This window comes from Oryx dammah, unplaced genomic scaffold (assembly GCF_014754425.2).
Source record: "Oryx dammah isolate SB20612 unplaced genomic scaffold, SCBI_Odam_1.1 HiC_scaffold_10, whole genome shotgun sequence".
Taxonomy (NCBI): Eukaryota; Metazoa; Chordata; class Mammalia; order Artiodactyla; family Bovidae; genus Oryx; species Oryx dammah.
The window spans coordinates 79466867-79532254 of record NW_024070194.1 but is presented as its reverse complement, the minus strand read 5'-3'; the positions used below and the strand labels follow the sequence as shown (position 1 = coordinate 79532254).

At 40.2% G+C, this 65388-nt stretch overlaps 1 protein-coding gene across 2 annotated transcripts; it reads left to right on the top strand.

Moving 5' to 3' along the window:
* Window positions 1–4807: 4807 nt before the first annotated feature.
* Window positions 4808–32396, top strand: ANKEF1 (ankyrin repeat and EF-hand domain containing 1). 2 transcript variants are annotated; one of them, XM_040248308.1, is made up of 9 exons: window positions 4808–4899; window positions 13807–14006; window positions 14755–14904; window positions 16455–16578; window positions 22081–22903; window positions 25985–26211; window positions 27383–27546; window positions 28662–28799; window positions 29832–32396. In XM_040248308.1, the coding sequence occupies exons 3-9, from the start codon at window positions 14776–14778 to the stop codon at window positions 29988–29990; spliced, it is 1764 nt and encodes a 587-aa protein (XP_040104242.1). In that variant the 5' UTR covers window positions 4808–4899; window positions 13807–14006; window positions 14755–14775; the 3' UTR covers window positions 29991–32396. The 2 variants fall into 2 exon arrangements, with proteins under 2 accessions (XP_040104242.1, XP_040104241.1); XM_040248307.1 differs by lacking the exon at window positions 4808–4899 and adding an exon at window positions 9438–9824.
* Window positions 32397–65388: the final 32992 nt, after the last annotated feature.

Here is a 65388-nt window from a genome sequence, read left to right as displayed (position 1 = left end):
GAAAGCCTGGGACTATGTAAGAAGTACTAAATTACATAGTTGTAATTTAATGATTAAGTTTTATTTAATATCAGATAAAGAGTGAAGCACAAGTTAGATTATGGAGAGAGAATTTAGCCCATACACCCATCTGTCTCCCAGTTTGGGTTGGGAATGGAGGTGTGTTACCAAACCAGATCTGTGTGCTCGATTCTCAGCAAGCCAAAGGCTGAGACACAGAGGTTTGTAACTGAGCTTATTCACGAGGCAGCCACGTGAAGAGAGAGGAGAACTAGTCTCAGATCCATCTCCTTGAAGGCAAGGAGTTGGGGATATTTATGGAGGAAGTAGGGCACAGGGTATGATTTTTGGAAGAAGGGGGAAAGATGAGGTAATTGATGTTCTGAGCCTGTGCATTTGGGCTACATGTTTCTGTGTATTTAAAATGTAGCCACTCGGCATGTGAGAGTGATTTCCCGTCGTCTGAGGTCAATGAGCCACCATCAGACACCTGCCCAAGAACTGTTTTAGGGTTGATGACCCCAACTAGCTGCCTAGCACTGGGCCAGATCCAAGTTTCTATAAGCAAGTGGGCTTGTGTGAAGCTGGAAAGGAATGGGATCAAAGAGAAAAAAAGAAGGAAAAGAACTAAAGCGAGCTTAATTAATGAAGGCAGTTTACAAGCAAAGGGGTTTTAACAAGCTGTTCCTTAGATTATCTCTTGTTCTGTAAGACAAGCTCAAGAATTTCTGTTAGTTTATCACCTTCTGTTAACTCTATGAGGCATGGCTTCAGGCATAGGGTAGCAAAATTTGCCACCCTAAGTATCTTTCTGTCAGGTAGATTGTTTTGAGATAAAAGCAAGGCCTCAAGAGTCAGGGCAACTTTCTTTTGACCTCCCCATTCTGGGCTCAGACGCTAAAGAATGTGCCTGCGATGCAGAAGACCCACGTTGGGAAGATTCCCTAGAGAAGGAAATGGCAACCCACTCCAGTATTCTTGCCTGGAGAATCCCATGGACAGAGGAGCCTGGCGGGCTACAGTCCATGGGGTGACAAGGAGTCAGACAGGACTGAACAACTAATACTCTCACTCTTTTCACAGATGATGACGGGCCTGTTCTTTATCTTGTTTCTTCCAACGAACATTTTGTTTACCAAATATTTGCTCTTTCATCTCCACTTGAATTCTCTCCCCTTTGAAGCCCCAAACCCCTATTCCCAACAACCTCTTTTGTCTTTGGCTAAAGACGGCACTTAAGGTGAGGGCTCCTGCCAAGCTGGCAAGTTAGCGCGGTTTTCGTGGGTCTCTCTCCTGTATACATGTTACTAAACTTTTGTTTGATTTTCTCCTGTTAATCTGTCTCATGTCAATTTAATCCTCAGACCACTCAGAAGGACCTAGAAGAGTAGCTGCTGCTGCTGCTGCTGCTAAGTCGCTTCAGTCGTGTCCGACTCTGTGCAACCCCATAGACGGCAGCCCACCAGGCTCCCCCGTCCCTGGGATTCTCCAGGCAAGAACACTAGGGTGCATTGCCATTTCCTTCTCCAATGCATGAAAGTGAAAAGTGAAAGTGAAGTCGCTCAGTCGTGTCCGACTCTTAGCGACCCCATGGACTGCAGCCACCAGGCTCCTGTGTCCATGAGATTTTTCAGGCAAGAGTACTGGAGTGGGGTGCCATTGCCTTCATAGAAGCGTAGAGGAAAGGCTTTTCCTACCCAACGGTAAGAACGCCATAAACTATTTTCATTAGTTTATATTCTATTAATGCCCTTTCCTCTCAGTTTTTCCTTTGTGTTGCCCAAGTTCTGACAACTCTGCTGCCAAATGGCTAAGCAGAAAAAAATAAAGTTCAAGTTAAGAACTTTTCTGTGTTTTTAAGATCTCTGGTGAAAGAAGGGGAAAGGTTGTCTATTTGCTAACATGTGGGATTTCTAAAATTTTACCCTTGTATGCCTGCTGCCTCATTAGAGGAAGCTCGTATTTATCAATATACTGCTCAGCCAAACTAATCTCCCTAGGCTACAAAAAGGTTACAATCAAACATGATTATCCATTGCCAAGCTACTTTTCAGCTACCTGCTCATAAAATCAAAGAGAATTTTTATTGAACCCAGAGATTACCCTTTCAGGGGAAAATGTTCCCTGAAACCATCTTATAAGAGTGAGTCAGACTGCTTTGTTTATCTCCAAAGTCTCAATCAACTAACAAACATTTGCCCAACTTCTACTCAGAATATTTACACCAAGAGTTCTGATAAATCCAAGCATAGTTTACACATGACTAGTCTGTTCCCTTGGACTTCTAGGTGTCTCTTCCCAAACCTACCAAATCCTCAAATAACTTTAGGAAACTTCTCCAGAGCTGAACATCAACATCAACTTTGTCTCCAGAATGAGGAATACTACTGTGGTAAAAATCCATTGATGACTTGTAATAGAGTTTGAGTTGTTCATCTACTGAAGTATTCCCCAAGAATCAGTCACATTTGTCCACCAGAGCCAAGATGAGCTCATTCATTGTTTTTTGTTTTGTTTGTTTGCTTTTTATATTTGGCCATCTTGTGGCTTGTGCCCTGCCAGGATCAAACTTTCACCCTTGGCAATGAAAACACGAGTCCTAACCACTGGACTGCCAGGGAATTCCTGAGATCATTCATGTTAAGCCTACTTCCTTCATGGCTTGTAAGGGTAGTTCATAATATTCTGGTTTTACAAACTGAGACCCAAGTGAGTGACTTCCTCTTCACTGCCAAACCCCACTAGATCAACAAGTCAAACCCAAATGTGAAGCTTTTCCCTACACTGAGAAACAGTAATAAAAGAAATGGTGTCCTGATTCTATTAAAATAATCTGAGTTGTGTGGTGCTTGCTTGAGGGTGAATAGGGTAGCTTTCCAATAAACAGATACACACAATCAAGCTTTTAGACTAACAATTAGTAATCAGAGCATACAAAATAAAATCATGAAATAGACTGGTAAAAAGTTAAAAGTGTAACAAAAGCAAATTTTGGCTAAGAGACATACTTGTAACTGGAGTCTAAATTTTTACACACACCTGGAAAACAAGTTGACATTATCTTGACATTATAAATGACCTATGACCCAGAAATTTCACTCTTAGGTATATACCTTAAAGACACTCTTGAACTTGAGAATCTAAAGATATGTACAAACATGATTATAACATCATTGTTTTTAATAATAAATACTGGAGACAGCCTAAATACGCAACAGTAGTAGAAAAGATTTAGAAGGGGAATGGAATGGTGATACAGTGAAAAGTTTAGAGCTGTTAAGATAAAGGAGCTACAATTAAACCTATCAAAAAATATATATTTCAAATATAAGATGTTGAAAAAATCATCAAAACAATAATACACTATTCTGTACCATTTTTATACATTTTGAAAACATGCAATATTGAATACATATTATTTAGGGAAGTTTTCATATAAAGCAACACATTTTAAAAAAGCCAGGGGATGATCAGTACAAAATTCACAATAGCGGTTACCTCTGAGGTCAGAAAAGGGCAGATGCAGTATAGCAGAAAAAAACCCAGGCTATTGAGGCCGACTGCTTCCTCTTTAGCCATGGTATGGTTTATTTCTTCATACTTTTCATGTGTTATATATTAATTGCTTGCTCTCTTGGGTTCATGGAATAGTCCTCAATCATATTTTTAAATAAAGTGTAAACTAGAAGATAGATGGGGTAAGGAACTATTGCTTTTAATCAGAAGCCATTACATACTGTTTTAAAAAGCATACATATTTTATATTCACATGAACAAATAAAACTTTCAGAATTTTCCTCCAAAATAGTGTGTATATGTCAGAAATTTGGGGGTGGGTAGGGATATTAGGGCAACTTTGTAGGCCCTGAAGTAAAATTATCTCCATGATATATTGTCCCATTTGTATATAAATCTTTTAAAGTATATGTGTGTGTGTATATATATATTTCTTAGAGTATGAAAAGAACATTTCTAGGATCCATGAGAAAGAAAATTTGTAAGAATCTACAGCAGTTGTCTCCTCTGACAGGCAGATTCCCTTTTCATTTTATTGTATAATTTCTTGTATTTTCATTTAACTTCACTGTTTAACTAATTTAATTAATCAATGCTATATGAGCTTTGGGGCTTCTCTGTAGCTCAGACAGTAAAGAATCTGCTTGTAGTGCAGGAGACCTGGGTTCCAAACCTGAGTCAGTAAGATCCCCTGGAGAAGGGAATGGCAATCCACCTCAGTATTCTTGCCTGGAGATCTCCACGGACAGAGGAGCCACAGTCCATGGGGTCGCAAAGTGTCGGACACGACTGAGCGGCTAACATGCTATATGAGCTTTACCTTTCTGATTAAATTACTTTTTGAATGAGGGCAGCAGGTGGGAGAAAAGGCTGAGGAAGGGAGGCCTCCTGGAGACGGCAGCAAGGGCCGCAGCGCCCCCGCCATCCGTTCTCTGGGCGCTGACCCCCTCCCGCACCCTAGTCGGGGCCCCCCTCCAGGGCCGGGCCACCACGTGGGCCGGGAGGCGGGCGGTGGGCGGAGACGAGCCCCGGCCGCCCCGCCCCGCGCACCTGGCCGGTTGCCGTGGCAGCAGGCCTCTCTTGCTCTGCGGGACCTCACAATCGCCGGGGCCGCCAGCTCCTCCTCCGCCCCCTGCGGAGACCTGGCCGTGCGCTGGCGCTCTGCGGGTCCTGAGCCCAAGGACACACACACTCGCTTCCCCGCTGCCCCGCGCGCCTGCTAGCCTGCTCTGCCCAAAGGGACATCATTCACGACTGGCCGCCCAAGCCGGGCTGGGGGAGCCCAGGGTCGCGTCTGGGACCCGCGCCCAAACCCGCCCCCTCGAGAGGAGGCGCGTCGGGGCGATGACACCCTTGGCTCCTGATCCTCGGGGCGACTAAGAGGTGAGCTCGGCACCGTCATCTCTGTCACCTGGACTTTCTTTTGAAATTACATCATACCCTCCCTCCCTTCTAGATTTTTCTGAGACTTAAAATTGTAGGGGACAGTAAAGAACACCCTAAATGTAAACCTTGGCTTATGGATGAGCTGAAACCCACAGATGTTTGATTTATTCATGGCCAGCCTGTGTGGAGAGACTTGGCTAAATTCTTTACAAAGCTGATCTCATTTCTGCTTCACACAGTCCGTGAAGTGTGCAGTATTCTTATCCCCATTTCACAGATGAAGAGACCAAGGCACAAACTAGGTAGGTGACTGGTCAAGGTTTATTCAACTCCTTTGTATAGATAATTGTTGCAAAGGAGGAGGAAACACCAGGTGGGGTGGGGAGGAGCAACAGATCTGGTTTCCAATCGTACACCCTTTTCACTGTACCTCTCCTCTTTCTAACCAATCACTCTTGCCTCATAGGCTCCTTTGAGAAGTTCATAAGCTCTGTGGATCTCTCCCTACAAGGGAAAAATGCACCTGGATGCACACACCCTGTAGATTTCCATATGATTTCAAAATATCCAGACTCCAAACATGAACTACAATTTGAGGAATTCCATTATTTCCACTATCTTTTGAGATTGTCCACAGGGATGTTTAGATAGGGGTTTGCCAAGATGCTCCAGGGCCACACATACGTACTGAGATGTGTGCGTATGTTGTGACCCTCCTGAGGATCAGAAATGCTATACAATCTACGAGCAACCCAGGACTAAGAGGGCAGAATTTCTGTTTCCCCCATGGGGGTCAGTCTTATCAGTTGGTAGCGAAGAGCAGTACACATTTGCACTCTCCTCGGCATCTCCAAGCTTTCGCCAAGAGATGCAAGCCATAAAACTGACCTATGGGCTGCTTAATTCATCCTTGTATCTTAATTGGACAAGGCCATATGCTAATTATTTGTAGGGGCATTGCACTCAGAGACAACCCTGAAGCTTGTCTCTATCTTCACAAATGAGGTTGCATCAACTCAGTGTAAGCAATAAGCTTTAGAGGAGCATTTTATCCTATTCTGTATGTGATGTATGTATGAGGTAAGACAACCCTGCACCTAACCAGAAAAGACTAATAATAATGCAACAAGCCTTAAATGCCAGCGAAAATAAATGTCACCAAGCCAAGCCTCAAAGGCCAAGAGGATGAGTTCTCAAGCAGCTTGGGACTTAATGGGAGCCTATTTATACACATGGTGCTAACAAACTGCCTCATCAATTCCTAGTCCATCACACATTGTAAACAGATTAGAAGGGAAAAGAGGGGCTATAGCAAGCAGAACATTAAAGCCACATGCCACATGATAGCTGATGTTTTCCGCAGCAAAAGAGGAAGCACAAACTATAAACAGCAGGCAGGAGAGGAGGAAGAAAGGAAGGGCCCCAGCACAAATCTGACTGTGGTGGTCACTTACTGGAACACCTTCCTCCTTGCCCTCACCCAGTCGTGGGCTGACTGCAACTGCCAAAAACCTCATCATTCCCATGCACCAGGCTCAGATCTCTGCCTGAATAAGGTTTCCCATTCCCTTGTGAAGTCTAACTCAGCATGTTCAAAGCCTAGCCGTCTATACTCCTTAACCAATCTGGATCCTATCCTGAGTACTCCATTTCAGACGCAGGTTGCTCAAACCAGAAACTTAGGTGTTTTCTTTGTTTCTTCCACTCAAGTTTTTAACCTTCAGTCATCATTTATTGAGCAAATATTTATTGACTGCCTCGTAGAAGTCAGGTTCTGGGTGATGGAGAGACAATGATAATCAAAATATAAAGCTTCCATGCCATTAACACTGGCTACTAGTGGGAGAGACAAACTACATAAATTGAATATATCTATATTTTAAGGTCTCTAGATGTTATATATAGAAATGTTTTACTTAATATTGTGAAGAAAATAAACCAAAAGGATGATGTAACATTGTGGCTGCAATTTGAGTGGTGAGAGTGCCAGCTAACAGAAATTCTGAGCAAAGAACACTGTAGGCAGAGGGAACAAGATGTTCCAGGGGCAGGAAGTGAAGAGAAGTAGAAGTCCCTCAGTCATGTCTGATTCTTTACAGCCCCCACAGACTGCCAGCTCACCAGGCTTCCCTGTCCTTCACTACCTCCCAGAGTTTGTTTAAACTCATGTCCATTGAGTCGGTGATGCCATCCAATCATCTCATCCTCTGTCATCCCCTTCTCCACCTGCCTTCTATCTTTCCCAGCATTAGGGTCTTGTCCAATGAGTTGGCTCTTCACATCAGGTGGGCCAGAGTATTGGAGCTTCAACTTTAGCATCAGTTCTCCCAATGAATATTCAGAGTTGATTTTCTTTAGGATTGACCTCCTTGCTGTCCAAGGGGTTCTCAAGAGTCTTCTTCAACACCCTAGTTTGAAAGCATCAGTTCTTCAGTGCTCAACCTTCTTTATGGTCCAACTCTCACATCCATACATGACTGCTGGAAAAACCATAGCTTTGACTGTATAACCTTTGGTGGCAAAGTAATGTCTCTTCTTTAAAATGTGCTGTCTAGGTTGATCATAGATTTTCTTCCAAGGAGCAAGAGTCTTAATTTAATACCTAACAATTGCACTCATTTCACAGGCTTGGTAAGGTCATGCTCAAAGTCCTCCAAGCTAGGCTTCAACCACACGTGAACCAAGAAATTTCAGATGTACAAGCTGGATTTAGAAAAGGCAGAGGAACCAGAGATCAAATTGCCAACATCCAATGGATCATAGATAAAGCAAGAGAATTACAGAAAAACATCTACTTATGCTTCATTGACTACATTCAAGCCTTTGACTGTGTGGATCACAACTGTGGAAAATTCTGAAAGAGATGGAAATACCAGACCACCTTACCTCCCTCCTGCAAAACCTGTTTGCAGGTCAAGAAGCAACAGTTAGAATGGGACATGGAATGACAGACTGGTTCAAAATGGGGAAAGGAGTACATATTGTCGCCCTGCTTATTTAACTTATATGCAGAGTATATCATATGAAATACTGGGCTGGATGAAGCACAAGCTGGAATCAAGATTGCAGGGAGAAATATCAATAACTTCAGATATGCAGATGACACCACTGTTATGGCAGAAAGTGAAGAGGAACTAAAGAGTCTCTTGATGAGGTGAAAGAGGTGAGTGAAGAACCTGGCTTAAAACTCAACATTAAAAAAACTAAGATCATGGTATCTGGTCCCATCACTTCATGGCAAATAGATGGGGAAACAATGGAAACAGTGACGGATTTTATTTTTTTGAGTTCTAAAATCACTGCAGATGGTGACTGCAGCCATGAAATTAAAAGATGCTTGCTCCTCAGAAGAAAAGCTATGACACACCTAGGTGGTGTATTAAAAAGCAGAGACATTACTTTGCTAACAAAGGTCCATCTAGTCAAAGCTATGGTTTTTCCAGTAGTCATGAATGGATGTGAGAGTTGGACTGTGAAGAAGGCTGAATGCCGAAGAATTGATGCTTTTTAACTGTGGTGTTGGAGAAGACTCTTGAGAATCCCATGGACTGCAAGGAGATCCAACAAGTCCATCCTAAAGGAGATCAGTCCTGAATATTCATTGTAAGGACTGATGCTGAAACTGAAGCTCCAATACTTTAGCCACCTGACGTGAAGAGTCAACTCATTGGAAAAGATCCTGATGCTGGGAAAGATAGAAGGCAGGTGGAGAAGGCGACGACAGAGGACAAGTTGGTTGGATGGCATCACTGACTCAGTGGACATGAGTTTGAGCAAGCTCTAGGAGATGGTGAAGGATTGGGAAGTCTGGCATGCTGCGGTCCGTGGGGTCGCAAAAATTTGGACACGAGCAATGGAACAACAACAACATGGTCTACTACTTGACTCAAAATGTTGTGTTTTGGAATTGAATAAGCAATAAGAGATAAATTATGTATTAGAAGGCTCATTGCAACTTAGTGGGATTATTTATGAAAATTTACAGTTGTGTCTCAATCATTTACCTGCCTCATTCCCACATAAGATAAAATAGGAATCATCCATCACATCTTTGGTATTTCACAGAGCTCAAGAGATTCCTGTTTATAATGAGCAGCTCACATTTCTACACAATCTTTACAGCATTTTTAAACTGCTGAAATCTGTGTGTTCTCTACATTGTGAGAGATGTACTGATACAGAGCATTGTAGAGGGAAGCTTGGCAGTTTAGTTGACCTCACCTTCTTCATGGGTAAACAGTAAGGCTATATCAGGGAGGGATGATTAAACAAGATAATAAGAAAACTGCATATCCAGTTTACTTTATGATGGAAGATTTGTTTTGAAATATTTTAACATTATGCTAGCTGAGTATTTTTGTGCTTATGTGTAATTTCTGCTTTCATGAAATTAGTTGCAATAAATTATGGTAATAATGTTTCATGAGAAACAGCATCTCTTCTTAGGGAAGCCTTAGAATACTGTTTAGTCAAAGTCAAGATGAAAAAAATAACTGAATTCTATGTTTTGCTTTGATTTTTGCTGCTGTAGTTTTTGGTTTGGCCCACAAAGGCATTTGCAAGAAGCTGGTCAAATATGGCTTTAGCAGATAAGAGACTTGAGAACCTGCAGATCTACAAAGTTCTTCAGTGTGTTCGGAACAAAGACAAGAAGCAGATAGAGAAGTTGACCAGGCTCGGATATCCTGAACTCATCAATTTCACAGACCCGGTCAATGGAAACAGTGCTCTGCACTTAGCTTCAGTTTCCAATGACATCGACATGGTCAGCTTTCTCCTGAGCCTTGGTGCTCACCCTGATGTGCAAGATAAAATGGGCTGTACTCCGACTATGAGGGCTGCAGAACTGGGCCATGAATTGTCTATGGAAATATTAGCCAAAGCAAAAGCCGATATGACTATTGTTGATAACGAAGGAAAAGGTAAAAACTCTTAGCATTCTATCTAGTAAATGCAATTTGATTTGCATTTTTTCTTATGAACTTTAGAAGTCAATATAATGCATTGTTTGCTTTCAGACTTTAGAAGAGAGTTACTCATGGCATTTAGTAGTGAGAGGCTAGATTCTCACACTTATATCTTCCCATACTTTGAAAACAGTGTAGATATTTCTTAGGAAAACCAGTTCTGAGAACTTTCTCATTGAGAAAAAATTTTAGAATTAATCTTTTTTTAATGTGGAGAACTTTCAACATGACACACTGATATTTCCATAATCATAATCACTTATTGTAAAATATAAAATCCATTTAGAATTTGACATGTTAGAACCTCAAGTAATACTTGAACTAGGGTTTTGCTCTCAAGAGCAGTCTATGTAGAAAGTAGTTGCATTTGGGAACTTGAAGAACTAAGGCTGATTCTGACATAAGCTCCAACTTTCTATTAGTTGTTTTAAAAATGTATTTGGAAATATGACTTAATCATAGAAATATGGCATGTCTGTGATTGATTATTCAGGTGAGACAACACTGTCTCACTCTTTCCCTACGAAATCCCATCTTAAGACCACGATCTGGGAGCTTCTTGTCCAAATAACTCAAGGTTCTGGGAGGAGGTGATGCAGCCTCATGAAAATTACTAAGAAAATTGCCACCAGGCTTAATATAAACTGGTAGATTTAATCAGTTGTTCCAAAAGAATTTCTTCAAGTACAAAGCCATTAACATCGCTCCCATATTAGAGAAATGAATCCCATTTTATGCTATTAATTAATGTTTTCTGACAGGAACAGAATCTGCTTTCATAACTCTCTGTGGACATGGTATTTGATAAGTGACTTGCTTACTTATCAAAGGGAAGAGGACAAAGAAAAAGAACAACTATTCAATTATTTAATGCACTCATGAGTCAAATGTATTTTTTAATGTTTTTATTTTAAAAAAAAAAAACAGAAGCCTTTCAAAGCCCTATACAACAGTAGTCCCCAGTATTTTTGGCACCAGGGACTGATTTCATGGAAGACCATTTTTCTGTATACTGGGGAGGTGGGAGAACAGTGCAAGTGATGCTTTCATAGTATAAAACAAATGACAGTTCTATGGAGCATCTACATAAATGTAAACTGGATAAACTCTACCATTAAATAAAAATACATGAAATGAAAATTTAAAAATGAGAGTTACTCAAACAATTAAAAATAGAAAGATGGTCAGGGACATGTCGAAAATTCTAAATCAAAGACAGAGAAGTCATAGCAGGCAAAAGTGAACCAACACAATAACAACAACAACAACAAAATCTGGAATTGTTGCATGTTGTTGTGTTGGTTCACTCTTGCCTGCTATGACTTCTCTATCTTTGATTTTCAACATATCCTTGACCATCTTTCTGTTTTTAACTGTTTGAGTAACTATTTCAGATACATGTTTATATGAAATATATTTCAGTTTTGATTTTCACATAAATTATATTTTTGTTTTAATGGTAGAGTTTATCCAATTTACATTTATCTAGATGTTCCACAGAACTGTCATTTATTTTTTTCTATAAAAGCATAATATATTTAATTTATATAAATACACAGATAAATACATATAAAAATAATTTTCTCTATGGTCCATATGATCTTTGTTTTATTATATGTGTGTATATCTTCCTCCTGATATTTTCTAAAATTAATGGTCTGTTTCTAGTTATTTTAATGGCTAACTTGACAGCTTTACATATACATAAACCTCTTTATCAAATCAGCACTCTAAACAGTATTCATTGATATTTTTCTATGAAAGATGAGATTGGTACAAGAATTCTTCCTGTCACCTCCCTTCCAGTATCTAATTTTAGTAAATTAAAATCATTTTAGTTCTTTCAATGATTCTTTTCATATATTTTGTCTGCTTTTAATAATATCTCAAAACTCCAGCAATAAAAGATAAAGAAAATTGAATGTTTAAACTCTCTTTCCTCTCGTCCCTACAAGTTTTGTTAAATTTCCTTATTATTTCTACATTATTGTGAACTACAGTTTTCTTTTCTGTATCTAGAATTCCCAAAGTGATTGAGCTTTGATTCAATGATTGAAGGGATTCAGCATCTATCATGGGTCTTTTAGTCACATATTCCCTGCTGATCTCCTGTTAGACTCACTTTTGTCATTGAGTAGTTTAGCTTACTGCTTTGGGCTTATATACTTTGATTTTTTGCATCTTTAAGTTTATATGTTCATCTCTTTTATATATGTACAATTGCTTGACTGAGTATTAAAAATTCCCTGTTTTCTTTCCCAAGTGACATTGTAAAACTCCTTTGCTTATTTTCTAGCACTGAAAGTTGCTGTGCCAAAGTCTTGCGGCCAAACTTGCCATTTCCTCTTTAGAGATGGCTTGAATTTTTAACTGGCTGCTCACAGGACACTTTCTTTATCTATTTTGTCTAGGCACATAATATGCTACTGCTAAGTCGCTTCAGTCGTATCCAACTCTGTGCGGCCCCATAGACAGCAGCCCACCAGGCTCCCCCGTCCCTGGGATTCTCCAGGCAAGAACACTGGAGTGGGTTTCCATTTCCTTCTCCAATGCATGAAAGTGAAAAGTGAAAGTGAAGTCGCTGAGTCCGTGTCCGACTCTTAGTGACCCCATGGACTGCTGCCTACCAGGCTCCTCCGTCCATGGGATTTTCCAGGCAAGAACACTGGAGTGAGGTGCCATTGCCTTCTCCGAGGCACATATTACGGATTGTTTCTAATCGGTTTTTACTTCAAGAGGGTTTTCCTTTATTATATCTCTCCATTTTTCTGTTCCATTTGGTCTTTTATTGAATGCCAGTTATATACATGTTAAATATTATTTGCCTTTCTAGACCATTTAAACTCTTGGATTTTTTTCGAGTTCTTTCAACTTTTTCCTCCGTGTCCCTGCCTATGGTTTTGGCAATGTCTGCTCTCCTTTTTCCTGCTTCCATGTGACTTTCATTGTCTTTAGCGGTTTTATTTTTCTCTACCATTTCTTTTATAAGATGTACTTGCTCAAATTCATCTTTTCCTTCTATTTATCTTTTTGGTTTGGTTTTGTTATCAGTAATGGATCAGTCAGGAATTTTCATGTGGTATAGTTATTTGAGTATACAGTTTTTGCCTCCTGTTTGTCAGCTTCCTTTCCTTTTCTTTCAGTAACTTTTTTCATAGGTTGCATGCTGTTTTTTTATTGGTTACTGTTTCTATTTGAATGAAGTCTGTTTTTAGAGTGAAGTCATTACAAAGTCAGTTTGCAGTTTGTCTGCTGTTTACTTGAGTGTCTTAAGAAAGTTCTGACCAGGGTTTATAGACAGTACCCCTGTCTGTAGTACATTTTTGACATGGATTATGTTGGGGGTCTGTATGTCACTTTTGACATGGATTATGTTGGGGGTCTGTATGTCACGGATACCAGATATGAGAAGTTAGCATTTTTCTCTTTGCAATGCTACTTTTTCTTCCCACTGCAACTGCACAGGCAGCCTGCTCCCTGTAAACGTGGCTGGTGTACACATTTCATCATTCAGTACTCATTCCCTTGCCACTCCGCAGTTTCGAAGGGGGTCCCGGGATCCACCAGTAAGCCTCGGGCACACACACTCCTGCATATTCTAAGGAGGGCACTGGTGTATAGATTACAGGATGCCAAATACCCAGGGTCAACAGGGGTTCACATTCCAGCACTCAGATTCTTCTCAAACAAGATCCTATCACGTTTTGCTTATGACTGTTTTCTAGCTCTTATCAGAGGTTGGGGTTCCTTTTTGGTTTCTCTGTCTTGGTGTTTCAATTGCTTTCAGAGAGAAAACCAAGGCATAAATGCCTTTGCTCTGTCTCACCTTCAACGTGCTAATTATGAATTTTAAAATTATTCTTTGTTCCTTCCTATCTGATTCAAATGTAGAGAGACTACTAGTTAACTGTTCTTTGGGGATTCTATTTTTCTGCAGGTGTTTTGTTTTACTGCATTTTGCCTACCAAGCGGCATTATCGGTGTGCACTGATTGCCTTGGAACATGGTGCGGATGTCAACAACTGTACCTATGAAGGAAAGCCAATATTCCTTAGAGCTTGTGAAGAAGCACATGATGTTAAGGATGTGTGCCTGACGTTTTTGGAAAAAGGAGCCAATCCAAATGCTATCAACACAGTAAGACTATTTCTGTGTTTATAAATATTCCTTTTTTTCAATTACAGAATCCTGTTATTGCATTTTTTCACTTGAATATGGTAAAATTATCCTGTTAGCTTATAGACTTTTCATTTCTGTTCAAAGTGCTTTAAAATTATAGACTTTCATTATCTTTATATGGCACGGCCATGATTCTATGGTCTGTTTCCTAACTATGTTTCAAAAATTGGTATTTATTATGTACAATATTAAAAGATCATTACAGGAAATAGAAAAGATATTATTGACGCTTAATAAAAATTTATCATCTAAAGAAAATATGTAGCTCTGCTGTTTCCCTTAATTATTTTGCTCCCTCTACTCACTTGGCTAATTTTATTGAGTTTTCTTTTAATTGTCATTTCCCGACAATAAAAACAGATTTTCTTCTCATTAGAAAACACCTGTAGCCTAATTTTAGCATATGTCTTACCCTGTCTTCTCCCTTTTTGCTCTACTTTCTTGGCAAGAAACAGCACTTTTTAGCATAATGTCCTCATGGGAAAATCTGGTGTGACCTTGACTCTGATTATAGAATTCTACATTTTGGACACTGACCCATTTTACTGACTTCATGTTTCCTGTTTGTTACATGAAACCAATAAAAGTGTACAAAACTGAAAACGTCAGTGTAACTCTAAGGCCAAATGGATTTAGACCATATTTATACTGAACGTGTCATATAGTATAACAGGGATAAACAGCATCTGGTCTGTTTCACGTCCAGTCCACAGGTCGCACGGCTTTAATGGAAGCATCAAGAGAGGGAGTGACGGAACTAGTTCGAGGGATATTGGAAAGAGGAGGGGACGTGAATGCATTTGACAATGACAGACATCATGCCGCACACTTTGCTGCCAAAGGAGGCTTTTTTGATGTAATAATCTACTATATTCTTTAAAATTTGTTGCTAAAAATATTCTCCTTTTCCTCAGCATCTTAAAATATAGTGTAAGTTACACTGATAGATTTTTTTCTGCGTTTTCATTTTCCAAAATAATTCCAGAATTGTATTTTATACCAGATATTATCCTTCAAGGCTTATTTTAGCTCTTTATTCAGTTTTATCTGCTTGCTAATTTACTCTTAATATTACTAATAATGTTTTTCTATATTCTTAACTGGGCTTCCCTAGTGGCTCAGACCCTAAAGAATCTGCCTGCAATGTGGGAAACCTGGGTTCGAGCCCTGGGTCGGGAATATCCCCTGTAGAAGGAAATGGCAACCTATTCTAGTATTCTTGCCTGGAGACTTCCATAGACAGAGGAGCCTGGCAGACTACAGTCCATGGGGTTGCAAAGAGTCAGACACAACTGAGGGACTAACACTTTCACTTTTTTCTTTCAGTTATAACAACTGAAAAGTTTTGCCACATACTACTACTCTATTTTATGACTCCATTATATAAGAGAAGTTTTACAATACAGTATGATCTAATTTGGGGGAGAACAAAACTTAATCTAATCTCCTTGATGTTTAAGTACATCTAATGACTCACCTAAGTTTTTAACTCTTAAGTATTCTGATTATCTGGATATATTAGCAAAAGATAACTCATACATATAGTGATACTGCAGAAACAAACTAGAACTCAATGCTATCCTATTTTTAAAAATTCTGAATTATATCTAAAATTTCTTTTCCGAGTTCTAACATTATCTTTACTTTTGTCACTGGTTCTCTTACCTGCAATGAAAGTATACATGACAGTAGAAATCACATCTGTCTGTAAAGAATTTGCTCCCCTGATTTGCCACAGTCTGAGTGTTCTTGCCTGGAGAATCCCAGGGATGGGGGAGCCTGGTGGGCTGCCGTCTATGGGGTCGCACAGAGTCGGACACGACTGAAGCGACTTCGTGGCAGCAGCAGCAGCAGATGCATTCTAAAGTTGCCTAAATTTACCAAAATGGTAGTGCCCCAGCTGAGTATAGAGTTTTCTACACTCTAGATAGATGGTCCCCAACCTTTTTGGCACCAGGGACTTTGGCACCAGGGACTGCTTTCATGGAAGACAATTTTTCCATGGACTTGTGGGAGGAGCAGGGGGTGGCTGTGGTTTCAAGATAATTCAAGCACTTTACATTTATTGTGCACTTTATTTCTCTTATTATTACATCAACTCCACCTCAGATCATCAGGCATTAGATCCTGGAGGTTGAGGATCCTTGCTCTAGAACTTCTGACAGTGATGGAAATGTTCTGTATCTGGCTGTATAATATGGTACAATTACAGTACATGTGTGGTTTTTGAGTCCTTAAACCATGGCTAGTGGAAGTAAGGAACTGAATTTTTAAAATTTGTTTTCTATTTAATTCATTTCAATTTAATTCAAACTGACACTCTGGATAGCACAGGTCTAGGTCTGAGTTTTCAGCCAGTAAACATACATTCTTATTCCTCTACAATATCCACTATTTATTTTGCAGATATTGAAGCTTCTTTTTGCATACAACGGAGACATGGGGTTGATTGCAATGAATGGCAACACACCGCTTCATTATGCTGCCATGGGTGGTTTTACAGATTGCTGTAAATATATAGCTCAGCGAGGTAAATGGTCTACCAATTTCATGTCTAAAGAACTTATGATTTTCCCACATTGTAGATGAGCAGAGAATTTCAGTGTGTCAACATCAGTTGCTTATCTCACATATATATATAGAAAGAAAATTTAATTTTTTTCTTATTTACCTTCTGTTAAATCATAAATCTGACCTAGAAAGTAATAAAAATTCATTTCTCAAGTATTTTTAGATTATTATTAAAAATCTAAAGAGAATTATTTATGAGTCAACCAATTACTAAGATGCTTATTTTTTAAAAATGTAAATATCAGTCTAAAATGGAGAAGGAAATGGCAACCCACTCCAGTATTCTTGCCTGGAGAAGCTCAGGGACAAAGGAGCCTGGTGAGCCGCCGTCTATGGGGTCACACAAAGTTGGACACAACTGAAGCGACTTAGCAGCAGCAGCAGCAGCGGCATCAATCTAAAAAAGGACAAACACTAGAAACCATGTCTTTAGTCCAAATTCTTAATTATTTTATTTTTGAAAATATACTATCATGTCAAGTGCAAAGATAACATTTTGGGTAATTTTAAATTATGGGGGAAATATTTGGGGGAGAAGCATTAAATAAAATGAAAACTTTAATGGAACATTTGAAATGTAAGTAATATTTATCACTTTAGATTTTCCTGGGTATTTTAAATAGCTGTTAATTTAAGAATGTAAACTATGGCATGTACGTTGTCTGTGCTCAGTCGCTCGGTCATGAGGTGCTATGGACGGTAGCCTGCCAGGCTCCTCTGTCCATGTGATGCTGGAATAGAGTGCCATGTCCTCTTTCAGGGGATCTCCCCAATTCAGGGACTGAACCCGGGTCTCCTTGCCTCCTGCACTGCAGGCTTTTCTTGAGCACTGAGCCCCTGGGGCTTCCTTATATTATGCATAGCTTAACGTATCCCTTAAAATGGGCTCCTCAGGTGGCTCAGTGGTAAAGAACCCACCTGTCAAGCAGGAGACACAGGTTCGATACCTGCACTGGGCAGATCCCCTGGAAAAGGGAATGGCAATCCACTCCAGCATTCTTGCTGGGAAAATACATTGATGGCGGGCTACAGTCTATGGGGTAACAAAAGAGTCAGACATGACTTAACATCTAAATGGCAACAATTCCTTAAAATAGTAATATTTTAAAAATTTTTAAATAGCAATATTAGCCAATTAAGTTTAAATATTTTTACTAATTTTGTGTTAATTACATGCCTTAAGGAAATCAGTCCTGAATATTCATTGGAAGGACTGATGTTGAAGCTGAAATTCCAATACTTTGGCCACCTGATGTGAAGAACTGACTCATTTGAAAAGATCCTGATGCTGGAAAAGATTGAAGGCGGGAGGGGAAGGGTGTTGACAGAGGATGAGATGGTTGGATGGTATCACCGACTCAATGGACATGAGTTTGAGTAAACTCTGGGAGTTGTTGATGGACAGGGAGGCCTGGCATGCTGCAGTCCATGGGGTTGCAAAGAGTCGGACACGACTGAGCGACTGAACTGAACTGAACTGAACTGAGTTAAACGTACCTTCAAAGTTATTAACTCTTTGTTAGAGAGGGAACTGCATGCTGCTGAATGTTATGGTAGTGACTTATTTTTTTCCAGGTTATGAGAAATAGAAACTTAAAGTTCAGCAGCTCTATAATAGAGCAGAAAAAGTATTTTCATTTTCCTGTCTTCTATGTAGACACAGAAATTTTGAAGTCACTGGGACCCTAGAGAGCCTATACTGTAACCACTAACATTATAAATAAGACTAATATGCCTGCATAACTGATGTAGTAACTGACTCACTTTGATTTTTTTTTACCTTATACATAGCTCACATTCTTTCCCCATCCCCCTAAAATAGAGATAATGGAAAATGTACCAAATGCAATTTTTGCCCTCATCAACTGTCTCTGAAGAGACAGTTTTCAAATCTTGTTTCCAAATCTCTCAGCACCAGCAGATTATTCTGACACTTCATTTTTCACATTGTGTATTTCTGAAAACTAGAGATCTGCCCAGATTGAGACAAGCTTCTTCAACTTTAACATGCTGACTCTTTTCTTATTGGGACAAACATCCCTCAATATATACTCTACCATTTATGTCCTTCTGGGATAAAGTCAGAGAAAGCAAATTGAGATGTACAGGGCCAGAGCTTGCCAAAGGCCTTGCCTGGTGATGCAGAAAAGATTGATCCTCCTGGCAGACTCATAAGACTAGACTGTTTCTGAAACGAATGTCTGAAAATGTTTTGAGTTTCCCAGCATCTTTGGAAGTACAACTGCTTCACCAGGTGCTATGTGGGTGGCCTAGTTCCACAGGAGAATGCTATCAGTTATACTTCCACCTTTAGAATCTTGGATCTAATGCAGTCAGAGCAACTGGAAACCATTAGCCACGAAATGCTCATTTCTGAGTAAACTCCCTGGATGTAGCCTCTTCTATCCTTAAATATGAAGGCTGGATTCTTTTCCCACTACTTCCTACTACTACTTCCTCAATACACTCCACTTTTGTTCCTGATCTTGTCCCTGGGGTAATTTACACCTCCCTGTAGGCAGTGTGAGGCCATGTCCAGGGGAGTGGAGGAGAGTTTAGATTAGCTCTCCTGAAGCCCCTGTGGAGGGATCTCCTCACGGGACTTTTGACAGCAGTCAGCCGAAAGTCACGTATCTCAGCAACAGAGGAGCATACATCACAGAGGGCATGAATGGATCAGTATTTACTAACGATAAAAGAGAAGACAAAAGTCAAAAGGACAGGTAAATGGCTTCATATCTTTAAGCTGGGATGTGGGGGTCTTTATTCCACACAAAATTGCTAACTGGGAGGAAACTAGGAGAAGGCGGCGGCAAGATAAAGCAGCTTTAAAACCCTTTGATCCTTGGTGCTGGGGTGAATACAGGAGTGAATTGGGAGATGGCAGATAAACCCCAGACATCCCGAGTAAGGGAAAAAGCTAAGTAAAAGTAGCATACTTAAGATGACTATGGAATTACACTATTGAGTTATACTGTGGAGACAAGGCTCAGGTCCTTTTCCCAATAAGTCACACTATTCTTCAAACTGTCCAATATAAAAATTGTAGAATTTTTTTTGTCCCAAGTACCCTTTTTGAGTTTTCCTATCACTAGTAAATATACCAGCCTACAAATAAAATTTTAATTTTTGACAATGCCAGGGCTATTAATGCTGAAATCATTTTTCTTTTTGATAAGGAATAAAATTATAAAGTGTTAGGGGGGATGTTGTATTTTCACATGCAGCTGCCTTTACATTTTGGATGCTGGAGATACTGATTGCTAGAGAATCTTTTTTGATTATGTGATATTGGCAAGGCAACAAAAGAGCCTCATAGATTCAAAACACTAGAACGAATATCTTCATAGTCTGACTTATAATGGGTTTTTAGTGTCTCAAGACACCTATTACAGACAACACAGCCTTCTTGATACCACTAAGTAGACTCCCTGATGCATTCAGAAAAGCTTATTTATTTGGAGAATGCTTACATATAATGTTGGTCTCATCATTTTAAGTCAGAGACTAAAAAAGGAAAATGAATTTTAATGCCTAATTGCACAACTCTTGCACTGGAATTCTTTCAGATTTGATGAGCAGATTACTTTTACAGGCTGTTCATATGACCTTACTGCAAAACAGCAGGTAAATATAAATTACATGAATTTCATGGAGAATACAGATAAAACATAGTTTAAGATTTTACACTGATTGACAGTCATAATCGTTCAAAAGAAGCAAGAGTCAGTTAGCATCTTAGATGCATAAAGTCCTGCTTAAGCTGTTTGAATCCAGGTTCTTTCCAAATTTAAATGTCATCTTTACTCTTTCCCACTTGGCATGAAGACTCTTTAGCAAGTATTCTAATACTATATTTGTTTCAAATATCTACAGGAATTGATTTCTTAATTCGTAGGGGATAGATACTATTCACTGGAAAAATGTCTTCCTCAAAATTCACCAAACTGAAGCTCACAGAAAGAAAACAATTATAGCTTAAGTTTTTGTGTTCACAATGTTGTTCAGTCAGTCACTCAGTCGTGTCTGACTCTGTGACCCACAGACTGCAGCATCCCAGGCTTCCCTGTCTTTCACCATCTCCCAGAGTTTGCTCAAGCTCATGTTCCTTGATTTGGTGATGCCATCCAACCATCTCATCATCTGTCATCCCCTTCTCCTCCTGCCTTCAATCTTCCCCAGTATCAGGGTCTTTTCCAATGAGTCGGCTCTTTGCATCAGGTGGTCAAAGTATTGGGGCTTCAGCTTCATCAGTCCTTCCAATGAATAGTCAAGGTTGGTTTCCTTTAGGATTGACTGGTTTGATCTCCTTGTGGTCCAAGGGACTCTCAAGAGTGTTCTCCAACACCACAGTTCAAAAGCATCAATTCTTCAGCGCTCAGCATTCTTTATGGTCCAACTCTCACATCCGTACATGACTACTGGAAAAACCATAGCTTTGACTAGACAGACTTCTGTTGGCAAAGTAATGTCTCTGCTTTTTAATATGCTGTCTAGATTTGTCATAGCTTTTCTTCCAAGGAGCAAGCATCTTTTGATTTCATGGCTGCAGTCACCATCTGCAGTGATTTTGGAGAAGAAAATAAAGTCTGTCACTGTTTCCATTGTTTCCCAATCTATTTGCCATGAAGTGATGGGACCAGATGCCATGATCTTAGTTTTCTGAATGTTGAGTTTTAAGCCAGTTTTTTCACTCTCCTCTTTCACCTTCATCAAGAGGCTCTTTAGATCCTCTTTGCTTTCTGCCATAAGGGTGGTATCATCTGCATATCTGAGGTTATTGATATTTCTCCCTGCAATCTGAATTCCAGCTTGTGCTTCATCTAACCCAACATTTTGCATGATGTACTCTGCATATAAGTTAATAATAATTTTTATTTATTAAATTTTTTAAAGTTTTAAATTTATATATGAGTTGAGTGTGCATATGCTCAGTCCTGTCCAACTCTTGTGACCCCACAGACTACAGCCCACCAGGCTCCTCTGTCCATGGAATTTTCTGGGCAAGAATCCTGGGACAGGTTGCCATTTCCTTCTCCAGGAGATCTTCCCAACCCAAGGATCCAACCCAAGTCCCTTGCATCTCCTGCACTGGCAGGCAGATTCTTTACCACTGAGCCACAGGGAATCACTTTTATATTAGAGTATAGCCTATTAACAATGTTATCATAGTTTCAGATGTACTGCAAAGGGACTCAGCCATACATATAAATGTATTATCCATTCTCCCCCAAACTCCCCTCCAACCAGGTTGCTGCATAACCTTGAGCAGAGTAATCATAGATTAATTCTGTAATTAATTCTGTAATTATAATAACTAACTGCTCACCTCTATATACAAATAATTTGGGGACCGACTTTTGATTATTCACTGGAAATTTAAAAACAACAGATGCATGTCATTTGTGAACCCAGGCAGATGCCCCAGCACAATTCATAATCATGATGTTTCCTGTTTTAGGATGTGACCTAAAATGGAAGAATCTGGAGCATAAAACGCCCAGGAACTTGGCTAAGGAAGGCGGCTTCAAAGGAGCCAGCAAAGAAATACGGCGAGCGGAGCAAATCGCTAATAAACTGGCCAGGCCAGGGGTCAAAAATCCGAATCCGCGCTTGTTCCTGAGACTTCACGATTGGTCAACAGAACACGAGACTTTCCTTCGGGAAGCCTTCTCGTTTGTGGACAGGGGTGATGGGACAGTCACCAGGGAGGACTTTGTGCTGACCTTGGAGGAGAGGCAAGATTTTGTGAACTCAGAGCAGCTGGCTGCTATAGCGCAAATGCACGAAAAAGTCCGGGGTGGAGGGGTCAATATTAACGAGTTCTTTAAAGGGACCAGATATTTAAGTAAGTCTTATGTCTTGGGTTCCTTTGGGCCTAAGAAGAAGAAAAAGGGGATGGCCAAAAGAGCCAGAATGGGCAAGTTTGTTTTACCCCTCCCCATCTGTATCATCCCCGACCACGCGTTTCCACGCCACAGTGACGGTGGGCCGCCCTGTTACATGATCGAAACCTACAAGAATGTAACTGATTGCAACCGCTTTAACAGAGATCACCCCCCGGAACATCCCATTCAGGATGACTCTGCTTGGTATATTGATGATACAGGGAAGGTCTTTTCAAACATTAATTTCGTCACCAAGGCGGGAGATCTGGCTTCTCTGAAAAAGGCTTTTGAATCAGGAATACCTGTGGATATGAAAGATAATTACTACAAGACACCGCTAATGACTGCATGTGCCACCGGAAACATTGATGCAGTCAAGTTTCTTCTTGAAAAAGGGTATGTCTTTTGGTTGAGTGCGATTTAGATTTTGGGGAGCCTTCACATTTCAAGGAAGTGAAAGGAAGGCTAAGAAACCTTCAACTCTAAAATTTAAATAGTGGCAAGAAAGGGCTTCATTCCTGAAGTCTAGACCACAAATAGACCTTATACTGCCAACCAGGCTAATAGGAACATTAAGAGTATGTACAACAATGCCAAAGTGAAAGCTGAGAAGTTTTCACTCCAGGGGTGGAAGAAGCCTTATGATCGGGTATTTCTGGCCTCCCCAAACAATTTTAATTTGTCTCAGAGCTTTACCTAGATGGTGTGGAGTGCCTTTTATTTTATTTTAAATTAAAAATATTTACTGTGGTCAAAAATAGCATGTCGTCTACCCTCTTAACAAATTTTAAGTGTACGGTGCAATATTGTTAACTACAATCAAAATATTGTAGAGCAGATCTTTAGAATGTATTCATTTTACATGGAGTCATTTTTAAATCTGCTTTTTGTTTTGTTTTGTTTTTGAGGGCATCCCAACAGATCAAATAATTTGATGGTGGCCATAAAACTAAGTGGGCTTCCCAGGTGGCACTAGTGGAAAAGACCCGCCTATCAGTACAGGAGACATAAGAGACTCAGTTGAATCCCTGGGTTGGGAAGATCCCCTGGAGGAGGGCATGGCAACTCACTCCAGTGCTCTTGCCTGGAGAATCCCATGGACAGAGGAGCCTGGCAGGCAATGTCCATAGGGTTGCAAAGAGTCAGACATGACTGAAGTGACTCAGCATGCATGTAATGACTAAATGACTAGGCATGTTTCATTCCCTTTTCCTTGGTTCATTTGTAAATATCTTTAAGATAACAAAGCATGACATTTTATTTAACTTTTTAACCAGAAGCAATTTCTCTGGTTTAAGTCCTTCTTTTTTACCATTCTTGAATAACCTGGTGTAACTTTCTTAACCTTTATGTGCCTCAGTTTTCTCACTTTAGTAATGGGGCTATAATGGAACTCAGCTCACAGAATTTCTTGAAGATTAAATGAGTTAAAATATGTAAAGCACTTAGTAGCCCAGTAGTTGCAGACTTGATATTGTTATTATTACTATAATGTATAATGTCAAAGAAAGATTTAAATGTGTTTATTATCAAGTGGTAAAATAAAGCAACTAATGATAATTTGAAGTTTGGGGCAGTGAATTTTAAATGGGACTAAATTTTTATTTTATTTTTATAGTTTCTGAATGATAAATTGCTTTTAATGAAATTGAAAGAATTCACTTTCTTTTTTTGCTTTTTATTTTTTCATTTCATCTTTATTTTGTGTTGGAGCATAGTTGATTTAGAGTGTTGTGCTAGTTTCAGGTGTATTATACACACACATGTATCCATTCTTTTTCATATTCTTTTCCCATATAGATTATTACATAATATTGAGTACAGTTCCCTATGCTACACAGTAGGTCCTTACTGGTTATCTATTTTATATATAGTAGTATATATTATATACTAATCCCAAACTTCCAATTTATCCATTCTCCTTTGGCAACCAGAAGTTTGTTTTCGAAGTCTATGAGTCTATTAGGAGTACGTCAAGGCTGTATACTGTCACCCTGCTTATTTAACTTATATGCAGAGTACATCATGAGAAACACTGGGCCGGAGGAAGCACAAGCTGGAATCAAGATTGCCGGGAGAAATATCAATAACCTCAGATATGCAGATGACTCCACCCTTATGGCAGAAAGTGAAGAGGAACTAAAAAGCCTCTTGATAAAAGTGAAAGAGGAGAGTGAAAAAGTTGGCTTAAAGCTCAACATTCAGAAAACTAAGATCATGGCATCCCGCCCCATCACTTCATGGCAAATAGATGGGGAAACAGTGGAAACAGTGGCTGACTTTATTTTCCTGGGCTCCAAAATCACTGCAGACGGTGACTTCAGCCATGAAATTAAAAGACGCTTACTCCTTGGAAGGAAAGTTATGACCAACCTTGACAGCATATTAAAAAGCAGAGACATTACTTTGCCACCAAAGTCTGTCTAATCAAGGCTATGGTTTTTCCAGTAGTCATGTATAGATGTGAGAGTTGGACTATAAAGAAAGCTGAGCATTGAAGAATTGATGCTTTTGAACTGTGGTGTTGGAGAAGACTCTTGAGAGTCTGTTGGACTGCAAGAAGATCCAACCAGTCCATCCTAAAGGAGATCAGTCCTAGGTGTTCACTGGAAGGACTGATGTTGAAGCTGAAACTCCAGTACTTTGGCCAGCTGATGCGAAGAGCTGACTCTGGAAAATACCCTGATGCTGGGAAAGATTGAGGGCAGGAGGAGAAGGGGACGGGAGAGGATGAGATGGTTGGATGGCATCACCAACTCGATGGACATGGGTTTTGGTGGACTCTGGGAGTTGGTGATGGACAGGGAGGCCTGGCATGCTGTAGTCCATGGGGTCGCAAAGAGTCAGACACGACTGAGCAACAGAACGGAACTGAACTGAACTGATGAGTCTGTTTATGTTTTGTAAATAAGTTCATTTGTACCATTTTTAATACAAAATTTTTGATAGATTTTATTGCTTAGAATTTTAACAATGATGGTGCATTTATAAATTCAATAACATACAGAGGAAGCTGATACAAAATTAAATCATGTAGCTTTTCTATTTCCTGTCAACTTTGACCTTCACTGGATCCAGTTTTATAATTTTCCCTGATATTAATGTCTAACAAAAATTGTAACCCCTAGGATCCAAGCAGCTTCTAAACTAAACAAAATGTATATATATACACAAAGAAAGTTGACTATCGGATGCAGAACACAGTTTAAGAAAAATTATGGCACAGAGTTTGCTGCTGCTGCTAAGTCACTTCAGTCGTGTGCAACTCTGTGCAACCCCGTAGACAGCAGCCCACCAGGCTCCACCGTCCCTGGGATTCTCCAGGCAAGAACACTGGAGTGGGTTGCCATTTCTTTCCCAAATCTTTATTGGTTTCCATTTGAACAACTTAATAAAGCTATGAAATCTTAGAATTTTTAGCCTCCAGTGCTTGGATCAACCCATATTTTTAGCTTCTGTATCCATCTCATTTTACAGGGCTAACGTTAATGCAACAGATAATTTTCTGTGGACTCCACTTCATTTTGCATGCCATGCTGGCCAGCAAGATATTGTTGAACTTCTTGTTAAATCTGGAGCCGTGGTAGATGCCCTCTCAATCAACAACTCAACTCCCTTAAGTAGAGCGATTGAGAGCTGCAGACTGGATACTGTAAAATACCTACTTGACATCGGTGCTAAATTCCAGTTGGAGAATAGGAAAGGTATGAGTTTCATTACAGGTGATCAGGGCTGGAAAAGGAGGATTTATGTTAGATTCCCAAGCCTTCTAAATCTATTCTTACAGGACCACATTTTCCCTTAAGTTACTGTTGCAAAAACTAACCTGAGTTAAATGTTATGGAACTTTGTCTTGTACATAGTGCTTCTCAAATCACTAGTGTTAAAGAATCAGTTCTCTATGTTGGTAATTCATTGTAGACTGAGACTTTTGTAAAATACAATGAAAAATTATTTACTAGAAAAATGAGGAAAAAGAACCCTATGAAATACAAACCCAAGCTTTTTAAAGTCTTTGGATTCAAATGACAAAAATTCTATAAAATTGCTATAAAAATTTCTAAACATTTACCCTTTAATTCCTGTACTTACTTCACTGTGAGCCCATACCATTAATATGTAGACTGACATCAGTATGCAGATCACATTTTGAGTCATCACAGTGTTTTAGCTGGCAGTTTCTAATAATTGGCATAGTTTGAAGCCCCTGTAGACTTTAGATTCCTTCTACAGCTAAACAGTAATTCCTGAAATAAGACTCCTTCTAGGAAGTAAATGGGAAGCCTACTTTATGTCACAAACTTTCTGCATGAAAAAGTGCAGGTGTTTTGAGAGTGGGACTCACTGCTTCTTTTTGATCTGAAGGAGCTTTAATAGCTTTGGCTGCTTCAGGCTGCCTCTGAGTCACAGGTAGTATTGTTAGGCTTGCCTGAGGATGTAACAGGGGTCATAATATCTAGCCATCTGCAGAGAGTACTTGTGACTTCCAGCTTCCCCAGACTTTTTGAATGTACCTCCTTCCGTCACAGGAAGGAGGAAAGCATAAAATTGTCACACATGGAGGAATGTGCGCACTGTGGGAAGAGAGCTAGCACTCAGGTATTCCATATGTGATCTATCACTCTTTCCTATCAGACATGCTCAAAATAATTAACAAGAAGAAATGGTTTTCCTGGTAAATGACACTTTAAATAATAAAATTTTAGAGCTGGGACCACTTTAGACAAGATCTGAACCAATCTGTGATTTTTATATATATCACTGGCTTCATTAATCACCCTTAGTTTCATATGCTTAGAGCTGATGAGCTGAGATTTTGCTACATGGTTTATTATTAATCTGTTTAATGAAACTCTAAATTTATGTTTTAAACAGGGCATAGTGCCATGGATGTTGCAAAAGCTTATGCTGACAGTAGAATAATTGGCTTGATTAAAGAAAAGCTGGATAACTTGCCCAAACCAGCAGAAAATCAAAAACCAAAAGGCAAGCCACCACCCAAAGCAAAGACTGAAGGCCCCGAGATTAAGAAGGAAGAGGTATGAAGAGCAATTGGCCCCTCATGAGTGCCTGGTGGGGCTGCAGCACCATTTACTTATTGTCACAGTTCATGGGCAAATAATATGCAGTCTGTGTTTTCAATACCAATAGTTCTAAGAAATACCTAGCAAGAAATTTACTATTACTAAAAGGTCTAAAAGTTGTCATTACAAACAGAATCCACACAAAAAACAAGTTGGTTGAACCAAACACTGTTAGAATGTTGAAGAAAGAACTTATATTAGAAGTGTATACACATAGACCTGAATTATACAGATTTGATGAGATATCCCAAAAGGGAAGTGTAGGGTAACATTTATGAGAAAAGAAGTAAAGCATGATTTTCATTCATTTTGATTTCATAATCTTTCACCATCCACCTTACCACCCAACTCCCAAGGAATTTTTTTTATTATGAACCCTAGGATATGTAACTTGGATAATCCTGAAAAATGACTCTAGAAGGCTTTAAATATGCCAGATTGTTACTGGTAATCTGGAGTGGTTTGGGTCCCTCTAAATTATCCGCAGAAGATTGTTGTTCATGGGGGTTTCCCAGACATCAAGAATTTGTCCTTAGCAGGAAGCTCTAAGTACATTTCTAAGCTAGAAGCTTCTTTTAGGGAAACAGATGGATCCCTCAAGATCTTTGGCTGACACAGGATAGGGGATGAAGTTCAGGAAGGAAAAGTTTTAACATTATCAAATTGGAAATGGTTAGAGGTGATAGCAAGCAAACAGTTGAAGGGATGATCGGCAGACGGTAGAGAGTAGCAAGCATGGAGGAAGAGAGTAAGGATAGCCAAAGGTGAAGGAAGATTGATCAGTTACAGCTCCTAACACAGGCACCATTTTCATTTTAGTAGCAATACATCCTTCTAATTAATAATGGCCACAGATCAAGGATGGATCTCGAAGACTTTTGTGATCTGTCACTAATACTAAGTTAAACAAGGCAAAAGAGTTATCTCACCCCACCCAAAGTTATAATAATATTCTATTTCATTTCAAATTATAATTTGTATGGTAGCATTTTTTCAACTTCAGAATATTAGAAGGTATACACAGGTTTTTGAAATTGATAGTTGTTTTTTGGGGTTTTGCTCATTTCCAGGAAACACTTTCAGCAATGTACACTGTACCAGCCATAGTGGAGGACAAGAAGATGCGTAAAGATAATGTAGTTTATCTCAATTCATTGATTACCAGTGGTTATACCAAGAAAGTGGATATCACATTTATCCCACAGAGGGTAAGTACTTTAGAAAGATCGTAACATGGTATAAACTCCTAACGCCTTTTTTCAAATACTTTTTATGCAGAGCACCCAAACAACTGTCCAAAGCTTATCTTTTGATAAGCTTTGTTCTTGATAAGTTGTTATTTGAAGTTGTCCTTTTTCTAGGACTGACTAAGTCAGTCCAATTTGTCAGGCTTCCACTATCTTGTATTTTTACTTTCTGTATCGACTTCTTAATTTTCCTTGAACAGTTGAAGTTGTCTTTGGTCAGTGCCATTCCTTGTAGCCATGTAGTCACTGAATTTTATAGATAGTTCCTCTGGGTACTTCTTAAAGTCCAACCCTTCCTCTTTGTACACACTATCGCCATCTCACTTGGGGGTTTTATACTGATCAAGATTGGATTTATTAACTAGCTTCCTTAAACATATACAAGTAAAGAGATGAAGACATATTTGGAGAACAAGAGTGGTCTTTCTAATGCTCATCAAACCATGCTGAATAATAGACCACCAGCTCCTTCTGCCCGCTACTGTGAAAATAATTTTGACTTCCCCACAAGACGTAAAGGCTGTCTATTAATTCCATTGCTTCCTGGTTTTGACATCCTGAGAATGAACAGCAGCTGGCCTCAGGGCCATCAGAGAGGTCACTGAAGGGTATTTCAGTTGTTCAAATAGTCACCATCAGAAACAGTGATGCCCATGTAACCACTAATGGCACATAAGAGATAAAAGTTAAAATGGACTTAGAAGTAAATTTGTTGTTGTTGTTCAGTTGCTCAGTTGTGTCCGACTCTTTGTGACCCCAAGGACTGCAGCACGCCAGGCTTCCCTGTCCTTCACCATCTCCCGGAGCTTGCTCAAACTCATGTCCATTGAGTCAGTGATGCTATCCAAGCATCTCATCCTCTGTCGTCCCTTCTCCTCTTGCCAGAAGTAAATTGGATAGTTTTAAATTGACCAGATTGAAGGTTGTCTGGATATTGGCATGTTTATTGGCTGCCATGCTAACATTCACTTTGGATGTGGTTGTTTATTTAAGATCTGGAGTCCCGAAGCCACAACAGCAGAGCTGATCAGAATGAGGGAACTGCGCCGGGAGAGGTTCACATATGAGGTAGATTTCGATGACTTCATGATGCCCTTTCAGAAGCACATCACAGAGAGAGCACAAGCAGTGGAAGCTAGCTTCAAGACGTAAATCACAGCGGTTGCATCTCAGAATAAACATTCTGAGGCCCAGGGACCAAATGTTGGAGCAAGTAGATTCCCATGAAACTCAAAGCAACTCACAAGTTAAGCATTGTAACAAAATATTTGTCTTTGCTTTAACAACTATAAATATTCTGAGCTGTCTAGAGAAGTCATGTTTTATTTTGCAATGAATTGCCTGTCATTCTGGATAAATTCCTTAATCTTCCTCAAGAATGTTTTAGAACAATGGCATTTTTGGTTATAAACATAGTGTCATCATCAAAGAATTTACAAGATGTACATCATTATGTTTGTTAAAGATATCCTTTTAGTGGAACTGAATGAAAGCTATTTAATATTAGGGAAGAGAAGCCCTTTATAATACACTAAGGAAGCCGTTTTCTTCTCACACATCATCTTAAATGATATGCATTAGATACTTTGGGTCAAATAAACACTGATGCCTCGAGTAGACACTGTTGACACTTCACCACTTTCTCCTCTGTTTTGGAATCATAGCACTCTCAGGCATGACTTCCAGATGCTGTAAGATGCCTCTGACACTTAAACTTGTACCATAGGGCTGAAGTACATGAGAATTAGTACTTCCGTGGAAGCAGTCCTCAATGACCGAACAGATTCAGTGTATCAACACGCCAGCTCCCTCATCATTCTGGCAAGATTATTCTGAAGTGCACATTCTCACTGTCAGCTAGAGCTCCCCAGAGAGAGGAGGATCAAGTTGCCCATGGTGGTAATTTGATAACGTGCCCTTTACTGGGCACCGCCCCTTCCCTGTGCTCTCACCACTGGGTTACCTCCCAGAAACTTACGCCAAAATCCTGGTCCAGTGTTGCTTCTGGAAGGACCAAAACTAAGATAATATCTATGACTGAGTCCTCTAGCAAAAAATTTAGAACGGCACTCCCTTATATTCTGTTTGCTACAAAATAAGCATTTCCCCAGCAAGGAGGATTTGCCCCCAGGGTCTTGTGCAATTGAGAAGCAGTTCAAGTGGTATTCATGCAGTAGCTGATACTCTGGACAAAATTTCCAGATGCCAGGTAAAAACATATATATGGCAGAGGACTAGATACCGTATGTGACTTTTCCTTAAGGCAAGTATGTATGGGGCAAAGGGGAGGGTGGATATAAGGGACCTACCGTGAAACTTCACAAATGTCCACTGAGATCTGGGTCTGGGGCCTTACTCATACTTGGAAAAAAGGTATGTCAGGATTCTATCAGAGAAATAGAAGGAGTAGTGTAGGTGGATAGGTGGCATAGACAGATAGGTAGGTAGATAAAGAGATTTGTGCAAGGAGTTGACTTACATGATTGTGGGGCTGACATGGCAGCCAGTCATCAGGAAAGGCGGGCTGGATAGTCCTGGGCAAGAGTTACCCTTGAAGTTCACTGTGGAATTTCTTCCTCAGGAAAATCTAAATTCTGCTCTTAAGGTCTTTCAACCAATAGCATCAGACTCACCCAGACTATTGAAAATAATCTTTACATAAAGTCAACTAACTGTAGATATTAATTGCACCTACTCAGTTCCTTTACAGCAACACCTACAACTAGTGTATGATTAAGTAACTTGGTTCTCATAATTCAGACATAAAACTGACCATTGCTAGAAGCATTCTACCAAGTAAAAAAAAAAAAAAAAAAACCTAGTGGAAGCGTTATCTGCACCAGGAAATGCAATGGGTGCTGGGCAGGAACTCCAAAAATATACACAAAAGCCCCATTGACAGAGTCTATTTTAGAATCTGCCTTAACAGAGGACACCAATTCTAGTCTACAACTCCATCAGCCACACATACATCACACATGTGTGTGTACATACATAAATATATGTACACCATGAAGCCCCCTTTCCTTCAGTCCCCTCCCTCACTTTCCGCAGGTGGAAAAACCTTGAATAATAGCTGGAGAGTCAGGGAGCAGGCAGGATGAGGGAGTGAAATAGCTAACCAGGCCCACCTTCCCTGAGGCAACTTGAGCTGGTTACTTACAAGTTTTATAATATGGAGCCTGGACATTTGCTCTTAGGCAGAACTAAATTTTGTTTGTTTTATGAGTTTTTTGGGAGAGTTTGTTTTTTCATTTAAACATTTTGATTTAACACCAGTCTTAGAGGAAAGTTGCAAGAATTTTACAAAAATTCCTGAATATTCTTCACCCAAACTACCTAAATGTTATTACATTGCTTTATCTCCTTTTTTGATGTGTATATGTGTGTGTAATTTTTTTTCTGAACTATTTGTCAGTTGAAGACATGATGCTTTTACCTATAAATACTTCAATATGTATTTCCCAGAATAACAAGAACATTGTTTACATAGCCATGCTGTAATTGCCAAAATTAGGAAATTAATATTTCAATTAACTATTTAATATAAGTGCCTTATTCATATTTTGTTGTTTGTCCCAGTAAGATCCTTTATAGAAAAAAAGTCCCAGATCATGGGCTATGTTCAGCTGTCACATCTCTTTGGTTTCTTTTAGCTTAGAACAGTTTCTCTATCTTTCTTTCTTTTCTAATGGCATTGGTATATTAGAAGAAAACAGGCTATTTATTTTGTAAAATTGGTCCTTAACTGATTTTGATTTGTCTTGTATCTCCTCTAGAATAGATTTAGGTGATGCACCTTAGGCAGGAGTACCACAGAAGTAATACTATGTTCTTTTCAGTACATCATATCATGAGGTCCATGATGCTGATGCTGTAAACAGTCAACTTGCATCCCTTGGTTAAAAATGGTACCTACCTTGTTTCTCCTCTGTAGAGTTCTTCTTTTTACTTGTGTACTTAATAAGAATCTTATGGATATATCCTTTGAAACTACATAAATTTCCTGTTATTCCAATGACTTTCTCCCACTAATTTTAGCATTCATGGATGATGTTTGCCTGGAATAATTGTTACAGTGATGGTTGCCATAAGATTATTTTTTAATCCTATTGTTTTTTTTTTGCATTTATCAGTTGGTTTTGTATTGCTGGTCAGAGCTTTCTCTTCTTCCTCATTAGTTTATGTATTGATTATATAATCGGTCTGAACTCATGCCTTGCTTTTTCACTCAAAAGGTTATAATCCTGTACTGTCATTATGTATCTTGGTGCTCAAATTGTTCCTGAGTTGGTCAGTGAAAGCTCCTTCGAGCTAGCTCTTGAAGACATGACATTTTATTTCCCACAGTAACTGGAGGGTTTTTTCTTTCTTGAATGTAAAAGGAGATGCCTATCCATGGTTCCATTCAAGAACAAGAAAAATGAGCCTGCAACAGATTTTCAGAGTCTTTCATTCTCTGCTATCACTCTGTTGAATACAACAATTTCTCAATGCCAATTTCACAGATAGTGCTGTTCTGTGATCACCCTCAACCGTTTGCAAACGTAAATTGTGAGAATGCATTAATGTCACATCCTATTGATTCTCTCTCATATATATGAAGTGTTTATACTCATTCAAATGACTCAACAACATGTTTGAGTGGGACTTGTGTGAGGGGACATTCAAGTGGCATAGTTTATTTTGAGTTTAACTCTAAACTCAAACAGAGCAAAGCCAAAGGTCTTTGATGTCCCATAAGGCCATCAGTGCTCTTCAAAGAGTGCTCCATTGATCCTCAGCATCAATATCACCTGGGAACTTGGCCCCACTCCTACCAAATTATCATATAGAATTCCATATAAGCATAAAATATTTTGTAGAGGACATTTTGCTGACTTAGACCATTTGGAAAACTTAAAAATATTAAAGTATTATAAATAGTATGAACAGTGATCTAAAACTTGTAAATATGTAACATGTAAAATAGTAATTTTCTGGGTTTTAGAATTATGTGTTAGTTGTCTTATGTAGCTCTTCCATTTTTTTTCTTTCTTACAAAAGATATGCATTAATTTACAATAAAACAAGAACAAAATATAAAAAAATTGATCCAGAAGTCCAGCATACGAAAGTGATTTTATCAGTAGTATTTGCCTCTTTTATTCCTATATAAATATACATATATGTATATATATTAACTTAGTTAAGATTCTCTCAGAACCTAGAGATTGTCATACAGCGTGAAGTCAGAAAGAGAAAAACAAATGTATATTAAGGCATATATGTAGAATCTACAAAAATGTTATGGCTGAACCTGTTGGGGAGGCAAAAATAGAGAGACAGGCATAGAGGAACAAAAGGACACCAAGAAGGGAAAGGAGAGGTGGAATAAACTGGGTGATTGCGATTGACACGTATACACTAGTATGTATAAAATGAATAACCTATTTCAAGCACAGGAAACTGCTTAATGCTCTGTAGTGACCTGAATAGGAAGGAAGTCCCCAAAACAGGGGCTATCTCTATATACAGCTGATTCACTTTGCTGTACAGGAGAAACTAATGCAGCATTGTAAAGCAACTATACCCTAAAAAAATAAAATAAAACTTTTTAAAAAAGAAACACTGAGCCAAGAATTCAGATACAGGTGGTTTGTTAAGAAAATGGTTCCTGGGGGGCCAGATGAGGGAAGCAGGCCAGGAAGGGAAAAGAAGCCAAGCACGGGGGAGCTTTCTGATGAAACCCCAGCTTCCTTGGAGCCCTTGGGGAGCTGTGGAGTACCAGGGAAAGGCTCCGGGCTTCTGGATTCCCAGGCCAATCAGTTACAGCCTAGAGGGAGTGCCTGTGAGGCTATTCCAGTGCTCAAGGGCAGCCCCACCAGTTGAATTGGTGGGTCACGGTGTGAACAACTGGCTGGAAAGTGGGAAGTAGCTGGGTTGGGTGCACAACATAGGAAAAGAAACCCCAGGATTCCAGGTGGTCACCAACAGAATGTGCTATAGGAGTGTATACACAGGAGCTGAAATTGAGGGGGAAATACTGTTCTCTATACCCTCTTCTTATGTGCTTAGTCACTCGGTCATGTCCAAGTCTTTGCCAGCCCATGGACTGTAGCCTGCCAGGCTCCTCTGTCTGTGAAATCTACCAGGCAAGAATACTAGAATGGGTTGCCACTTTCTACTCCAGCAGATATTCCCAACCCAAAGTTTGAACCTGCGTCTCTTGTGTCTCCTGCATTGGCAGGTGGATTCTTTACAACTAACGCCACCTGGGAAGCCCACCTTCCTCTCTACTGACCTTTAAATGTACACTTGACTGAACTGGTTAAGAGTGTGGTTGTGTAGTCAGTATGTTTGAATTCTCACTCTGCCATTTACTAGTTTCATGTCTTTGGGTCAAGTTACAAATTGTCTCTGAGCCTCAATTTCATCATCTACGAAGAAAGGATAATAATATGCCCCTTAATAAACTGTTGTGAGAATCAAATGGAATAACATCTATAAGGTTTCTAGTTTTGTGCCTCTGCATGGTTCATGCTCCGTAAGTGATTTGTTTTTAAATTTCTTTCAATCTTGGCTGCAAAGTAAACAAAAGGAGGCACAGGGATGTGGATTCCAACCTAGGCAATCAGAAGAGTAAAAGATTCACTTTCAGGCTGTCGACTAAAGTGACTTAAACCTGTAAATATTTTGTCTAGTTTTTGATAGACAAAGATGAACAGTGCACATTTGCTATAGAAATAGTTACTAATTCTTAGTCATAGTCATTCTAGTGGATAGTGAACCAGTGTTCACTTTTTTGGTCTACAGAGCCTAATCGAATTTTTTACAGAGTCTAAAGAATTAGCTAATGAAAGTAGTGTCTTAGGCTGAGCTCCCTAGAAACAGGGAGCTGAAGACTCTTGTATGCGTCTTATTAAGGGAGTGTTCCCGAGAAACTTGTAAGAGATGATGGGAGCAGGATAAACCAGAAGGAGGACCTAAAAAACAGAAAGCTAGCCCTAACCTGATTCCATAGAGCGCTCTGGGGGATGAATTGCAGCACAGAGTTTGCCCTGCCCAGAAGGAAGGAAGCTAGCTATTAGAAACCTCAGATCTTTCACCTTGCTCACTGACAAGTTGCCTCCAATCAATCAAGGGCAATCCTCCAGAGGAGAGAGTAACTCTGAGCTAAAAGCAACCACCAACCACAGTAGCTGAGCAATGGTTACTCCAGGAGTTAGAGGAAATCTGGGTAGCTCATTCTGAAGGAGATCAGCCCTGGGATTTCTTTGGAAGGACTGATGCTAAAGCTGAAACTCCAGTACTTTGGCCACCTCATGCGAAGGGTTGACTCACTGGAAAGGACTCTGATGCTAGGAGGGATTGGGGGCAGGAGGAGAAGGGGACGATAGAGGATGAGACAGCTGGATGGCATCACTGACTCAATGGATGCGAGTCTGAGTGAACTCCGGGAGTTGGTGATGGACAGGGAGGCCTGGCGTGCTGTGATTCATGGGGTCATGAAGAGTCGGACACGACTGAGCGACTGAACTGAACTGAACTGAACTGTAGCATCTGCTGTAAATGGCATGCTTTTGTCTGCAAAGTTTTAGATGGTGATGCCTTGAGGTTCATTTTATACTACATGCTTTCTCCTTAAAAAGAAAGGAGAAAACTTGTCTAAATCATTCTTAATTACAAAGAACAAGAAAGAATAGCAGTGAGAGCCAATTCAGCAGCAACTTAAAAAGAGAAAGCTCACATATCCCACTGGCAGTGTCTCATTCTTCACACTTGAATTGGTATTATCAGTCACTGAAAATTACAAACAGGAGAGACAGAAGGATGTATTCAACCTCATGCTCAGGATATGGTCATGTCTAATTGGTACAAATGAACCAACCCCAGTGCTGTTAGCTTAGCAATTTTTACTGAATTCACAACTAGGCAGATTCACTATGAGCATGAAGGTCCCCAAGAGAACCACTCAGCCAATAGTCTGTTTTTAAGGAAGCAGTATGAAAAGAGAATTCAGGCTTCTACAAAAAGGCATAAATTTGAAGTAAATAGTCATCTGTACCGCATTATTATTTTCCATATATTTGCCTAAGGTATATATTTTTCCAGAAATTGTATTTATGTAACAATGGATCCCGGGGGAAATTTACAAACGAAGGTAGATGGGGCATTTGTGAAAATCAAATAAGCTCATGCTAATATACTTAGATCATTAGGTAATTGTTACCATATCATGAATCTTATCTGGGCAATAAAGAAGAACTTAGTATTCTGTTAACATTCTAGAAGTCACTGAAGATTTTTTATCCTAGATAAATATTTGAGTATTGTGTGGTGTATGTGTTTTATTTAGAATTTAGAATAATTGTCTTTCCTCTGTATCTTCAGCAAAAAAGACTTTGAAGAAGAACTAATACACAGAAGACAATTTAATTTCCATAGATTTCGTTTTTTACAAGATGAGGTGAAATATCCATGTATTCTTTACATTTGGGAGATTATTATATTCTTTGTTATTGGGACACACAGGCTCCAGTGTGTTTCCCTCCTAAGAGAGTTGGAAGTAAGATAAGTATTTTCCTCACCTCATAAAAAGTAAATTCTGAAGTCAACACACAACAAATGAAATGGCCAATAGAGGATCACTGATAAAGATTTACCAGTAATTCATCCCTAGCTAAAGCAATGTGTTGCAAAGCTAAGGAAAGGCTTAGCCAGGAGGAGGATTGATCAGCAACAGAATCATCCCTAAATGACAGAAGCCAGGCCAACTGACTGTGTCTCTCCAGGTTCTCCTCTGGGCAGGGACCTCTGGTCTATGTAACACATGCATTTTGTTATAGATCTAGACTTTTCCAGGCTGGTACCACCACAATTTTGAATCAACCAGTGATACTTGTTCTGTACACAGTTTGGTTTTTTTCATTCAGTGTGTATCTGTTGAGCACTGATAATGATAATCCTGGGGTTGTTCCTTGCTCTTCTTCTGTGGTGTCTCCCTGGACTGTGACCCATTCAGATTGTCTTTCCAGGTTTTCAGCACAATCTGGCTTCCAGGTAGATTAGAACAATGGCAGATGCTGGAACGGAGAGGAAGGAGAGGAGTTGTTCAGCTGCTCAGTCGTATCTGACTCTTTGCGGCCCCATGGACTGCAGCACACCAGGCTTCCCTGCCCTTCACTATCTCTCAGTGTTTGCTCAAACTCATGTCCATTGAGTCAGTGATGCCATCCAACCATCGCATCCTCTGTCCTCCCCTTCTCCTCCTGCCCTCAATCTTTCCCAGCATCAGGGTCTTTTCCAATGAGTCAGTTCTTCACATCAGGTGGCCAAAGTATTGGGGCTTCAGCTTCATCAGTCCTTCCAATGAATATTAAGGGTTGACTTCCTTTAGGATTGACTGGTTTGATCTCCTTGCAGTCCAAAGGACTCTCAAGAATCTGCTTCAGCACCACAGTTTGAAAGCATCAATTCTTCAGCACTTAGCCGTCTTTATGGTCCAACTCTCACATCCATACATGACTACTGGAAAAACCATAGCTTTGACTAGACAGACCTTTGTCGGCAAAGTAATGTGTCTGCTTTTTAATATGCTGTCTGGGTTTGTCATAGCTTTTCTTCCAAGGAGCAAGCATCTTTTAATTTCATGGCTGCAGTCACCATCTGCAGTGATTTTGGAGTGCAAGAAGATAAAGTCTCTCACTGTTTCCATTTTTCCCCATCTATTTGCCATGAAGTGATGGGAGCAGATGCCATGATCTTATTTTTTGTGTGTGTTGAGTTTTAAGCCAGCTTTTTTTTACTCTCTTCTTTCACTTTCATCAACAGGTTCTTTAGTTCCTCTTCACTTTCTGCCATAGGATGTTGTAATCTGCATATCTGAGGTTGTTGGGATTCCTCCCGGCAATCTAGACTCCAGTTTGAACTTCATCCAGCCCAGCATTTAGCATAATGTACTCTACATAAAAGTTAAATAAGCAGGGTGACAATATACAGCCTTGACATACTCCTTTCCCAATTTTCAACCAGTCCGTTATTCCATGTCCAGTTCTAATTGTTGCTTCTTGACCTGCATACAGGTTTCTAAGGAGGCAAGTAAAATAGTCTGGTATTCCCATGTCTTTAATAATTGTCCACAGTTTGTTGTGATCCACACAGTCAAAGGCTTTAGTGTAGTCAGTGAAGCAGATGTTTCCCTGAAATTCCCCCGTTTTTTCTGTGATCCAATAAATGTTGGCAATTTGATCTCAGGTTCCTCTGCCTTTTCTAAATCCAACTTGAACATCTGGAGGTTCTTGGTTCACATACTGTTGAAGCCTAACTTGAAGGATTTTGAGCATTACCTTGCTAGCATGTGAAATGAATACAATTGTGCGGTAGTTTGAATATTCTTTGGCACGATCCTTCTTTGGGACTGGAATGAAAACTGACCTTTTCCAGTCTTGTGGCCACTGCTGAGTTTTCCATATTTGCTGGCATGGTGAGTGCAGCACTTTAACAGCATCATCTTTTAGGATTTGAAATAGCTCACCTGGAATTCCATCACCTCCACCAGCTTTGTTCGTAGTAGGAAGAGAAGCCAACTTGTTCTCCTTTTCCCTCTTTGCCTTGACAGCATCCCAGATGATTGCTGTGTCTGTCTCCCCCGTGGGTCCAGTTGCCAACTGACTATCCTGCCCTGGTTCCAGCTCCCACTGTCTGACTCTTGCCCCTCTGCTGTGGCACCATCTCCTCCCTCTGTCACTTTAGCCTGGGAGTGATACCAACATCCTTTGTTTTTGTTAATGTCTGGGCCACCTCACCGTGCCCTGGTTGACTCCTCAAACTCTTCTATCATCTGTACACCAAATCCTTGCATTAACTTCCCTTCTGAAGAATTCAGAGTGGTTTTTGCTTCCCTGGTTGGACTGTGATTTTGTTGTTCAGTTGCCAAGTCATGTCCAACTCTCCATGACCCCATAGACTGCAGCATGCCAGGCTTCCCTGTCCCTCATCATCTCCCACAATTTGCCCAAGTTCGTATCCATTGCATTGGTGATGCCATCCAATCAGTTCATCCTTTATAAATAATGATTAATAGAATAATCACAAAATACATATGTGACTATCACACATTTAGATAATTGAAGATTATCACAAGATGCAAAAGATTCCATAGGATATACTTAAGGAAGTCTCTAATACAAGTAAATGATATAATAGGACAGAGGGTATATTTGGGTCTAAGACTTCTAGGTATAACTCCCCGAGGTCATTTCTTATTTCTCAGAACAGGGCACACTTCATCTTCAGATTATACACCAGCAAGATAACTCTGAGCCCAGGTGCACATTTGTTGAGGGCTATTTTATAGCACTGGCTCTGTAAAAGCCCAGGCTGGATCACCTGCTAAACCAGATACAAACTGCCAATCTGTGCATCCCTAAAACGTGCAGACAAACTAATACAGGTTGCCTCTAGGGGAATTTCAGACTTTTAACACACACTATAAAGTTGTAGCTAGTATATTTCATTCTTCCCATGACCAGACTTGTAGACATCCCAGCAGATAAGTACAGAGTTACCCTGTATAGCTGCAAGATTAACCCTTTCCTTACACAACATGTGAACTTACAGTGTGTGCTCCAGAATCAGGGAAATGCAATAGCATTTTAGCAGAGCTCTGAAGGATGAGGAAAAAATTAAATTGGCCCTGATAGAAGGGAAGAGTCTAGTGGAAAGAACAGCATTTTGCAGGAAAGACCCAATCCAACAAATGGAAAAAAGGGCAGTGTGATTAAAACAGTAAATAGAAATTTTGGCAGGGGAAGAGGTCAAAGCCTAGGTCCACTGAGAGTTCTAGTAGAGTTCTTACTGGACCAATCAGAGAGGAGATTCACTCTTTGTTTGGGATTTCAGCAGGATATAAGACTGGAGCTGCTGGTGGACAGTTTCGCTACTTTATGGGGACACTCCAGCTGAAGTTGGAGCTCACACAAATGCCAGCAGAGCTGATAGAGCAAGGAGCTGGAGGAGAACGCCAGAAAGCACAGCAGAGAGAACAGTTCTGTCTCAGATCCAAGCTTGCTCAGTCCACCTCCTGAAATTCTAAGCTTTAGGAGTCATCACATTCCCTTTTTATTAAATTGGTTTTTGTTACTGTTAATGAATGCAAGTTTCTGTGCCTGTTGCAGAGTAAAGCCAAACAGTACAAGAATATTGGAGTTTGGAGCAGAGGAAGCTTTATTGTAGGGCCATGCAAGGAGAGCAGGTGGCTTATGCCCTCCAAAAGCCCCAGATTTCCCAAAAGGAAACAGCAAGCCCTTTTAAAAGTCAACATGAGTGATGGTTGATTATTGCAAACTTTTGGTGTAGGAATCCTTTGTTCTTGTAGCTAGCTATCCACCTAGGTCAGGTTATAAGTTTCCTATAAACCTCCAGCAAGACAAGTGTTATTCTCTTCTGCAACTTTAAATCTCTATTTGGATGGGAAAATGCTATACCTTTAAAGGTCAGAGCCTCAAGAATGGGCTATACTGTATATTTCAGGCTATAGGAAACATTCTTGACTTGTAGCAAAAGCAGCAGAATACAAACGTTAAAGCAACAGAGGGCTTCTCTGGTGGGTCAGATGGTAAAGAATCTACTTGCAATGAGGGAGACCTAGGTTCGATCCCCGGGTCAGGAAAATCCCCTGGAGAAGGGAATGGCAAACAGATCTAGTCCATTTAGTTCAGTTGTTCAGTCATGTCTGACTCTTTGTGACCCCATGAATCGCAGCACACCAGGCCTCCTTGTCCATCACCAGCTCCCGGAGTTTACACAAACTCATGTCCATTGAGTCAGTGATGCCATCCAACCATCTTATCCTCTTATATCCCCTTCTGCTCCTGCCTTCAGTCTTTCTCAGCATTAGAGTCTTTTCAAATGAGTCAGATTTTCCCATCAGGCGGCCAAAGATTGGAGTTTCAACTTCAACATCAGTTCTTCCAATGAATATTCAGGACTGATTTGCTTTAGGATGGACTGGTTAGATCTCCTTGCGGTCCAAGGGACTCGCAAGGGTCTTCTCCACAGTTCAAAAGCATCAGTTCTTTGGCACTCAGCTTTCTTTATAGTCCAACTCTCACATCCGTACATGACTACTGGAAAAACCAAACCTTTGACCAAATGAAACTTTGTTGGCAAAGTAATGTCTCTGCTTTTCAATATGCTATCTAAGTTGGTCATAACTTTTCTTCCAAGGAGTAAGCGTTTTTAAATTTCATGGCTGCAATCACCATCTGCAGTGATTTTGGAGCCCAAAAATGAAGTCTACCACTGTTTCCACTGTTTCCCCATCTATTTGCCATGAAGTGATGGGATCAGATGCCATGATCTTAGGTTGCTGAATGTTGAGATTTAAGCCAACTTTTTCACTCTCCTCTTTCACTTTCATCAAGAGACTCTTCAGTTCTTCTTCACTTTTTGTCATAAGGGTGGTGTCATCTGCATATCTGAGGTTATTGATATTTCTCTCTGCAATCTTGATTTCAGCTTGCTCTTCATCGAGCCCAGCATTTCTCATGATGTACCCTGCATAGAAGTTAAAATAAACAGGGTAACAATATACAGCCTCGATGTACTCCTTTCCTGATTTGGAACCAGTCTGTTGTTCCATGACCAGTTCTAACTGTTGCTTCCTGACCTGCATAAAGATTTCTCAAGAGGCAGGTCAGGTGGTCTGGTATTCCCATCTCTTTCAGAATTTTCCACAGTTTATTGTGATCCATGCAGTCAAAGGCTTTGGCATAGTCAACAAAGCAGAAATAGATGTTTTTCTGGAACTCTCTTGCTTTTTTGATGATCCAGCAGATGTGGGCAATGTGATCCCTGATTCCTCTACCTTTCTAAAACCAGCTTGAACATCTGGAAGTTCATGGTTCATGTATTGTTAAAGCCTGGCTTGGAGAATTTTGAGTATTACTTTACTAGCATGTGAGAGGAGTGCAATTGTGTGGTAGTTTGAGCATTCTTTGGCATTGCCTTTCTTTAGAATTGGGATGAAAGCTAACCTTTTCCAGTCCTGTGGCCACTGCTGGGTTTTCAAAATTTGCTGGCATATTGAATGCAGCATTTTCACAGCATCATCTTTCAGGATTTGAAATAGCTCAAGTGGAATTCCATCACCTCCACTAGCTTTGTTCATAGTGATGCTTCCTAAGGCCCACTTGACTTGAGATTCCAGGATGTCTGGCCCTAGGTGAGTGATTACACCATCATGATCATCTGGGTCATGAAGATCTTTTTTGTACAGCTCTTCTGTGTATTCTTGCCACCTCTTCTTAAAATCTTCTGCTTCTGTTAGGTTCATACCATTTCTGTCCTTTATTGAGCCCATCTTTGCATGAAATGTTCCCTTGGTATCTCTAATTTTCTTGAAGAGATCTCTAGTCTTTCCCATTCTGTTGTTTGCCTCTATTTCCTTGCATTGATCACTGAGGAAGGCTTTCTTATCTCTCCTTGCTATTCTTTGGAACTCTGCATTCAAATGGGTATATCTTTCCTTTTCACCTTTGCTTTTGGCTTCTCTTCTTTTCACAGCTATTTGTGAGGCCTCCTCAGACAGCCATTTTGCTTTTTTTGCATTTGTTTTTCTTGGGGATGGTCTTGATTCCTGTCTGCTGTACAATGTCACGAACCTCCATCCATAGTTCATCAGGCACTCTGTCTATCAGATCTAGTCCCTTGAATCTATTTGTCACTTCCATTGTATAATTGTAAAGGATTTGATTTAGGTCATACCTGAATGGTCTGTGCCTGATTTAGGTCACACCTGATGCGAAGAGCTGACACATTTGAAAAGGTGCTGATGCTGGGAAAGATTGATGGCAGGAGGAGAAGGGGATAACAGAGGATGAGATGGTTGGATGGCATCACCGACTCAATGGACATGAGTTTGAGTAAACTCCGGGAGTTGTTGATGGACAGGGGGGCCTGGCATGCTGCAGTCCATGGGGTTACAAAGAGTTGGACACGACTGAGCGACTGAACTGAACTGAATGGCCTAGCGACTTTCCCTACTTTCTTCAATTTAAGTTTGAATTTGGCAATAAGGAGTTCATGATCTGAGCCACAGTCAGCTCTCAGTCTTCTTTATGCTGACTGTATAGAGCTTCTCCATCTTCGGCTGCAAGGAATAAAATCAATCTGATTTCAGTATTGACCATCTGGTGATGTCCATATGTAGAGTCTTCTCTTGTGTTGTTGGAAGAGGGTATTTGCCAAGACCAGTGTGTTCTCTTAGCAAAACTTACTTTGACTCAGTCTCTTCATTCTTTCTGGAGTTATTTCTCCACTGATCTCCAGTAGCATATTAGGCACCTACCCACCTGGGGAGTTCATCTTTCAGTGTCTTATCTTTTTGCCTTTTCATACTGTTCATGGGGTTCTCAAGGCAAGAATACTGAAGTGATTTGCCATTCCCTTCTCCAAAACAGATCTAATCTGGAGTCAAATCTATTCTTCCTATTACATTAAATGTCCTAATACAAAAAGAAAAGACCTACAAAGGATATTGAGAATTACCAGGAACTATAGCATTACTTAAGTCAAGGAAATTCCTAGGATGGTGGAGAAATCAGCAGAATCAAGTAGAAATCACCAAATCTATATTATCTTAACAATCCCTTCAGGGATTTTCCTGCTGTGTTGAAATATAACATCATCTAAACTTAAATTATTTTAAAATTAGTCATAGTACAGACTAAAAAGTATGCATGTACTATCTTAGTGCCTAGTCACATGTAGAGAGAAGTTTATTCTTGTGCTAATTCATCCCTGACAATTATACTTCTGAGTTGTTGCATCTGTTCTTTAGAATGTTTCTTTCTACTAGGCTATATTAGCTTTCTATTTTGCCACTCAAAACATAGCTATTCGTGTGAAGCTTCTAATCAGTTCTCACTGGTAGCAGGGCTCCCTTACCCCATTGGTTCCTAGTTGAGTCTCAACTTCATTTCAGGCCCAGGATTCATAAAAATTGCAATCCCATTACTTTTTCAGAATTATTGTCAAATAAGCAAGAAACAAATAGTCTCAGAAACTCTTCACAAATGACCCTGCTCGAGTTTTTCTGTTTAGAAAGTAAGATGGGATGTAGAGCAGACAGGATGAAAATACTGTACGCATAGACCACAGAACAGCAAATAAATGTGTTCTGGAGCATTAAAGTTACCCTTGCTGTGCTAATTTCTAAATGTACCATGTGTTTTGTGATGCAAATGAGAGCACATTGCCTTACATCTTACTCTGGATCATGGACCCGCAGAATTGCAGTAGCACAAACTGGTTGACAACAAAATTCTTTCTTTTCTTTGTGAGGCCTTTGGATTTTCATTTGATGTGTGTGAGTAGAAATGCACACACACAAAACAAGAGCAGATGGTATTATCTAAGCTATTCAGTCAAATAAATCAGTAAGAAATGTCTGACAAAAAGTATAAAATATATTTATCAATGCAAAGCAGTCATTAATTGGTGGTTTTCTATACCATCTTCTCTGCTTATAGGAATAGAGCTAACTGTTCTTAAATTTTTAAATCTCATTCTAAAAATCAATAGTCCAAAAAGTTTAATCTTTTTCAAATTTTTTGGGGGAAAAAAATGATCAGAATAAAGAGGAGAAATAGTTCCACTTTTCAAAAACTTTTATTTTGTATTGTGGTATAATCAATTAACAATGTTGTGATAGTTTCAGGTAAACAGTGAAGAGACTCAGCCAGACATATACATGTGTCAATTCTCCTGCAAACTCACCTCCCATCCATGTTGTGACAACACTGAGCAGAGCTCCCCGTGCTATAGAGCTGGTCCTTGCTGGCTATCCATTTTAAATATAGCAGTGTGTACATGTGGGTCCCAAACTCCCTAACTATCCTTTCCACCAGTCTTTTGCTCCCACCCCCAAGAAAACGTAAGTTCCCTCTCTCTCTGTCTGTCTCTCTTTTGTAAGTAAATTCATTTGTATCATTCCTTTTTAGATTGCACACATAAGGGATGTCATACAATAAGAAATACTTCTATTTTAAACTAAACTTCTCTGGTTGTTTCTGGCTTTCTCATCTCTAGCATTGGGAGTGTTGGCAAAGCTTAAAAGAAGAGAAACATACATTAAAATTTGAGGAGCTCAAGTGAAGTTCTCCTAAAGACTTTTACTCATCCACCCATCTACCCAGCCATTCATTCATTTTATTCAATAAATATTGAGGATCTACTACCTTCCCATCAGCATCCTAGGTGCTTGGTAGAGAATGCTAAACAAAGCAGAGCTGCTGTTTCCTTGGCTCTTGCCACCAAGGTGGTGTGTTTGTGTGTGTGTGTGTGTGTGTATGTTAGTTGCTTAGACACGTCCAACTGTTTGCAACCCCGTAGACCGTAGCCCACCAGGACCCTCTGTTCATGGGATTCTCCAGGCAAGAACATTGGAGTGGGTTGCCATGTCCTTCTCCAAAAGGAATTATAGAAAGAAAGAAAGAAAGTGAAGTAGCTCAGTCATGTCGGACTCTTTGCAACCCCATGGACTTGTAGCCTACCAGGCTCCTCCATCCATGGAATTTTCCAGGCAAGAGTACTGGAGTGGGTTGCCATTTCCTTTTCCACCATAGTGGTGAGACAGTAATAAAACAAACGCAAAATTTCACTATAAATTGTGATGAAATATCATGGAAAAATACAAGGTGAAGTTTTAGTTTGGGAGGCTGGGAGGGCCTCTCTGAGGAAGTAGCTAGTCAAAGACCTAAAGAATGAGCAGAAACTTCCAGACTGAAGGATGGAGTGGAGGGATGCAATTTTCACACAAAGAAGTAGGACCTGCAAAAATCCTTTAGTGGGAAAGAACCTGGCTTGATGAGACTGAAGTGGCTTGAACAAAGAAAGCAGCCAGGGGGAGATAGCTGAACGGGAGACTGAGACTAGCTTTTGAAGACCTTGTCTAGATGGATAAAGACTGAATTTCTATCTAAGGCCAATATCATGACATTAAAAGGATTGAAGCTGAAAAATGACATGATACAATTCTCTTTATTAAAAGATCATTCTAACAGCTTTGTGGAAAAGGCCGAGATAAGAACAGAGTTAGAAGTGAAGTTATTAACCAGCATGTTGTAATATTCTAGGTGAGAAATTATTGTGGCGTATTTAGTGTTGGCTGTTGTGTCTGGAAAATCCCATGGGCAGAGGAGCCTGGTAGGCTGCAGTCCATGAGGTCGCTAAGAGTTGAACACAATTGAACGACTTCACTTTCACTTTTCACTTTCATGCACTGGAGAAGGAAATGGCAACCCACTCCAGTGTTCTTGCCTGGAGAATCCCCGGGACGCGGGAGCCTGGTGGGCTGCTGTCTATGGGGCCGCACAGAGTTGGATACGACTGACGCGACTTAGCAGCAGCAGCAGCAGCAGCAGTTGTGTCCACCAGTCTCCAAATTTGCCCCACTGAGCCTCTCCACCTGGTTTTCACATCCTGGTGTAGCTCCCTCCAACATTAAATAGGGTTGATCTGTGTAATCAACAAGGTCATACAAAAATGATGCTATGTGTCTTCCAAAGATAAGTCAAAGGGACAGTGCAGCCTCCTATTTTCTCTCTCATGGACTACTCTCATGGGGTAGCAGCTGCCATGATGTGAGGATGCTCAAGCAGACCTCTGGAGAATTCCTTGCAGGGAGGAACTGAAGTCTCCTACCAACAACCAGGACAAACTCTCCAAACGTGTGAGTGAGCCACGTTGGAAGTAGATTTTGTAGCCCTGGTTAAGCTTTCAGATTGCTATAGCCCTGGCCCATAGTTCATGAACACTCAGAGAGACCCCTACTCAGAATTGTGTAGCTACACCACTCCTATAATCTAGATTCATAAAATTTATATGAGATATAAAATCTTCATCATTATTTTATGGCGTTAAGTTTTAGGGCCATGCATGATACAACAAGAAATGACAAATTTATTAATTGCTGTGGATACATAAGAAAGAAGGTGGATTTGAAGTGTATTTGGAGGCAGACAGATGAGATGTGAGTAAGGCTTGGATTTGTGGGTGGGGTTTGAGCATGGAAAACACTTCCCAGATTTCTGGCTTGTACAAATTGGAGAGATTGTATTGTATAGTCAGAGTGAGGAAGGCATTAAAAAGGAACACATCTGAGATCAAAAGTCCCATTTTGAAAGTGTGTAAAGAAGACTGTAGGGCCCTCCTGTGTATGTAGCTCAGCTGGTAAAGAATCTACCTGCAATGCAGGTGACCCCAGTTTGATTCCTGGGTCTGGAAGATCTGCTGGAGAAGGGATAGGCTACCCAATCCAGTATTCTTGGGCTTCCCTGGTGTCTCAGATTGTAAAGAATCCACCTGCAATGTGGGAGACCTGGGTTTGATCCCTGTGTTGGGAAGATCCCCTGAAGGAGGGCATGGCAACCCATTCCAGTATTCTTGCCTGGAGAATCCCCAAGGACAGAGGTTAGCTACAGTCCATGGGGTCAGACATGACTGAGTGACTAAGCACAGCACAGCAAAGATGCCTGTAAAACATCCAAGAGGATAAACAAGCTGAGAGAAAAATCTAGGCTAGAGATATAAGTTTGGGGATTTGGGGCTTAATGCTGGTATTTAGAATCATCAGAGTAGAATTATAGCCACTGGACCAGGATGATGATTCTGCCTCAAGAGCTGAAGTCTGAAGAGCTGCAGAAGATTGAAATCTAGAAGAGGTGACACACATGAATGGGGGGCGGGGGGGTAAAATGGTCAGAGAAGTTGGAATAAAAGAAGAAAATGGGAAAGCGTGGAGTCAGAGAAACCAAGACAATAGTTTCCCAAGGAGGAAGAAGCTGATGTCAAAAGTTACTGAGAAGTTCAGTACAATATTGACTGAAAAGAAACTGGCACAGTCATTATTAACTTTGGCTGCATTTTGGAATTAACTGGAGAAAGTTTTCTAAAACAGGAATTTTTTTTGGTTTTTGAATTTTTTGGTATCCACCCCAAAATTTTTTGATTTAATTGGGCTTGCATATGGACTGTCTGGATTTTAGAAGTTTTCCAAGGCATTCTTATGTCCAAGATGGAGAACCAGTGATCAGATGGATTTGGTGATATGGCATACTTGTAGATCTTGGCAGAACTGTGGGCTAGAAGCCAAATTTCATAGGTTGAGGAATCAAATCATCTATTACAATTTATCTTTTTTGGTTCTTTTTATAGAGCAGTGTTATAGTTTTCCCATGTTTCTAATCTAATCAACTGAACTTTTTGCTAATAACCTTGTCTTTAGTTCAGTTCACTTCAGTTCAGTTGCCCAGACATGTCTGACTCTTTTCGACCCCATGAATCGAAGCACGCCAGGCCACCCTGTAAATCACCAACTCCCGGAGTTCACTCAAACTCATGTCCACGGAGTCGGTGATGCCATCCAGCCATCTCATTCTCTGTCGTCCCCTTCTCCTCCTGCCCCCAATCCCTCCCAGCATCAGAGTCTTTTCCAATGAGTAAACTCTTCTCATGAGGTGGCCAAAGTACTGGAGTTTCAGCTTTAGCATTAGTTCTTCCAATGAACACCTCAAACTAATCTCCTTTAGAATGGACGGGCTGGATCTCCTTGCAGTCCAAGCGACTCTCAAGAGTCTTCTCCAACACCACAGTTCAAAAGCATCAATTCTTTGGTGCTCAGCTTTCTTCACAGTCCAACTCTCACATCCATACATGACCACTGGAAAAACCATACCCTTGACTAGACGGACCCTGTCTTAAGACGCATTTTAACTATTTCCTAGGTCTGTGGTTTTCAACCTGTTATGTTAGTTGCTCAGTCATGTCTGACTCTTTACGACCCCATGGACTATAACCCACCAGACTCCTTGGTCCATGGAATTCTCTGAGCAAGAATACTGGAATGGTTAGCCATTCCCCTCCCCAGGGGATCTTCCCAAGCCGGGGACTGAACCCAGGTCTCCCGCATTGCAGGCAGATTCCTTACCATCTGAGCCACCAGGGAAGCCTAGGTTCTTGTCCTAGGCTACTGTTAGAACCATCTGAGGAGCTTTATAAGTATTTTCAGACTGTCCCTACCCCAGATTAGTTAAATCAGATCCTAAGGAGGGAAATGGGCAAGCAGACTGTTTGAAAGCACCCCAGAGTAATAATGTACAGCAAGATGAAGACCATTTCTGAGTGTTGGGTAGAAGCAATGTAAATTTGCTATTCACTTGGTGCCAGAATATATAGGGAGGTAGAGATTCTTCAGTACCCATGAGCAAGGGCTGTAGACCACAAGATATCAAATGCTAAAAGGGGAATGACAGGAAGAGCTTCCATTGTCTGAACCCTCAAAGTGAAGTGAAGTCGCTCAGTCATGTCCGACTCTTTGCGACCCCATGGACTGTAGCCTACCAGGCTCCTCTGTCCATGGGATTTTCCAGGCAAGAATACTGGAGTGGATTGCCATTTCCTTCTCCAAGGGATCTTCCCAACCCAGGGATTGAACCCAGGTCTCCCGCATTGTAGACAGACGCTTTATCGTCTGAGCCACCAGGGAAGTCTGAACCCTCAATGGAAGTACAAATTTTGTAAATTCCTCAAGGTTTTAATGATAATTTCCCTTCCAAACCCTACTCATAAGAAGTGAAATACTATTGAAGAGAGGAGCTAAAATGGAGGGAAAGTATGATACTCGTCTCCTAGAAGGAAAGATTTTCTTTGACCGATGCATTTACAGATCCAGTAGGCACCATCAACATAAGATACTATGTTAGGAGTGCCCCCTGCAGTTAAGCATGTATCAGCCACGTCTATAATTCATCTTCATGAAAAATGCACACCATTGAGGCAAGTTGGATTGATAGTACTGCCTCTTCTTGAAGGTTATTTGGCTTCACATTGCTAACATTTTCCAAGTGTTTGAAAGTCACATTTTTTATCTTCAATAAACTATCCCAAGAACTCCAAGGGCTATAACAAGTTTATAAGGAACTCAGCTCTGGTACCAAAAAAAAAGCAATATTTTTAATCTCTGGCTTTTGAAGTAGGCAGCTAGAAATACAGGCAAAGGATTTCAGGTTCACAAAAGTGAAACCAAGGAACATCTACTAATCCCTGTTCATTCGCTAATATTCCTGTGTCTTTCTAGGTGACATAGAATTGACAGACTTAGAATTTGCCATAAACATATTGTTCACTTCATGCTTGATTCTTTAATAATAGCATTTTAGCTCTTTCACTTAGTAGCTACGTGACTTGGCAAGTTGCTTGACTTTCTTCTGCTTCCTTGTGTGAAATAGAGGCACACACGTACTATCGTAGTGATTATTGTTATCTTCTTTGTGCTGGTGCTCTGTCCTGTCCTCCTCTCTGCAGCCCTTTGAACTGCAGAGCGCCTGGGTCCTCTGCCTATCAGATGTTTTCAGGCAAGAATTCTGCAGTGGGTTGCCATCTCCTTCTCCAGGGGATCTTCCCCACCCAGGGACTGGACCGTGTCATCTCCTGTGTCTTCTGCACTGCAGGCAGATTCTTTACTACGGAGCCATCAGGGCGGCCCGATTATTGTTATACTATCCACCACTCTGGCTTCCCTCATAGCTCAGTTGATAAAGAATCGGCCTACAATGCAACAGACCCCAGTTCGATCCCTGGGTTGGGAAGATCCACTGGAGAAGGTAATGGCTACCCACTCCAGTATTCTGGCCTGGAGAATATCATGGACTGTATAGCCCATGGGGTCACAAAGGGTTGGACACGACTGAGTGACGTTCACTTTCATTTTCAAATACTTCCTATTCCCAGTACTTCTGGATACACCATGGGGTTGAACTCCCTGCCCTGCCCCCTTGTGGTTGGGCGATGCCAGTTGATTAGTTCTGAGCAATGAGCTGGGAGCAGAAGTGAAATTTGCTGGCTGCAGGTTTGCGACTCTCAAGGTTTCCTCTTTGCCGCTGACTACTCTGTTATCAGCTGATGGAACAGGGCCCACAGCCACTTGTCAGTGGACATGGTGGGTTATAAACAACTGAGATTACAGGTTGCTGACTACCCTGACTAATGGACGTATTGGTAGGTCTGTGGTGAGGACTCAATGGGATAATATATTCAAGCAATTTCTCTACTTACTCTCTGTCAGAGTATAAAGTGCTAAATACATATATGTTTGAACTGTGGTGTTGGAGAAGAGTCTTGAGAGTCCCTTGGACTGCAAGGAGATCCAACCAGTCCATCCTAAAGGAAATTAGTCCTGAATATTCATTGGAAGGACTGATGCTGAAGCTGAAACTTTGGCCACCTGATGGGAAGAACTGACTCACTGAAAAGACCCTGATGCTGGGAAAGATTGAAGGTGAGAGGAGAAGGGGACAACAGAAGATGAGATGGTTGGATGGCATCACCGACTCGATGGACATGAGTTTGAGTAAGCTCCGGGAGTTGGGGATGGACAGGGAGGCCTGGCGTGCTGCAGTCCATGGGGTTCCAGAGTCAGACACGACTGAGTGACTGAACTGAACTGAACATATATGTTTCCATCTTTCAGGAAGGCATTATTGGACTTTTCTGTCCAAATATTCACATTTGTGTAGCCTTCAAGATTTAATTTTCAGGCCTGAGATTGAATGATACAATCTACCTTTAGAAGTATCAACTCTTGATATTTTACTTAAACATGAAAATTATTAATCAACAAGTGATAAATCATATTTTCACTTCATGATAATTGATGATATACCAAAACCTCTGAGAACTTAACACTACTTTGCTCATAAAAGTAAAATAGTAATGACTAAAAACATGCCTAATCTTTTCAGTAAATAACCACATGTAACTGATTTATTCAGCTCTTACCAAATCAAGTGAAAGAAATCTAAACTGGTTTATACATATTGAACAAGTGTTTAGTTTTGGCACATAATAAATGCAAACCCTGGATTTAAAGGAGAAAAAAGAAATAATATTCTAAAATAATATCAGTTATTCCTTTCTCTCATTGCCATTTTTCAAACATTTATGTTCTACCTATAAATATGCAGCTGTATAAATTATGACTAATTCTATTTTTACTGCTTCATGGTAAATATTTTGCTGAATGTGTGGGTTTTTAATCTCCGGTGCATTGTATACTAAAAGATAATAGATTTGGCAACAGAAATGGATAGTTATATTCCATTAAAAACTACCTCTATAATTCATAACTGGACTTAGGTTCTGTTCCCAAACCAATGATACACTTAACTTCCAAACAGTCTAAAACAAATTTTCCAGTTATTATTTCCAGAGCCATGTCTTCCTCCATTTTAAAAGACTGAAATATCTATATTATTTTCCATGGGTTCTCTAAATAATAACTAAATGTCTTGACAATAAGTATGATTTGTTAAATTCAGTGATCTTTCAATAAGAGGTGGTTTGATTATTTGACTACTCAAATTATCAATCACTATGCCATTTATTCAATTATATATATATATTTTAAATATATTTTTCTTATAAAAGGAATACATAATCATACAGGAAAAAAAAACACTACAAATTAAGAGGAAAGAAAAAAGTCACCCATTATTTCAGCCCTAGAGAAAACCAGTTACCCTCTTGAGGGCTTTTTATTCCTGTTCTTTTCTTCTACATGTATTTGCCATAAAGGTGCAATGCAAATATAAAGTAATATATACTGGTTCTTTTTGGTAAACCACAAGTTCCTGCTGTATAGCACAGGGAACTATATTCAATATCCCATGATAAACCCTAATGGAAAAGAATATGAAAAAAAATGTATATGTGTGTGTGTGTGTGTGTGTATAAGTGATTCATTCTGCTGTACAGCAGAAATTAACACAACAATTTGTCAACTATTCTTCAATAAAAGTAAATAATAATAATATATACTGTTTTTCAGTCTTTGTTCTTGATTATAAATGTAAGCTATGGCTCCCTATGGGGCTTTCCAGGTGGCACTAGTGGTAAAGAACCCACCTGTCAATGCAGGAGATTGGGAGACATGGGTTCGATCCTTGGGTTGGAAAGATCCCCTGGAGGAGGGCATGGCAATCCTCTCCAGTATTCTTACCTGGAGAATCCCATGGACAGAAGAGCCTGGTGGGTTTTAGCCCACAGGTTTCCCAAGAGTTGGACACAACTGGAGTGACTTAGCATGCATGCAGACTAGAAAACAATAACAATACAGAGTGATTGACCTTAGTGTTTGAGATAAGCTCAGTCTGCAACAGAATTGGTTGAATAGAACACAGACCTATCCGGACGGGGGAGAAAGAGCCAGGAAAACAAGCTTCCTAGAAGCTATGCAGAAGGGCCTCACTCTAATGGAGAGATGAAGCCACAGACAGGGATGAGGAGGGTCAACAGGGAGCATCCCCTGTCCAGGATCAAAGATAATCCATGTGGCTGGAAGATGGAAAGATTTATACAAGAGATGAGGTGGGAGAAGTTGGTACAGGCTTTGTGTTCCATAATGAGGAGTCTGATATTTATGGAGAAGGTAACGAAGCTATTAAGCAGAAGAGTGACCTGATCAGTGTGCATTTAAGCAAGAGCACCCTGACTGCAGGTGGGAAATGATGGGAGATAGGGCAAGGCTGAGGCTGAGAGCACTATTAGCTCTGGCAGTCATTCAGATTAGATACCAAGAGGATTGTAGTGCAGGCAGCAGCAGTGATTGATGTCAGGGATGTCAAGAGGCTTAGAATATTCCTTACCCCTCCACGTGCTACTTGGGGATTAACCTCAGGTGTTGATCATGTTAGCCTAATTGCTGACAAGACAGTATCTCAAGACTTGCCTCAGCTATCTTCTTTGAAATAAGGTTAAATGAGACAAATACAAATATGTTTTGGATCCTGCTCCAAAGGGATCATTGTATAAGACCTGGAAGATTCTGACCCTATAACTGAAGTCAGGCGATACGGATCTATGCTACATAATTTATGAAGAGTGAATGACTCTAAGACCCTTTTAGAGCAACATAACCACTGCAGAAGAACTAGAAAAATATTTTGGGTGATGGTGATTTGGGGGAGCTGCAAGTTGAAAGTAGAATAAGTCTATTCTGAATAATATAGTTACTAAATTGTAGTCATTCGTAGTATGTTAATCAACAGTTACCCAAATGCATACACGTTTACTGGATAAACAAATACTGGACAGGGGATGAAGACTTACAAATTCCAGGGGACACTGAGGTTCAAGGTCAACAGTCTTCTTTGTCTGCTTGGGTTGCTACCGTGGTTTATTTGCACAGCTCTCATAAGATGACTGATGCTGAAATCCACCCAAATTTTTTTAGCAACAGCACTTATTCCTGTGTATAATTTGGCTGTTGAAGACTTATTTTGTCTTTAACAATTAGAACTTTCTGAAACTGATTTGAGTTGCTTTGTGAGAGGATAATGATTTTGCTGTCACTGGAAGTATTTTTAAAAGAAGGCTGGAAAAAAAAAACACTGGAGGACAAGTTTTAGGCAGGATTCATATACTGATTAAAATATTGGTTTATATCTTTAGAGAGTTATATTCTTCTGTTGTAGTTATGGTATGATATCCTTATATATTACTTTTCCTTCCTTACTACTCAGTGTTATTTAAACAAAGTCAACTAAGTTGTCAAAGATTTCAGATACAAGGTCAGATACCTAGAATTCCTCTAACACGTATATTTTAAATTTTGCATATGGATGATTAAGTTGGATCTTCCAATGCAACAATTTAAAACCTTAGTTCATTCAGCCTAAATTGAGAGCTAACTCTGTTATCTGACATAAAAACAGATAGTTCATATATAAAGGATTATTGAAAATTGTATCAAATGCAAATTGAGTATAGGTGTCTACCCCAACTGTAAAGCCTTTGCAATAAAAGAAAGTTGATGAAAATAATGTATCATAGTACAGAAAAATACAAGTATGTCCATCAGAGGAACAAAAATTGTGAAAAAAAAAATCTCTGGAAGATAGAATACAATTGTTGCCCACCAGTGTTCTTGGTCTCCTTAATCAATAGAAATTGATCAGAGGCCAGACAAGAAGTTCAGGCAAGACTTTATTGGGGCCCCTGCTGCAGCAGTCCAGAGGAGAACAGATTACCTTGCTTGCTTACTCCCCAAAGGGCGGAGCAGTATTTCCTTACAGGGAGCAAGGGTAGGAATGTGTCTAGGGGTTGGTTAGGAGGGGTGGCTTAGGTGGTTTGCCAATCGCTGTGGTGGTGTTGAGTGCAGGGTGTATGTGCAGTACCCTGCCTTTGCTCCCAACACCCTGCTTGTGCTCCCAGATCTCCAGAAGAGGCAGTTGGTCTTTTTGTATCTTATTGTCCATAATTTGCCCCAACCGCACTAGCTGCAGTTATTTTTAGTCCCTTGTATTTTATTTGTATTTTGTTGCTTGAGGAGGTGTGTATCCTCCTCCAGGTACCAGCTCTGCAACCCAAGGACCCAGGTTCCAGGCCCCAGCCTGTCTTCTAATGAAGTGCAAAAAAGGTGACAACTCCAAATACACATGGGAGATGATGATTCTTTCAAAAGTCAGAAATGTTGGAGACACCCCCAAAAGATGATGCCACTGATGGGGGAAACATGATGGGAGGGAATCTTGCCATTGTATGATGACAAATGATGCTATTTCCATTGACAAGGTTTCAAGAAATCCTTAAGAAGTGAGGTCTGAGATGGTTTTATATTCTTTTAAAGTCTTTTGACTTCTCTCTAGCACTACCTCAGAGAAGGCAATGGCACCCCACTCCAGTACTCTTGCCTGGAAAATCCCATGGACGGAGGAGCCTGGTAGGCTGCAGTCCATGGGGTCATGAAGAGTCAGACACGACTGAGCGACTTCACTTTCACTTTTCACTTTCACGGATTGTAAAAGGAAATGGCAACCCACTGCAGTGTTCTTGCCTGGAGAATCCCAGGGATGGCGGAGCCTGGTGGGCTGCCGTCTATGGGGTCACACAGAGTAGGACATGACTGAAGTGACTTATCAGCAGCTAGCACTACCTACTGCATGTACTCAAGATGAAACCCCGTGTCCCTTGGGAGTGTAATACGTTGGAAAGAAAATTTTCACAGTGACTCTACAACAAGAAAAAAATCACAAACTCCTTTAAGTCCTTCTCAACATCACAAATTATTTACAGAACATTGATATCCTAAGTCAAACTGGAATGCTAGGGTCCAAGAGATATGGAATTACCTGTCAGCTGAGAGGCAGGACAAAGTGGGGAAGTTTGTAACTCAAAAAATTTGAGAAATCCAGTTCCAGATATTTGAATTGTCATCCTCATCATCTTTAGAGGGGACTCAAGCTTTTTGTGTCTCCAGAGACATGCCTTCTTTCCTAAGGAACTGAAGTAGAAAAAGTCTAGGATGGAAGATGGGAATTCTCAAAGCAGCAGCCAGTGAAATAGGGTTAAGACATTTTTCCCCAGTCAAGAGATATTATCGCTTTACAATATCAAAAGTCCAAAAAATCACTGACATCTTGCTGCTTCTGTACCTGGGCAATGTAGATCTTATTAATCAGCCTACTGAACTGTTCCTTTTTCAAAACATAGATAACATCCAAAAACTTTATTGTGATCCACACAGTCAAAGGCTTTGGCATAGTCAATAAAGCAGAAATAGATGTTTTTCTGGAACTCTCTTGCTTTTTTGGTGATCCAGTGGATGTGGGCAATTTGATCTCTGGTTCCTCCACCTTTTCTAAAGCCAGTTTGAACATCTGGAAGTTCACGGTTCACATATTGCTGAAGCCTAGCTTGGAGAATTTTGAGCATTTCTTTATCAGCATGTAAGATGAGTGCAATTGTGTGGTAGTTTGAGCATTCTTTGACATTGCCTTTCTTTGGAATTGGAATGAAAACTGACCTTTTCCAGTCCTGTGGCCACTGCAGAGTTTTCCAAATTTGCTGGCATATTGAGTGCAGCACTTTCACAGCATCATCTTTCAGAATGTGAAATAGCTCAAGTGGAATTCCATCACCTCCACTACCTTTGTTCATAATGATGCTTCCTAAGGCCCACTTGACTTCACATTCCAAGATATCTGGCTCTAGGTGAGTCATCACACCATCATGACTACCTGGGTTGTGAAGATCTTTTTTGTACAGCTCTTCTGTGTGTTCTTGCCACCTCTTCTTAAAATCTTCTGCTTCTGTTAGGTTCATACCACTTCTGTTCTTTATTGACCCCATCTTTGCATGAAATGTTCCCTTGATAGCTCTAATTTTCTTGAAGAGATCTCTAGTCTTTCCCATTCTACTGTTTTCCTCTATTTCTTTGCATTGATTGCTGAGGATGGCTTTCTTATCTCTCCTTGGTTTTCTTTGGAATTCTGCATTCAAATGGGTATATCTTTCCTTTTCTCTTTTGCTTTTCACTTCCCTTCTTTAAACAGTTATCTGTAAGGCCTCCTCAGACAGCCATTTTGCTTTTTTTGCATTTCTTTTTCTTGGGGACGGTCTTGATCCTTGTCTGCTGTACAATGTCACGAACCTCTGTCCATAGTTCATCATAGTTCACTCTATCAGATCTAGTCCCTTAAATCTATTTCTCACTTCCACTGTATAGTCATAAGGGATTTGATTTAGGTGATACCTGAATGGTCTAGTAGTTTTCCCCACTTTCTTTAATTTCATTCTGAATTTGGCAACAGGTTCATGATCTGAGCCACAGTCAGCTCCTGGCCTTGTTTTTGCTGACTGTATAGAGCTTCTCCATCTTTGGCTGCAAAGAATATAATCAATCTGATTTCGGTGTTGACCTTCTCGTGATATCCATGTGTAGAGTCTTCTCTTATGTTGTTGGAAGAGGGTGTTTGCTATGACCAGTGCGTTCTCTTAGCAGAAATCTATTAGCCTTTGCCCTACTTCATTCTGTGCTCCAAGGCCAAATTTGCCTGTTTCTCCAGCTGTTTCTTGGCTTCCTACTTTTGCATTCCAATTCCCTATAATGAAAAGGACTTCCTACTTTTGCATTCCAGTCCCGTATAATGAAAAGGACATCTTTTTTGGGTGTTAGTTCTAAAAGATCCTGCAGGTCTTCATAAAACTGTTCAACTTCAGTTTCTTCAGCGTTACTGGTTGGGGAATAGACTTGGATAACTGTGATACTGAATGGTTTGCCTTGGAGACGAACAGAGATCATTCTGTCATTTTTGAGATTGCATCCAAGTACTGCAGTTCAGACTCTTTTGTTGACCATGATGGCTACTCCATTTCTTCTGAGGGATTCCTGCCCACAGTAGTACATATAATGGTCATCTGTGTTAAATTCACCCATTCCAGTCCATTTTAGTGCGCTGATTCCTAAAATGTCGACCTTCACCCTTGCCATCTCTTGTTTGACCACTTCCAATTTGCCTTGATTCATGGACCTGACATTTCAGGTTCCTATGCAATATTGCTCTTTACAGCATCGGATCTTGCTTCTATCACAAGTCACATCCACAACTGGGTATTGTTTTTGCTTTGGCTCCATCCCTTCATTCTTTCTGGAGTTATTTCTCCACTGATCTCCAGTAGCATATTGGGCACCTAATGACCTTGGGATTACCTCTTTCAGTGTCCTATCATTTTGCCTTTTCCTACTGTTCATGGGGTTCTCAAGGCAAGAATACTGAAGTGGCTTGCCATTCCCTTCTCCAGTGGACCACATTCTGTCAGACCTCTTCACCATGAAGTCAAGTGGGCCTTAGAAAGCATCACTACGAACAAAGCTAGTGGAGGTGATGGAATTCCAGTTGAGCTATTTCAAATCCTGAAAGATGATGCTATAATAGTGCTGCACTCAATATGCCAGCAAATTTGGCCTTGGAATGGGGAATGAAGCAGGGCAAAGACTAATAGAGTTTTGCCAAGACAATGAACTGGTCATAGCAAAAACCCTCTTCCAACAACACAAGAGAAGACTCTACACATGGACATCACCAGATGGTCAAAACCAAAATCAGATTCATTATATTCTATGCAGCCAAAGATGGAGAAGCTCTATACAGTCAACAAAAACAAGACCAGGAGCTGACTGTGGCTCAGATCAGGAACTCCTTATTACCAAATTCAGACTCAAATTGAAGAAAGTAGGGAAAACTACTAGACCATTCAGGTATGACCTAAATCAAATCCCTTATGACTATACAGTGGAAGTGAGAAATAGATTTAAGGGACTAGATCTGATAGATAGAGTGCCTGATGAACTATGAAATGAGGTTCATGACATTGTACAGGAGACAGGGATCAAGACCATCCCCATGGAAAAGAAATGCAAAAAAGTAAAATGGCTGTCTGGGGAGGCCTTACAAATAGCTGTGAACAGAAGAGAGGTGAAAAGCAAAGGAGAAAAGGAAAGACATAAGCATCTGAATGCAGAGTTCCAAAGAATAGCAAAAAGAAATAAGAAAGCCTTCTTCAGCGATCAATGCAAAGAAATAGAGGAAAACAACAGAATGGGAAAGACTAGAGATCTCTTCAAGAAAATTAGAGATACCAAGGGAACATTTCATGCAAAGATGGGCTCGATAAAGGACAGAAATGCTATGGACCTAACAGAAGCAGAAGATATTAAGAAGAGGTGGCAAGAATACATGGAAGAACTATACAAAAAAGATCTTCACGACCCAGATAATCACGATTATGTGATCATTAATCTAGAGCCAGACATCTTGGAATGTGAAGCCAAGTGGGCCTTAGAAAGCATCACTATGAACAAAGGTAGTGGAGGTGATGGAATTCCAGTTGAGCTGTTTCAAATCCTGAAAGATGATGCTGTGAAAGTGCTGCATTCAATATGCCAGCAAATTTGGAAACCTCAGCAGTGGCCACAGGACTGGAAAAGGTCAGTTTTCATTCCAATTCCAAAGAAAGGCAATGTCAAAGAATGCTCAAACTACTGCACAATTGCACTCATCTCACATGCTAGTAAAGTAATGCTCAAAATTCTCCAAGCCAGACTTCAGCAATACATGAACCGTGAACTCCCTGATGTTCAAGCTGGTTTTAGAAAAGGCAGAAGAACCAGAGATCAAATTGCCCACATCCACTGGATCACCAAAAAAGCAAGAGAGTTCCAGAAAAACATCTATTTCTGCTTTATTGACTATGCCAAAGCCTTTGACTGTGTGGATCACAATAAACTGTGGAAAATTCTGAAAGAGATGGGAATACCAGACCACCTGACCTGCCTCTTGAGAAATTGTATGCAGGTCAGGAAGCAACAGTTAGAACTGGACATGGAACAACAGACTGGTTCCAAATAGGAAAAGGAGTACGTCAAGGCTGTATATTGTCACCCTGCTTATTTAACTTATATGCAGAGTACATCATGAGAAATGCTGGGTTGGAAGAAACACAAGCTGGAATCAAGATTGCCGGGAGAAATATCAATCACCTCAGATATGCAGATGACACCACCCTTATGGCAGAGAGTGAAGAGGAACTAAAAAGCCTCTTGATGAAAATGAAAGAGGAGAGTGAAAAAGTTGGCTTAAAGCTCAACATTCAGAAAACTAAGATCATGGCATCCGGTCCAATCACTTCATGGAAAATAGATGGGGAAACAGTAGAAACAGTGTCAGACTTTATTTTTTTGGTCTCCAAAATCACTGCAGATGGTGACTGCAGCCATGATATTAAAAGATGCTTGCTCCTTGGAAGAAAAGTTATGAGCAACCTAGATAGTATATTCAAAAGCAGAGACATTACTTTGCTGACTAAGGTCCGTCTAGTCAAGGCTATGGTTTTTCCAGTGGTCATGTATGAATGTGAGAGTTGGACTGTGAAGAAGGCTGAGCACCGAAGAATTGATGCTTTTGAACTGTGGTGTTGGAGAAGAGTCTTGAGAGTCCCTTGGACTGCAAGGAGATCCAACCAATCCATTCTGAGGGAGATCAACCCTGGGATTTCTTTGGAGGGAATGATGCTAAAGCTGAAGCTCCAGTACTTTGGCCACCTCATGCAAAGAGTTGACTCATTGGAAAAGACTCTGATGCTGGGAGGGATTGGGGGCAGGAGGAAAAGGGGATGACCGAGGATGAGATGGCTGGATGGCATCACGGACTCGATGGACGTGAGTCTGAATGAACTCCGGGAGTTGGTGATGGACAGGTAGGCCTGGCGTGCTGCGATTCATGGGATCACAAAGAGTCGGACACGACTGAGCGACTGAACTGAACTGACAATGAAAAGGACATCTTTTTGGGGTGTTAGTTCTAGAAGGTCTTGTAGGTCTTCATAGAACCGTTCAACTTCAGCTTCTTCAGCATTACTGGTTGGGGCATAGACTTGGATTACTGTGATATTGAATCATTTGCCTTGGAAATGAACAGAGATCATTCTGTGATTTTTGAGATTGCATCCAAGTACTGCATTTTGGACTCTTTTGTTGATTATGATGGCTACTCCATTTCTTCTAAGGGATTCCTGCCCACAGTAGTAGATATAATGGTCATCTGAGTTGAATTCACCATTCCAGTCCATCTTAGTTTGCTGATTCCTAGAATGCCGACGTTCACTCTTGCCATCTCCTGTTTGACCACTTCCAATTTGCCTTGATTCATGGACCTAACATTCCTATGTATTTAATGTAACATTGCTCTTTACAGCATTGGACCTTGCTTCTATCACCAGTCCCATCCACAGCTGGGTGTTGTTTTGCTTTGGCTCCATCCCTTCATTCTCTCTGGAGTTATTTCTCCATTGATCTCCAGTAGCATATTGGGCACCTACCCACCTGAGGAGTTCATCTTTCAGTGTCGTATGTTTTTGCCTGTTCATACTGTTCATGGGGTTCTCAAGGCAAGAATACTGAAGTGGTTTGCCATTCCCTTCTCCAGTGGACCACGTTTTGTCAGAACTCTCCACCATGTCCCATCCATCTTGGGTGGCCCTACATGGCATGGCTCATAGTTTCACTGAGTTAGACAGGGCTGTGGTCTATGTGATCAGTTTGATGTATTTTCTCCAGTGGACCACATTCCGTCAGGCTTCTCCAATATGACCTGGCCATCTTGGGTGGCCCCACATGGCACGGCTTAGTTTCATTGAATTAGACAAGGGTGTGGTCCATGTGATCAGATTGGCTAGTTGTCTGTGATTGTGGTTTCAGTCTCTCTGCCCTCTAATGTCCTCTCTCAGTGACTACCATCTTACTTGGGTTTCTCTTACCTTGGTTATAGGGTATCTCTTTATGGCTGCTCCGGCAAAGCGCAGCCGCCGCTCCTTATCTTGGATGTGGGGTAGCTCCTCTTGGCCGCCACCCCTGACCTTGGCTCCTTCGCCATCACAGCCACCATGACATGTTTCCATTATGGCTTGCAATTGTAATTTTCTTTTATTTTATGTCTGACTATTGACTGTGTAAACTGATAAACATCTTTCACTATTGTGATTATGTAATTTTATTAACTTAATACCATTGTATCATGATTGGTCAACAGAAAAATAATAGAACTCTTTATCACCAAAACTATCATTTACTAGAAAAATCTGCAATCACTTTTTAAAATCCAAATGCATATCAGAATTATCTTGAGATTTTTTTTTTTTTTTTTGAAAAATACAAATGCCCAGGTATTGCTTTTTTTCCTCCAGAGCTCCAGATATGTTTTTAATGAGCAGTCATGTGTAAAAACAACTGGACTATGTGTTGATCTTTTACTTTTATCAAGTTTGTTCTACTTTTTCTATTTCACATTCAGCGCTCCCATTTCGTTGAGTTTATGTTTTTCAACTGCTCTATCTCTTCTTTTTTTCTTTGATGTTCTTTCTCAAGTCTTTATCAAGCACAATAGAAACTTTTGTATACCTACATATAAATAACATATATAATATATATTTTAGAAAACATATGAATTTTTTCCTAACTAAAAAATTCATGACATTTTGATTCCACTTGTTTGACTTAGTACTAACAGAATGCTAGATCTCTAATTTTTAAAAATAGATACACAACAAGCACCAATGGTTTACTGTATAGTACAGGGAACTATAGTCAATTCTTACAATAACCTATAATGGAAAATAATTTCAAAAATAATATATGTGTATATATATAACTGAATCATCTTGCTGTGTACCTGAAATATTGTAAGGCAACTACACTTCAATAAAATATATTTTAAGGGAAATAATAAAATAAAACCCTTAAAAATAATTAACTAAAAATATAGAATATATGAATACTAAATTTTAGTAACAGTGAATTCCTCACATAGTCATGTTCTAGTATGTAGTGTGTGTCCTAGTATGCAGTGTGTGTCCTAGTATGTAGTGTGTGTCCTAGTATGTAATGCTAGTTGTATATGTACAACATGAAAAGATATCATATGGTACAAGCTCTGTGTTTTTTCAGTTTGGTCCTTTAAGACTCATGGAAGCCTTTTGGATACTGCTCTGCACTTTCACAATCCCTGCACTAGAGATCACAGGGGGGAATGGCCTATTAATGCAAGCAAATGCCCACTGTTTTATTGGTGCCCTGGCCAGGGAATGGAACATACTTTGAATTGCTAGTCCTTGAAAGACAAACATACCTTCAGGAGAAAAAAAAAGAACACACAACAGTCTCACCAACATTCAGTTTAATATTTACTCTTCTCTTTCTTAGATCAAGGCTGTGGAATATAAACTGGGTTCCTGCCAGGTTCTTACCACTTCCAACAGTCATTTTTCAGAAAGTTCTGTTTTTTGCAAAGAAATTTTAAGAAGTAGTACCTGGGAGGAAATCAGGCATGTTTATGTTGTTGAGTGATTCTACTATGTTTGAGCGGGGAACTGCACTGCCTGTAGATGTTGAATCATTCACTGTTTGGAGAGAACTTCATTTGGGTGCAGATTTTCTTATTCTCCACCAGCAGCAGCTATTTTTCCAGCTGCCTATATGTGTTCGTGGGTTTCCTTGGTGGCTCAGATGGTAAAGAATCTGCCTGTAATGTAGGAGACCTGGGTTCAGTCCCTGGGCTGGGAAGATCTCCTGGAGAAGGGAAAGGCTACTCACTCCAGTATTCTGGCCTGGAGAACTGCATGGACAGAGGAGACTGGCAAGCTACAGTCCAGGGGCTCATGGAGAGTAAACACGACTGAGCAACTAACACACACACACGTATTCCATATGTGTTTGCAAGTTTTTCTCCTGCATCTAGACTGTTAATAAGTGGAGATTGATGACCACACCTAATCTATCTCCCCTTGCCCAGAAAAGCACAGGTCAGTAAGCCAAGAGAGGAAGCCCCGCCCCCTTGCCAAGGCACGACTTCCACAGCAGCGCCCCCCACGGGTTGGAATTCACCACCACTGGTTTGGCTTTCATCTCTTCCTGAACAGGTTTCCTCCATTCCTTGAGGGTCTCCCAGAAGCTCTTCCTAAATAAATCATTTAAGCATGATTCTCATCTCAAGTTTCCTTCTGGGGATCTCCAAATGACTATAACCCAGAGGACTGAGAATCAGAGCCCTAGAAATATGCAAATTAGCGGCTACCATCTTGTCTTAGTTAGAGGTCCTTGATTTCTGAAGAGGAGAAACCCACTCAAATTAACTTGGATGGAGAGTTTATAGAAGACTTGAATCCCAGAGGTATACCA

Coding starts and splice junctions, on each gene's coding strand:
- ANKEF1 (XM_040248307.1), top strand. CDS start 9,479: ATGGCTTTAGCAGATAAGAGACTTGAGAACCTGCAGATCTACAAAGTT. Junction 14,905..16,454: donor CCAAAGGAGGCTTTTTTGAT/GTAATAATCTAC, acceptor TTTATTTTGCAG/ATATTGAAGCTTCTTTTTGC. Junction 16,579..22,080: donor TAAATATATAGCTCAGCGAG/GTAAATGGTCTA, acceptor TTCCTGTTTTAG/GATGTGACCTAAAATGGAAG.